The sequence below is a fragment of the Nicotiana sylvestris genome, chromosome 1 (assembly GCF_000393655.2).
Source record: "Nicotiana sylvestris chromosome 1, ASM39365v2, whole genome shotgun sequence".
NCBI lineage: Eukaryota > Viridiplantae > Streptophyta > Magnoliopsida > Solanales > Solanaceae > Nicotiana > Nicotiana sylvestris.
In genome coordinates this window covers 76,036,813-76,100,531 of record NC_091057.1, presented here as the reverse complement: position 1 = coordinate 76,100,531, position 63,719 = coordinate 76,036,813, and the positions used below count along the sequence as shown (strand labels likewise).

The 63,719-nt window shown below is 37.9% G+C and overlaps 1 protein-coding gene across 1 annotated transcript; it reads left to right on the top strand.

The window, feature by feature from the left end:
* The first annotated feature begins 16,362 nt into the window (after positions 1-16,362).
* LOC104221557 (uncharacterized) lies at positions 16,363-37,496 on the top strand. Its single transcript, XM_070160503.1, has 6 exons — positions 16,363-16,520; positions 16,705-16,810; positions 31,079-31,123; positions 31,884-31,992; positions 36,420-36,660; positions 37,005-37,496. The coding sequence occupies exons 1-6, from the start codon at positions 16,473-16,475 to the stop codon at positions 37,197-37,199; spliced, it is 744 nt and encodes a 247-aa protein (XP_070016604.1). The 5' UTR covers positions 16,363-16,472; the 3' UTR covers positions 37,200-37,496.
* Positions 37,497-63,719: the final 26,223 nt, after the last annotated feature.

Genomic DNA, 63,719 nt, shown 5'->3' with positions numbered 1-63,719 from the left:
CTTAGATCCTTCTCTTATTTGTTTACAACTCAGTCATAGTTAGCTTTTAGTTTACTTAATTTTATTTAGTTATAGTTAGTAGAAATATCACCAAGTATTACTCAAAATATCAAGGAAGTTGATTACGGAGAATTCAGTGAGTCTGACAAGAGTAATTGGTAGGTTAATTTCCTACGGGATTCGACTCTGTGTTAAATACCCGGATTATATTTGCAACGACCGCTTGTCCTTTTATAAGGCATAGTTGGGCGTGATCACTCACCAAAACAACTTGAAGTTTGGCGAACATGAAGGCATAACGAATCCCCGGTCTTCAATGCAAATGTTTGGCAGCCTCCTAAAAGAGATTAGTCATTTTATTGAAGACATCAATTGCCATAGCGGCTTGACCCCTTTAAATCAAATGGGATCCAAAGTTTAACAGAAGAATGGTATCTCAGCTCGATTTTCAAGTGCCGATTGAATGCATTACTTTCCATCGTACTTCATTCGCAAAATGATTGGGGGATTATGTATCTTTGAACTTATGCGACTGAACTCAGAATAAAACTCTAAGCTACCTACGTACCTCAGTGAAGAGGATTAAGTCATACCGTAGTCCAGAATGGGTGATTTTTTTTCTTTTTCTTTTTATATGTCCTAACTTTTGCCTAGGCCACCTCTTTCGAGGTTTTCAACCTAGCGGAAACTTTTTTTAATTTATGAGGGTCGTACACAGTTTAGACTCATGGGGGCCAGGAGTGTAGGAACATGCAGTTTAGGCTAATGCGTCAAAGAGCGTTGCAACTTCAAGGATAATAATTCTTCAAAAACTTGCCATTGATAGGGCTGATTCTCATGCCATCTGCATCTACTAGCTTGTAAGGCCCACTTAAGTAAACTTCATGTACGACATATGGCTCATCCCATTTTTAAGTGAACTTCCCTACAGGTTTATGAGAAGTAATTATGGGTCTTTGTACGACAATGACTTGATCTCCTACTTAAAAGGATCTTGGGTGAACTCTTTTATTGGAGACACGAGACAATTGAGCTTGATAACATTCAAGACTCTGTTGAGCTTCCGACCTCTTTTCATCAAGAGCCTTCAACTCTGCTAATTGAAGTCGAGCATTTTCTTCATCATTGATCCATTCTTGAATAGCTAATCGTAATGAAGGTATTTGACGCTCGAGTGGCAAGATGGTTTCGACTCCATAAACGAGTTCATAAGGGATCGCTTGTGTTGGCATGCGGTGAATTTTCCTATATGCTCACAAAGCTTCTTCCATACGGTCATGCCAATCTAGTTTGGATTTGGACACAACTTTCTTTAACAAGTTGCATAGAGTCTTGTTTAATGCCTCGGCTAGACCATTAGCGGCAGCATTGTACATAGAAGAGATAGAAGAGTTATGTTGCTTGAAGCCAAAGAGTTCACAAATCTTGTTCATCAACCTATTTTCAAACGGCTTGCCATTATCCGTTATTATGTAACGAGGAATGCCAAAGTGATAAATAATATTTACTCGGATGAAACTTGCAACATTTTCCTTTTTTACTTCCTTAAGAGCAAAAGCTTCAGCCTATTTTGAGAAGTATTCAGTTACAGCCAAGATGTATAGGTGCCCACCAGAGGACTTTGGCAGTGGTCCAACAACATCCAGTCCCCAAGTGTCAAACGGCTAAGATACAACAATCGGATGTAACACTTCAGGAGGTTGATGAATAAAATTCGTATGGAATTGACAAGCCTTGCATTTTCAAGCGTAGTCCAAGCAATCTTTTACCATCGTTGGCCAATAATATCCCATCCTTTTTATATGGAAGTGGAGCTTTGGTCCATACTAGTGTGATCCACATACCCTAGAATGTGCCTCTTACAAAGCTTGGAGTGCTTCTTCTTCCCCCAAGCATCGCAAGAGTACTCTCTCGAATGACCTTCTGTATAGAGTATCTTTGTAGTAAAGGAAGCGAGATGCACGGGGACGGATTTCAGTCATTCTCCTCAGATTTTCTAGAAGTATCCCATAGCTTAAATAGTCGATAATGGGTTGTCGCCATTCTTCTTTCTCAGCTTCAGAAACAGCGACAATGTTAGTTCATTTTCTTCACCTTCAACCTCATTTGGGGGCGGTACTACCCATTTTTGGCACAGTAACTTGCACTTGATCAGGCAGTGTTAACGATGTAGCTAGGGCATCTAAAGAATTTGCCATCTTGTTTTCTTTCCTTGGCACATGTTGAATAGTCACGTCGCTGACACACCCCATTAATTTCTTAGCATAATTACGATAAGGGCGTAGTTTAGGTTTTTTGACCTTGTAACTACCTAAAAGCTGATTGACCACTAACTGGGAGTCACCAAAGACTTGCAATTGCAACTGCTTCATATCGACAACCATTTCAAGCCCAAGTACTAAGCTTGATACTCAACAACATCGTTGGAATAGAGTTGCATCAACGTAAAAGAGTAAGGTAGAACTTCACCTTGAGAAGTGACAAATACTACACCAGCACCAGCTCCTCCACGATGTGCAGCACCATCAAAGTACATCTTCCATGGAGGTTGAACTTCAATGACCATTGCGTCCTCATCAGGTAGTTTATCAGTTAGCTCCCAATCATCTGGTATGGGATGATCTGCCAAGAAGTCCGCTAACGCTTGTCCTTTTATAGCCTTTTAAGGGATGTACACAATTTCAAATTGTTGAAACTGGAGGTACCACCTTGCTAGTCGATCACTAAGGATAGGTTTTGACATCAGGAACTTGATGGAATTTGCTCTAGAAACAAAATGAATGACATGAGCTTGAAAATAGTGCTTCAGCTTTTGGATTGAGAAGACTAGCGCCAAACATAACTTTTCGATTGGCGAATAATTCAGTTCATTTGGTGTCATCATCCTGATTAAGCAGTAAAGGGAGTTTTCTTTCCCTTCACTATTCTTTTTGGCCAACAGCTCTCCAATAGACTTTTCTTGTGCTGAAATGTATAGTATCAACGGTTTTCCAAGTATAGAGGCTGCTAAAACTGGAGGCTTCATCAAGTAGGATTTAATTATCTCAAAGGTATTGTTACATGCTTGGTCCCATCTAAAAGGGATACCTTTCTTCATAAGACGACTAAATGGTTGACACCTCCCAGCTAAATTTGAGATGAATCTCCTAAGGTACGCTAACTTTCCTTGCAGACTTTTCAATTCGTGAATATCTCGAGGCTCAGGCATTTTCAAGATTGCATCTACTTTGGCTTGATCAATTTCAATTCCTCGATGTTGAACAATGAAACCAAGGAATGTTTCGGAAGTAACTCCAATGGTGCATTTCAATAGATTCATCCTAAGTTGGTACCTTCTGAGCAACTCAAACACCATTCTCAAGTCTTTCAAGTGGTCGCTCTTCTTTCTTGATTTTACCACCAAAGTCGTCAACATAGCATTCGATATTCTTGTGGAAAAGGTCATCAAAGATATTCTACACCGCTCTTTGGTAAGTGGCACCAGCGTTCTTCAAACCAAAAGGCATTACCTTGTAGCAATAAATACCCTTGGAGGTACGGAATACAGTAAGCTCTTCATCTTTTGGCGCCATGCGAATTTGTTATAGCCTGATGAACCGTCCATAAATGACATTGCCTCATACCCAGTAGTAGCATTGATCATCAGTTCTGGAATAGGAAATGGGAATTCATCTTTTGGATATGCATTGTTGAGATCCCTAAAGTCAACTCACACTCGAATTTGGCCATTTTTCTTTCTTACAGAGACAATACTTGAAACCCATGTTGGGTATTTAACTTCACGAATAAAGCCAGCTTCGATGAGTTTGTTAACTTCGGTTTCAATCAAGGGAACCAAGTCCGACCTAAAGCGCCTTTGAGCTTGTTTAACATGGCGAGCATCATTTTTTACTGCAAGGTGATGGACTGCTACTTTCGGGTCCAAGCCAAGCATCTCTTTGTAAATCCAAGCAAAGACATCCCTGAACTCCTTGAGTAACTCAATATAAATGCTTTCTTTATCAACTTCTAGTAAAACACTTAGGTAGGTGGGTTGGGTTCTTTATCGGTGCCAAGGTTAACTTCTTTTAAGGCATCACCTATCATCTTCACTCATTCTTCAAGATCAGGTGGAGCATCTTTCGCATCTTTATCTTCTTGAGGGTCCCCATCATTGAAGGATACATGATAACATGGTGATACATCCTCTAATTCTGCATTTCCTCCATTAAAGATGGAATACCATTCTCGCCTTGTACAGTAACATGATACGAAGACCCCACACTTTCTTCATCTTCGTCACATTCCTTAGTGTAGTCCATAGTATATGGCTTTACCTTCAATACTTCTTTACATGAAACCACAAGTTTTATTTGTCACCTCATTCTAGAAGGAACCAAACTTTGGAAATCCTTAGAGATCTTCTGGATTTTGGCAGAAGTGGGTGTTCTTATGCTTTGAAAATTTCATTGGAACTTGTTCCCCTTCTTTAATGGACCCAATCTCTCAAACACAGAAGTCCTCATAGGTGATTTTCCAAGTTGATCAAAGACGGAAGGCTTGTTAGAGCGGCTGATTCATCTTCTATAGTGATATAATTGCTGCTCGCCCTTCTTATGGAGATGTGCACTGGTGACGGTTGCTTGTATCCCAAAACTTTATGTGGTTGTCTCATCGCAGCTTCTGATGGTAGTTTCCCTAACTTTGATGGCTCATTAGGATTGTATCCAGATTTTGCAAATAGCCTATAAACATTAGTATCAAAACCTTCGTCTATTCACTTTGTAGGGAGTGCCATATTCTGCAAACGATTTTGGGCCACAAACCCTACAAGTGGCTTTGAGGACAACTTTATTGCCTCAGTTCGTTTGACTGAAAGAGTTAACCCCTTTAGCATGTTAGTTTGGAGATTAGATGATTCATCTTCATTTTTCTTCTTTTTAGGGATATATTGGAGCGGAGGAGTTACTTTCTTGCCATAAGACACAATGTTCCCTTATGAGGCTTATTTGGGTTGGGATGTACCTTCTCAGCAACAACTTTGGTTTTGTCGGCAACCACCTCAGTTATCTTAGCTGTGGACTTGCCATCCTTGTCATTCATGACATCATCAACTTTTAGCTCCTTCACAATGCGGTTCTTCAAGTAGAGTCAGCAAAGTGTGACTCAGCCTTAGTGAATGGCTCATCATCAGCAATTATCTTTTTTTTTGACTTCACCTTCGTACTATTTCAAACATTGATGGTAGGTATATGGAACCACTTTATTCTCATGTATCCAAGACCTTCCAAGCAAGGCGTTGTATAAAGTCTTTGCATTGATCACATGCAGCCATGCACTTGATTGTATGTCTTCAATGGTGATTCCCAACCTGATCGCACATATGGCTCTTTGCCCCCTTGGTTGAATCTTGGATCATCACACGACTTTTCGAAAGTTTGTCCATGGGAATACCAAATTCTTTCATAGTGCAAACTGGCAAGATGTTCACTGAGGATCCTCTATCAACCAAAATTTGATTTACCCTTTAATCATGCATATAGCCAACCAGGTACAACGGGCGGTTAGAGTGTCACCTAGTAGAAGGTCGTCATTTGTGAACGTAACGTTTTTCTTGCACGCGTTAACTTCTTGAGGAATAGACCCGATGAGTTTTTCTGAAGATGGTGCCAATGGTAGTTCATCACTTTTTTCTTCATCTTTATCAACATTGCAACAAGAGGATCATCACGAGAAATCTTCATGTGAAAACAATATGGCAAGTAATCCTCCAAGGTCACTGGATGTCGGCTTTTGAGGGTGGTGCACCTCCATTTTTGCTTTCCCCAAATTCCTAACTGGATTCTGTTTCATTGGTCTTTTCACCATCATTTTCCTTGTTGGTTGTTCTATTGATTCTTTCCATGGCCTCCTTTTATGGTGCCTACGATGAGTCACCAACGTCCAAACTTCATTGTCATCAGGTTGATTGACTTCAACTTTGTTGTTCTCCAGTAATCCTTCATCTTTACTTTCTTTAAAACCACATAATTCATCCGGACTGAATAAGCCAAAGGTGATAGAGACGTGGTTTGCGCTTGCTTTCTCATCTTCAAGCACGATCTTTTTTTCACGAGCCAAGTCCATAATGTTGTCCTTGAAGACAAAACACTTCTCTATAAGGTGGCTCATAAGTCGATGGTGTTTACAGTAATTTGGATCATTCGTTTTACCAGCTTCATTCAGCCGCTTCATCTCCGGAAGCTCAATGAGATTTAACTCGAGGAGTTCTTCAAAAATTACTGGCACATCAGAATCCAGAAATGGGTACTCCTTCTCTTGCATTTCTTTTAAAGTCAACTTCCCACTTGGTTTATCTTGAAAAAAGTGGATTTTGTACTATGCTTCTTGATCACATTCGTTGTGAACTTCACAGGTGATGTGTTGACATTCATGGCTTCTTTGTTTTTAGATTTGGGTAAAACTTGCTCCATTTCCTGACTTCTTTCTTGCCGTTCCCTTTGCGAGGCTCATAGATAGACAACCTTTCATTTCCAGTGGAGGTCATGCTTAACTCCATGTCATGGGCATGAGTCGTAAGTTCTTCAAATGTGCTAGGCTTGATACCTTGCAAGATGTAGCGGAGTCCCCAGTGCATGCCTTGGATGCACATCTCTATGCTAGAAGCTTCACTAAGCCTCTCTTTGCAGTTGAGGCTTGCATTTCTCCAACGATTGATAAAGTCGATAATTGGTTCACCCTTTCGTTGACGAGTATTTGTAAGTTCTATCATACTCACAGTAAGTTTCGTGCTATAAAAGCGATTGAGGAACTCTTGCTCTAGCTAATCCCAACTATCAATAGATCCAGCCTCGAGGTCTGTGTACCAGTCAAAAGCATTTCCTTTTAGCGAGCAAATAAACTGTTTGACGAGGTAATCTCCATAAGTCCCAGCATTGTTGCACGTCTCACCAAAATGCGCCACATGTTGCTTTGGATTACCTTTTCCATCAAACTATTGAAACTTTGGAGGTTGATAACCAGCAGGCATCTTCAACATATCGACCCTTGAAGTCTACAATTTTGCATATGTAAGGGAGGACTTGACAGCAACCTCATACTTGTTCTTAATGGTTCCTTCAATGAACTTTTTCAGTAGATCGATTGGAATCATCCCTTCAGATAAGACAAAGATAGCCTTAGAGGATGCTACTTGTCTTTGCGGAGAATCACTCTCTGGTACTTTTGGGAGCTTGCCAGGTAAGTGGGTAAATTCTTCTTCCATCAAGATTCCCACCTATCTATTAGTTTGTCGATTCTAGCATCTTGATTTTGCATGCACTTGGTCCGGCCAGCGATTGCTTCCGTCAAGTTTGCCAACTGCTCCTCTACAGATGAAGCATTTGTCACCATGGCTTGCATGATTGTCATGGATGATGGAGAGTAGCATGGATTTTCGCACTGATTGATCCTTGATTGGCTCACGCTATGTGGTATAAGTGGGGAGGATCCATCACTTGAAGCATCATCATCTTCCTTCACAGTAGAGTGCTTGGATCCTGAGAGGTCAAGTTGAGCAAGAGTTTTCTTGATCTTTTCAGCAACATCGCTTCCTCCTCCAGGTGCGTTTGTGGAAGATCTTGCTCCTTTTGAGGATGAAGATCCAAAAACAGGGATTGATGTAGACGGCACTTGGGGTGCTTGTTGTCCTAACGAGCTTGCTTTGCTCCTCGTAACTGGTTCAAAGCTTCCAAAGGTAACATCGAGGATGCTTTCCACATCAGCAAAGAACCTGGAATTAGCAGCCTTGGTAGAAGTTGAACTGGAGTTGATTTTCTTTGAAGCCATTTCAATGTTCTTGAACTTTGATGATTGATAAATTGAGATGAGAGGTAAAGATTGTCCCACTGAGCGGGCTAGAATTTGTAGACAATAAATTGCATCGAGAAAATAAAATCAAGACCAAAAGATATTGTAACAATCGTAGTATTTTATTTTAAATAATATGAGCGTACAATCTCTATGATTCCTCTGATTCAACTTTTCTAATATAAATTCAAGGGTCTTTGAGATTGATTTTGAATTTTAATTTTATTTATCCATCACGAATACTTTGATTGTTGCCACAAATTTTATCACGGATAAGTAGCCTTGATCTTGAACGCCTTGTATTTGATTTGATTTTGTTATTGATCTTGAACTTGAATTGTTCTTCTTTCTTGAGCTTGAACTTGATTTGTTCTTCGTTTTTTAACTTGAACTTGATTTCTTGAACTTGAACTTGGTTGCTTGAAGCCTGAACCTTGTAGAGAAATTTGCGGCATTTGATCTACGAGCTCTCTCTTGCTTCTTGTTATAACTTCTGGTGCTTTTTCTGGGTTATGAAGACCCCTATTTATAATTGTGGTATGGTCATGCTATATGTTATATGGATAAGATAAAATTAAAGACAAAAACATAAACAATAATCTCAAGAAATAAATAAAATAAAATATATAAATATATAACTTAACTTATTATGTAGTAATCTTAATAAAAAAAATTAACCTTTCATATTAAATACAAATGGGAAGAAGAATTCAATTTAATTTCTTATCAAAAATAATAATAATAATGATTATTACTTAGTAGATTTATGACATATATTAAAAGAACTTTTCTATTTAACCTTTGAACTAATTCAACACCATCCATTTAGAAAAATAATACAATAATATTCGTGTTATAGATAAAAACTAAATGAAAAAATCAAAATATTGTAAAACAAAAACTAATGTATAAAGAGGAGAATATATATAATGTGATTCTATCCACACTTTAAATTTATTTGATAAAATTAAGTAAATAAATAATACTCGAAAATATATGAATAAATTTAATATCAAAATAATTATGAGAAAGTCATACAAGATAAAGTCAAGTTAAATTTCAAAAGTAATACAAAATTATATTAATTGTATTAAGATAAATTGATAAATTAAAAATTTATATGGAAATACTATAATGTTAAGTAATGGATAGTACAATTAGATAATCAATGAACAAAAAATATAAATTTGTGAAAAATATAAAAATATAAGACTTATAATTAGAATTATGATGAGATAAGTAGTACATATACACGTAACTAAATCATAATAAACAAATAGTTATAAAGGAAGAATACCACAAAAAATAAATTTCAAGCGATAGAATAAAAATGTATATACTAATTATATTTCGCATGTTGAAAATTTTAGTTAATAAATAAAACTCATAATTTCATAATGAAAAATTACAAAAATATAAAGATACTATTAGGATATTATACATAAGATAAGCATATATATTATTAAAAATATTGGCAGGTTTTATAAAAATAATAAAAGGTATATCTCTTTATAATTTTGATGAATTCAAAATTATAATTTACTAAAGATATTACTTTATTTAAAATTTTCAGTAAACGATAAAATGAGAAAACTAATCAAATATTATAGTAAAAAAGAATGTATGAGAAGAGGGGGGAGGGGGAGGGATAAAGATAATGTTATGGTATTTATATTTGGACTTAATTAAAAAATAAAAGATAAATAAATAATACTCAAAGAAAATTATTGATAGATTTATACCATTGAAGAATTTTGAACTGTATAAAAAAGAATAAACATATTTTCAGAGAAAAAAAAATATCTATGTTATATTAAACGAGAAGTAATATCAAAATATTAAGCCAATTGACAATTTAATAAAAAGTCACACTAGTAAATGTATATAGTACTAAGTACTTAGTAATTTAATAAATAATAAATAATGAACAAATAATTTATTTGATTACTATATGACGTGTACTCTTTTATTTTATATAGACTTTGTTATATTTCTGCACACTATATTAAATAATAAAATAATAACTATAATTTATTAAAATAATATGATATATTAGATCATAATTTTACAAAATTAATATTCTGTCAAATTATTTGCGCATCGCACAAGTTCTAACACTAGGTAGTTTTTTAAAAAATACTATTATCAATTTTAGAGTAGCAATTTATGTTTGATTGAGATTTCAAAAGTGTTTATGGAAAAGCTATTTTTTTCAGAACATATTACTCTAAAAATTTAACCAAAAAACTCAATTCTCTAAAATAAGTACTTGTCATGACCCAAAAGGTCATCACTTGTTTTAGAAAATAAATTATGTATTCTGAGACTTTAAAAACCTCTTTGTCTCACCTCGATTTTGTGTGCGCAGCCCAGACGCATATCCAGAAAGCCATTATGTGAAAATCTGTGAAAAATGATAAATTTGGCTTTTAAAATGAATTTAAGTTGACTTCGGTCAATATTTTAGGTAAACGGACCCGGACCCGTGATTTGACGGTCCCGGAGGGTCCGTAGGAAAATATGGGATCTGGGCGTATGCCCGAAATCGAATTCCGAGGTCCCAAGACCGAGAAATGAATTTTTAAAGAAAATTATTTTCTGGAATATATATGAGTTTTTGGAAATAAAATATGTTTGAATTTGACGGTATCGAACCCGTATTTTGGTTCGGGAGCCTGGTACAGGTCTTATATGTGATTTAGGTGGAGCCTGTAAAATTTGGCAAGAAACGGACTTGAAATGATGTGAATCGAACCCTCGGTTGTTAAAAATAGAACTTAGGAGTTCATGGGGGGGGGGGTCTTTGATTTTGATGCTAAATTCGTTGTTAAAGGTGTTAATTTGGCGATCTGATCGCACAAGTAAGTCCATATGACGTTTTTGAGTTAGTATGCATGTTTGGTTTGGAGCCCCGAGGGCTTCGGAGAGTTCCGGATAGGTTTCGGGATGTTTTTACACTTAGAAAAGTTGCAAGTTCAGAGAAAGTTGCAGGTCTTTAAAGTCAGGTCTCGCGATCCGCGAAGAAACCTTCGCGACCGCGGTGGGGACTTCGCGATCGCAGTGGGAATCATGTGGTCTACGATGGGGCAAGGCCATACCTTTGCGGCCGCGCTCGATTTCTTGCGGTCTATGGTGGAGCTCCGCGGCCGCATTCCTTTTTATGCGGTCCGCGGAGAAGGTCTGAGAGGGGTATATTTAAACGGACCTTTCAGTTATTTTTCACTTTTCAAAACCCTAAAACAAAAGAGGCGATTTTCCAAACGCTCTTTCTTCTCCCAAAACATTAGTAAGTAATTTTTAACTTATTTCTTTCACTCCTTAACTTCTTTTAACAAAATTTCATCCTAGAATCTAGGGTTTTCATGGTGGAATTGGGAATTTTGGGTAAAACTTGAGAATATTAAAATTTGGGGATTTAGACCTCAAATTGAGGTCGGATTCTAAAACCAATTATATATCCGGGCTCGGGGGTGAATGGGGAATTAGGTTTTGGTCCGAATTTCGGGTTTGAACCAAGCGGGCACGGGGTCGATTTTTGATTTTTTGGAAAAAACTTTATAAAACCTATTTTCATGCATTGGAGTTGATTCATTTAGCATTTATTGACATCATTAGATAAATTGTGGCTAGATACAAGCAAATTGGTGGTGGAATCAAGAGGTAAAGCGGTAGTTGAGGCTTGAATTGTGTTCGTGGCATCGAGGTAAGTGTTTGGTCTAACCTTAGTTTGAGGGATTAGGAGTTGTGTCCTATTTGCTACGTGTTAATTTTTGAGTACGACGTATAGGCATGATGACGACTATCTATACGTTGGTGTCAAGCATGCCCATGAGTCTTATACTATGATTAATGTGACTCCTTTTGTATTGTTCATGTGTTATGTGATGATTTCCATTGTTGAGCAAAGCTTGTGGAAGTAATATTGGTATTTGAATATTGAAGAGCGTTGGCTCAAGTTGTAAAATGAATTGTGGAAGTATAATTGGCAGTTGAATCTTATAGAGCATTGGCTCAAGTTGTGAAGTAAATGTGAAAAAGAGAAGAGGATTATTATATTGTCTCTCTTGCCGGGATGTTGTTGCTTTTAATGATATCTCCCTTGCCGGAATGTTGATGCTTTTGATATTGTTCCCTTGCCGGGATTTTATTGTGATTTTATTTATTTTCTTGCCCTTATTGCTTGTGATTATTGTTTGGGTAAGGAAGAGTGTTAAAGCACGAAGGGTGATGCCGTGCATTGTTTTGGTGAGAGAGTGTTAAAGCACGAAGGGTGCTGCCATGTATGATTTTGTGAGGAAGAGTGTAAAAGCACGAAGGGTGATGTCATGCCGCACGATGTACAATTTCGTGCCAATTATGTTGATTTTATGGTGAGGACCAGAGTAAAAGCATGAAGGGTGATGCCGTGCCGATTATATTGATTCTTATGGTGAGGACGAGAGTAAAAGCACGAAGGGTGATGCCGTGCACTTGATTGAGATTCTTGTTGATAATTGAGTTATGGTGTTCCTTATATTTACCTGTTGTCCTTCTATTATCATTTGATATTTTCCCGCAACATGTTTCCCCCCATCCTTAACTGTACATTCCTGCTTTTATTTTCCGATGTATATGATTTAGCTGTACAGGTTTATTTGGTAGTTCGGTCCTTACCTCGTCACTACTTCGTCGAGGTTAGGCTAGGCACTTACCAGCACATGGAGTCGGTTGTGCTTATACTACACTCTATACTGTGTGCAGATCCCGGTACTGGAGCATATGGACCGTAGCTTTGGGTTGTTGCCTTCAGTCCATTCTGAGATCCGAGGTAGTCCTGCAGGCGTCCGCAGGCCTTGGCGTCTCCTTCCATCCTTTTATTATGTTTCTTTTATGTATTTCAGAGACAGTGTTGTAATAACTCTTTCAGACCTTTATTTGTAGTTGTAACGACCCGACCAGTTGTTTTGAGCTCTAGCACGTCGTTCAGCAGTTTGAATCCATAAGCAGCTTCACTTCAGGTATTATGACTTGTACACGGGGTTAGAATTGAATTTGGGGAAGTTGAGAGTCGATTTGGAACGAGAATTCTCATTTTAGAAGCTTTAAGTTGAAAGAATTGACTAAGATTGGATTTTTGAGTAAACGACCTTGGAATCCAAATTTGAAGGTTCCAGCAGGTTTGTATGATGATTTCGAACTTGGGCGTATGTCCGGATCGGGTTTTGGAAGACCCGGGAACGTTTCGGCACCTATGGTGGGAGTAGCATTTTTGGAAGAATTTCATAAGTTTGGGTTGAAGTGCATTTTAGTGTTATCGATGTCCGTTTGGGATTCCGAGTCTGGGAATAGCTCCGTATGGTGATTCTGGTGTTGGGAGCGCGATCGAAAGTGAATTCGGAGGTCCGTGAGTCATTTTGGAGTCATTTGGCTAAAGATAGAAATTTGAAGGTTTTTGAGGAGTTTGACTGGAAGTGGACTTTTTGATATCGGGGTCGAAATTCAATTCCGGAAGTTGGAGTAGGTCTATAATGTCGAATGTGACTTGTGTGCAAAATTTGAGATCAATCGGACGTGATTTGGTAGGTTTCGGCATCGAATGAAGAAGTTCGAAGTTCTAAAGTTCTAAAAGCTTGAATTGGAGTGCGAATCATGTTTTATTGTTGTTCAATGTAATTTGAGGCATCGACTAAGTTCATGTCATATTATGGGACTTGTTAGTATACTCGGTTGGGATCCCATGGGGCTCGGATGAGTTTTGAAGGAGTTTTTGGAAGAGTTTGGCGTTTTGAGCATAAGCATGTAATGATCCAAAGGTACATTTTTAGTTCTAGAGATCGAAACTCGATTTTGACACTTCCGAGATTTTGATAATGAATTATAGGAGTGATCTGGAAAGTTTGGCCTAATTTCATCAAGTCGCGATTGAGTTTTTAGCGTAAAACATGAGTTAATTGTTTAACGAGCGAAATTGGTATCGCATTGAGTAAATGAGCTCTGAATTGAGTTTCGATTAAAGGAATAGGTTCGTATTATTATTTGTGACTCATAGGAACAAGAATCGTCGAATTCCGAGTTCGTATGATGGAGTTAGAGCATTTTTAGTGAATTTAAAAGCTGCTGAAATTTTTGGGCAGCTGCTGTGTTTTTCGTAGGTGCGTGAACAGTACCGCAGGTGCGTGAACAGTACTGCACCTGCGTGAACAGTAATCGCAGGTGCGAAAATGTTGGATATGTATAAATCGAGCAGTCCAGGATTTTTACTCATTTTTGGAGCTATGAAGCTCAGATTAAAGCGATTTTTGAAGCGCTTTTCACCATATGGATTGGGGTAAGTGTTCTATATCCAAAAGTGATTATTTAATGATTTCATGATTATTTTTATCAAGTATTAGTGAATCAAATGGAAGAAATTGGAGAAAATTTATAAACTTTTCAAAAACGAAAATTCTAGATTTGGAGGTCGATTCGTTATCGGAATTTGATAAAATTGGTATGGTTGAACTCGTATCGGAATAGGTTGTCGGATTTTGTGAGGTTTTTGAAATCTGGGCACGTGGATCCGAGGGCGATTTTGTCAACTCTTCGAGCGGAGTTAGGAATTTATCTAAATTGAATTATTCCCATTGGTGAAATAATTGGTTATGTGCTTCTATTTGTGGGGGGGCTACGTACGCACGAGGTGACGAGAGTCCGTGCGTAGCTACTATTATATATAAGTCCGGGTAGTCTAGGACCCAAAAGCATGCTATACTTGGAATATCTGTAATCTTATTGACAGTTGAATTGCTTAAATCCTATCGAATTGGTAAATGAATTTCTAAAAGGATTAAACTTCAATTTCTTAAATCGTTAAAAGAGAATTGACTTTTATTTGGATAAACGTTCCCCGATAAATTTTTAATTGGCTGTTTGAGCATGTATTTCTAGCAGGGTGATTGTTTATTTAAATTTGACGTTGCATGTATGATTCACGAGCGGGGTAATAGATGCATCTATGGTTCGCGCCGTTCGACCCTCGACAGTGCACATTTTACATTTATGTTGGATGGGGCCGTACGACCTCGGCATGATATGCGCATGCTTGTATTTCTTGCCTTAGAATCTTAAATGTTGATAATTGCCTTTCCTGGCCAGAGATAAATTGATAAAGACAATGAAAAGTAAATCTTTGGAAATCCTTTATTATTTGAGAAGTTGTTTACCTGCTTTCCGGTTTTATGAGTTTAATTTTACTTTATGAAATCCATGAATTCCTCTCACTTTTGCTATATTATCATTGGACCACTAGTAAGTGTCGAAGTCGACCTCTCGTCTCTACTTCTTCGAGATTAGACGGGATACTTATTGGGTACACGTTGTTTTCGTACTCATACTACACTTGGTGTACATTTTTATTGCACAAGTTCATATGTGGCTAGTGGCTTAGTGGCATAGCGGCATGGTTGATACGAAGACTTAGGTGAGCTGCATTTATCGAGATGACATGTAGCTAGCAGAGTCCCCTTCAGAGTATTTTACAGTATTTTCTATTTCTGTCCACTTTGTATTCCGGACAGTTACTGTATTTTATTTTATTTCCTAGAAATTGCTCATGTACTTGTGACACCGGGTTCTGGGATAATTATGGGGTATCCTGTATTAATATTCATATTCGAATTGAAATGATTATCTTTTACTAGTTTATTGAAGGAAAATCATAGTTTTCACAATTTTTTAAAACGAGAGTTAACTTAAGTATTTTGGTTGGCTTGCCTAACAGCGGTGTCCGGCGCCATCACGACCCTTAGTGAATTTTGGGTCGTGACAGTAGTACTCTTATACAGTCTGTGAAATTGTGACACCAGTCTTGGGTAGTTTATGTATGGATTAGTATTGACATCTTTGTTTATAAATCACATTTCAGTCTTCCGTTTTTAAATTTTCGCTGTTTATATTATGTTGCCTCTAAATTGTTAAAGGATTAAAAATGGGAAAAAGGTAAACAATTTAAATGGTTGGTTTGCCTAGCTTTCACTAGCAGGGGTCATCACGACTCCTGAAGGTGGGAAATCCGGGTCATGACAATACTAATTCCTTTTATTTATAAAAAAACAATTTTGGCTTTCCAAAGATTGAGCACATATGCTATAAGTCATTCTCTAGTTTTTAGTTGTCAATATATATTTTTCAAAATAAATAATTTTTCTCGAGAAATATACTTTCGTCACTTATTAACATAATTTTTTTTCTTAGTAACTGTCTCAACTTTTGACTCCATATCATTGTTCTAATCAATATATATCCATTAGACCATTATACTGTCAATAAGTAATACATAAAATTCTTATCAAAGCTACATTTGATTTGCTAACACTGTTATCCATCATTTCTTTCCGTAAGTATTTTCTGCTCATCAACCACACAATTCCTTTTTTAAAATTTATTTATCAAAAATAACTTATCTTTTTTAAACAATATATCCTTAAAATGATTTTTTGTTTTTTCGTTTTTTAAAATGATTATCTTCTTTTACAAACAAAAAATTGTACTTGTTGACCTTATTTTGTGAACCCCCCTCCCTCCCCACACACAGAAAAAAAAAAAAAAAACCAACCTCGACCACACTACTTTGTCATAAGAACCATTACATCTTGGGTCGGGTTCAGTCTGCGAAATTAGGTGCAACAATGGCAGACGCTCTCATCGAATTGAATGAACTTCTCATCTCCAGAAAGGTTTGATTTTTTATGAGCCTAAATGCCTAATGCTTCCTATTGAAATGGGTACCAACTTTATTTCTTCATAATATATCTATTCTTTTGTTATCCTTAGTTTTCAGAAAATATTTGTTGTAAACATCAGTTTTATTTCAATTCTGACCATATATTATACATATTTATCTATTTATTAAATTGATAGGATCCTTTAACAACGGAAGAAAGTAAACTACTAAATTCATGGAAGCAATCTGCTGTAAGAGATTTTGGTATTGGTGCCGCTGGTGCTTCCGTTGCCACTTGGTTAGGTACAATTCCTACATAATTACTTGTCAATTTTATTATTGGATAATTCTTTGTTAAACTTTAGTCAAATATTTGCATATATGCTTTTCTTAACTTCTGAATAGTTAAATGGGACTGAAAGCTTTAGTTAATCAAAATCGATTATTGATCTGCAAATATTGGTTCAGTGATTTCAGGATTGTTATGAAACAATAAAAGAAGAAGAAGAGTATTGCAGAGAAAAGTAGAGAGAATAGAATTCTTATTGATATGGGATTGGAATAGAACCCTCTATTTATAGGGAGAGATTGACTTAGCCACTAAACAATAAACCCTAGAATCTCTCTAAATATAGACATTCACAACAACAACAACAACAACGACCCAGTATAATCCCACAAGTGGGGTCTGGGGAGGGTAATATGTACGCAGACCTTACCCCTACCCCGAAGGGTAGAGAGGCTGTTTCCAGGAGACCCTCGGCTCAAAAAGCAACAGGAGCCGATATATTAGTACCATAAAAATGCATAATAAAATACCAGCAATATAAGAGATATGAAATACAGAATACGAAATACGAAATAGATGGTTGATATAGTACAACTAGCAGGTAAAGCCCTGCATCAATAACGACCAATGACATTCTTAGTCTAACTCCTAACTGGCTAGTCTCACTCTCTTGTGCTGTAGAAATATTCACAAGTTTCCCCTAACCTACAACCTTAATGCTCGACCTCCATAATTCCCTGTCAAGGGCCATGTCCTCAGTAATCCTAAGTCGCGCCATGTCCTGTCTGATCACCTCTCCCCAATACTTCTTAGGTCGCCCTCTACCTCTCCGCGTGCCCACTACAGCCAGTCGCTCACACCTCCTCACCGGTGCATCAGTGCTCCTCCTCTGAATGTGCCCGAACCATCTGAGTCTTACTTCCCGCATCTTGTCCTCCATGGGGGCCACGCCCACCTTCTCTCGAATATCTTCATTCCTAATCTTATCCATCCTTGTATGCCCGCACATCCACCTCAACATCCTCATCTCTGCTACTTTCATCTTCTGGATGTGTGAGTTCTTTACCGGCCAACATTCAGTTCCATATAACATGGCAGGCCGAACCACTGCTCTATAAAACTTACCTTTTAGTAACGGTGGCACTTTCTTGTCACACAAGACTCCCGATGCTAACCTCCACTTCATCCACCCCACCCCTATACGGTGTGTGACATCCTCGTCAATCTCCCCGATCCCCTGAATAACCGATCCAAGGTACTTGAAACTACCCCTCTTGGGAATGACTTGAGAGTCAAGCCTCACTTCAACTCCCGCTTCCGTCGGCTCAACTCCAAATTTGCACTCGAGGTATTCCGTCTTCGTCCTGCTCAACTTGAAACCTTTAGACTCAAGAGCATGTCTCCAAATCTCTAGCCTCTCGTTGACGCCGCCTCGTGTCTCGTCAATTAGAATAATGTCATCAGCAAATAGCATGCACCATGGCACCTCCCCTTGAATATGATGAGTCAGTGCATCCATCACCAGGGCAAATAGGAATGGGCTGAGCGCAGACCCTTGGTGCAACCCCGTAATAACTGGAAAGTGTTCAGAGTCGCCTCCTACTGTCCTAACCCGAGTCTTAGCTCCATCATACATGTCTTTAATCACCCTAATATAGTTACTCGGGACCCCTTTATCCTCTAAGCAGCTCCATAAGACCTTCCTAGGAACCTTATCGTACGCTTTCTCCAGATCAATAAACACCATGTGGAGATCCTTCTTCTTATCTCTGTACTGTTCCACCATCCTCCTAATAAGGTGGATAGCTTCTGTGGTAGATCGCTCCCCTTGAATGTCTATTCAACAGATAATGTGCCTCGTTAAAACCTTAACTAAATAAAACCCAATGGGAAAAAAATTGTAGAAAAGGAAAAAGAGTACACATATCTAACAATACGCTTTTTGGTTGCCTCGTTAAAAACCTTGCAAGGAAAACCCAATAGGAAAAAACCTTGTAAGGGAAAAAGAGTGCAACGCGCATTAACTCCCCCTGATGAGAGCATCAATTCACATCTTTAAGCATTTGCATTCCAATCTTGTGCACCATCTTCAAAGGATCTTTGGTAGAGACTTGATAAACAAATCAACCATATTAACTTGAATGAATATATTGCATCTTGAAATCATCATTCTTGATAGAGATGTAATGTCTTCATAAACTTCCGTAGAATGGCCTTTTCAATATCTCCATAGAGGTATTCTCGCTATCACATTATCATGCTTATAGTTATAGCAAGATACATATGTGCACAAATTGCACTTAGGATGTGGTACTTCAAGACCAAGAATTGTATATGCTTTAAGCGACTTAAATCCTTCATGGATTGTCATATAAGTTAAGTCATATAAGCCATATAATAGACTTTAGATGCATATCAAGTTTTTATGTCATGCTAGACATATAAGATATCGAAAACTGATTGCACATACCATTGACTTTATACTTTCAAGTATTTGAACAACATAGACAAAATTATATGTCTTTCATATGGAATCAATTCTACTTGAATTATGTCTCTTCCATTTGGCCAATACTTTTGTGTCTATATTCGATAGACTTAAGATCCTCATCTATACTTAACGCTATGATAGATGTCGCCGACGAACATTTTATATCGGTTCCAATATTTTTTCATAAAGACATAACATAGAGATCTCTTCATTCATATATTCAGGTACCTGAATCTCTCATGAGATTTTATGAAGTGTTATGTCATGTGATCTTCTAGATCACTTGCCTCCTTATTATGATCAGTTTGATCATTTGCTCATCTTCTTTATCAAGAAGTTTTATTTGAAACCGATTTGTCTATACGCTTTAAGTGTACCATAGACTTTGTCCTTCTAGGACTTAATATGAGCATTTGCAATGAGAATATAGTTACTTTCTTTGGGTCAGCAAATGCGTATGACATGCTTTGAAATATATTGCAAACGAATTATCTTTTTATGAACTTCAAGTTCATATTATGATATTCGAGGATCTATATATACAAATGATAATCCGTTCCACGTAACTTTTTCTCAAGTGTTTATCATGTCTGCCCCTCATGTTAGATAAACTAACTTGTTTCCTCAACTTTGAGAGTCCATCTTTGTGTGTCATGGTGCTAATCAAAATATACACCGCACATCAATAATAATAAGATGGAATTATTTGGTTCCTGACCCCGAACCACTTGTGAGTAGAGAATGTAATATACAAACTGATATAGGTAACTTTGTTCTCATAAGCAATAGTTTAGCTATTAAGTGGAGGCACTCAATAAATTATTTTGCTAAACCAACTGTGATGTAAACCAACTTATCAAGATAAACTTTCTTGAGTAGAAAATCTGGAAATTATGCTCGAAATTAAATTATTGAGCAAGTTACCTCGCAAAACATCATATTGTGGGTTAATAATAATCGCACATGTAACTATCTCATAGATGCATCGTATGTGGTATACATGGCAAGTGAATGGGCCCATATTCACTTTTGATATTTCCAGCGTTTATGGGATTCAATCCCAATTTTAGTTGGTCTACTAATTAATGAGAACAAGCAACCTAGGAGAATTCGTAAAGAACTTTCTAGTTCTTTAATGTTTACTCATTTGAATTCTCTTTTATTTTTGCACATCATACTTAAATTGATATGACTAAACCAGCTATGCCAACTGGATATCAATAAACTCCAAGTTTATTATGATATGAGTTTTATATCAATAAAGTTCTACTTTATTGTGGCATTCTTCTATTTGTGTAGTACAAACTGAAGAATAAAGCGGGTAACTTTTCACATACATATTACCCCCTACAAGTTGTAGTAATAGAAGATATTAAATCTTTCCTTTATTTATAGTCTCAATATAATCAACTGCTTTCGCGTGTACTTTGGAAACTGAATAAGTTTCTTTGAGACTTACTACAACACAATACCTTATTGGTAATCAATTGTGTTTCTCCAAAATAGTATAATTGGCTCTTGCAGAGTTCTCAATTAATTTTGTACTACCACATATTCATCAACATCAATATGGTGAATATCTCTTTTAAAGAGAAAGTTATACCATTATGGTTATGGTCAAAATTATATGCAAGATGTGTTTCTTGCATTAATGTTATTCTTTAATAATCGCATTACCAAAATATTTTGGTGTGCAATAGGTACGTGACCAATGACCATTCATGCCATAATAATGACATTATTTTCTTATATCATCTCAAACCTCCTTCTAGAGGTGAGTGTGGTATATTCATTACCACTAGCACGTTCATATTCTTCCAAGATGAATATGTATTCATAAATCAGATGTTGTCACATTCACATCATGAATGGACCATAATCATCTATATGTGCTTTATAAAATCTCATGTCAAATCGATGACAAATATTACTTTCACAAAGTGAATGATTATTTTGAGAATCCTTATTGTTCTCATTACCATAATGATGACGATTATAATTTCGTCTATTGCCACGTCCACATCCATTAATACATTCATAATAATAATTTTTGTCTTCCTCAGACTTATCACATACTGCTATCACATTCTCTAAAGGGAATGAGAATGGAGCAAATTCAATGGGACGGGTTTTCAATTCTTTGCCCACAATCATACATGAATTTGATCATGGCAAGACATAGAAATTTTACCACTTTGGGTGGTTATAATATCTTTCAAACTCCATTAGAGTTGTAATCAAAATTTATCGTCTTTGCTTGTATTTAAAATCAAATTATAGAATGTCAAGAATTTGAAAGAGAAAAATAAAATACTCACCTTAAATCCAGAATTTAATCATGAAGGAAGTTCATAGAATAATTGACAATCATTATGCTCAATCCCAAATCTTCTACTCAATTGGTTAGAGTCTCGTGCTGATAACGTGTTATGAAACAATAAAAGAAGAAGAAGAGTATTGCAGAGAAAAGTAGAGAGAAGAGAATTCTTATTGATATGGGATGAATTACAATGGAATAGAACCCTCTATTTATAGGGAGAGATTGACTTAGCCACCAAACAATAAACCCTAGAATCTCTCTAAATATAGACATTCACTTTAAATAGAATTCTATTTATAACAAGGATAGTGTTTTTCTTTGTTCCTTTGATTTTTTTTGTCTGTAGTTCGTTTTAGTGGATAATCGCCCTAATACTTTTCATCGTTCATGATTCCATTACTAGATTCTCCATCCCGCCTACACTAAATAAGAAGAAAGGAAAGTGACATTTTTGGATTTTTATGAAATAATTAGTATTTTTTTAAAGGTTTGAACCAATCACAGTATATTTTTATTGTGCCATATTTTGCTACACTGTTGCTTCTTTCTTCTCGAACGCTGTTCCATCAACTCTTGTTGAGGTCAGAAACATTAGGATAGGGTGATGACTGGTGTCAATTTTTTAAATTGGTAACTATTGTATATATTAAAAACATCAGTACATAGGTTGCACTGAAAACCAAATTAACATGAAGAGGATTAGTAGATGTTCTGATTTGAGACCTAGCAAGATCCTAGTATGTCTATGATTGTCAATGTATCTTCTGTATAAATCTGTTTACACCAAAAACAAAAAAGAAGAATACAATTGAGTTTGATCTTCTGCACTGGATTGCTTCTATCTTCAAAACATCTAGTGTTCCTTTCCCTCCAAACTGTCCACCAGATACAAGCCGAGACAGTCCTCCATCTATCTCTACTAGTTGCTTCAGCTCCAGCTTCTTCCCAGCTATAAAAAACATCTTTAAGCCTGTATGGCATTGACCATGAAATTCCCCTAAGACTAATAAAGATTTTCCATAGTTGGTCTGTAATCTTGCAATGTAGAAATAAATGGGTGACAGTTTCAGCATTTTCCCCACATAGAAAACATCTTGAACACGGAGAAATTCCCCTTTTTATGAGATTATCCTAGGTTAATACCGCCTCATTTGCTAGTAACCAAGTGAAGCATGCTACCTTGTATGGAATCTTTGTTTTCCATATATGTTTCCAAGGCCATGGATCTACCTGTTGATTATTATGATTCAAAATCTTATATGCATCCTTCACCCTGTAAACCCCTCTGTTGTGCCTCTGCCACCAAAGTGAATCAAACCCTTCCTGTAATCCTTTAAATGCTTCCAGCTCTTTGTAAAGGTCAGCTAATCTTGCTATCTCCCAGTCATTCAACTGTCTTCTGAGAGCGATTTCCCATCCTTGATGACTCCTCATCTCAGCTACTGTCCTATGCTGGTTTTGTGCTAAACCAAACATATCGGGGTATCTTTCCTTTAAGCTTCCTTGTCCTAACCAGTTATCGTTCCAGAATGATGTGTTCCTTCCGTTGTTCACTCTTATGGAGGAGTGGTTCTTCATTATAGGCCAAAGTTCTCTGATGGATTTCCACACACTTACTCCATATGATGTTTTGACTTTTTTTGACACCCAGTTATTTTCCTCACCATACTTAGCTTTGATCACTTTGCCCCATAAAGATTGGGGTTCTTGAGAGTACTTCCATAACCATTTCATTCTAAGAGCCTTGCTTTGATTCTTCAAATTCCTTATTCCTAAACCACTCCTCCATTGTGAGTGTCTTCCATTTAACTAAATGGAAGACCTTTTTCTCCTTATTACCTTGCCAAAGGAATGATCTTCGTACTTTGTCCAATCTCTGTAAAATGCCAGCTGGAATTGGGAACAATGACATCATATAAGTAGGAAGTGAGTCTAATACTGAGTTGATTAGAACTAGCCTGCCCCCCAATGATAGATATTGCGATTTCCATCTTGACAACTTCTTCTCACACTTTTCTATGACTGAATTCCAGATCTCTTTTGATTTAGATCTTGCACCAAGAGGCATCCCAAGGTAAACAGTTGGTAGAGACCCAACTTCTCCTCCCAATATCTGTGTCAGTTGCTCCATGTTGTTAACTTCATTAATGGGGAAAATATTGCTCTTTCTCCAGTTGATATGTAATCCTGAGACTCCCTCAAATAAGACCAAAATGATCCTTAGGAATCTAAATTGTTCCTTTCCAGCGTCACAGAAGACTAGAGTATCATCAGCATATTGGAGATGTGTGATCTCTAGATTGTTTGCCCCACTCCTATTTACCTCAAAACCTTTAACCCATCCACTGACTTTAGCCGTTTTGATCATGTTGTTCAATCCTTCTATGGCTATAATGAATAGAAAGGGAGATAAAGGATCACCTTGTCTTAGACCTCTGTGTGAATGGAAAAAACCTTTAGGAGATCCATTTATGAGAATGGAGAATGTTACAGTAGATATGCAAAATTTCATCCATCTATTCCATTTCTGTCCAAAACCCATTAGTTCTAGCATTCTGAGTAGGAAACTCCAATTTACATGATCATAGGCCTTCTCAATATCTAATTTGCATAAGATTCCAGGTTCTTTCTTTTTTATTCTTGAATCCACAGCTTCGTTGGCAATCAACACTGCATCTATTATTTGTCTTCCTTTGATGAAAGCCATTTGTTGAGCATCGACTATTTTCCCTACCACCCTCTTTAGTCTTTCAGTCAAGACTTTTGAGAGTAGTTTGTAGAAGCTCCCTATTAGACTGGTCGGTCTGAAATTTCTCAATTCTTTCGCACCTGTCTTCTTTGGAATCAAAGCTATATATGTTGCATTGAAGCTTTTCTCAAACATCTCCTGAGAATGGAAGTTGTTGAAGGCCTCCATGATGTCTTCCTTCAAAATGTCCCAACACTTTATGAAAAAACTCATTGTATATCCATCCGGACCTGGGGCCTTGTCACTTGCACACATCTTCAGACAACTCAAAACTTTTTGTTCCTCAAAGTTACTTTGTAAAGACTCCCTCTCTGATTCAGAAATTCTTGGGCTATTTTCGAAATTGACCGTTGGTCCCCACTCTTCCGGTTCTGTGTGTAACCCCTTGTAAAATTCAATGATCTCGTTCTCTAGCTGGATCCTCAACTACTTCATGTCGAATCGATAGTTGATCAATGTTGTTGTTTCTCTTGTGTGCATTGGCAGTACGATGGAAAAATTTTGTGTTCCTGTCCCCTTCTTTGAGCCACAGAGCTCTTGATTTCTGTCTCCATGCACTTTCTTCATTCTTGAGTTGTTCCTCAATTTCCATTAGAGTAACTGCTTTCCTCACTGATTCCTCCTCTGTCAGCGCTCGTAGTTGTTGTGTTGCCTCAAAACCTGCGAGTTGACTCAACAATTCTGATTTTTGCAATCCCAAATTACCTTCACAACTTCTGCTCCATTCTTTTAGCTTGCCTTTGAGAGCTTTTAACTTGCAAGCTAAAATGTAATCTGGTCTTCCTGAGAATTCAAAAGATGTCCACCAGTCTCTAATTCTGTCACCAAAGCCTTCCACATTCAGCCACCAATTTTCAAACTTAAAGTATGATTTAGCTTGTTCCCAAGTACCACAGTATAGAGCCACAGGTGAATGGTCAGAAGTCAGCCTTTGTTGGATAGTTTGCTTGATGTTTCTGAAGCTTTCATCCCATTCTTCTGAAATGAGAAATCTATCAATTCTTGAAGCGGTTGTATGATTGTCCCCTTTGAACCAAGTATAGTAGCCTCCTTCAAGTCGAAGATCTATCAACTCCATATCTTCTATAAAATCCGAGAATTCCACCATCGCTCTGGACCTCCTTGAACGTTCCCGTTTTTCAGAAGAGTACCTTGTAACGTTAAAATCACCACAAACCGCCCAAGGACCTTCCATCAATCCTCTTACTGCACCAATTTCTCTCCATACTATTTTCCTTTCTATTCTACAATTTGGGGCATACACTCCTGTTATGTGACATTGAAAATTCTGTAAAAGAGCCTCGAACTTACAAGTCAAAGTGTATGCACCAGTCTGTAACACCTTCCCTTTCCATACTCTGCAATCCCATAATAACAAAATCCCCTCTCTCGTGCCGCTAGCTTCTAAACTTGCATACCTCACCCATCTACCACCCCATATTTGATCGACTATTTCCTTGATATCCCCCTCCACTTTTGTCTCTTGCATGCATATAATGTCTGCCCTCCAGTTCTGCACTTGACTTTTTATGATCTCCCTTTTCTTCTTGTCGTTTAATCCCCTTACATTCCAGGAAATTACTTTGATCTTCATATTGAAATGATTGATAGATCTCTTCCCCTACTCCTTTTCCCGTCACTCTTGAACTTGACATCAAACAAAGTTAATCCTTTTAATTCCAGTGATCTTTTGAACCTTTGTTTCTTCACCTCCACCTCTGTCTCCACCTTTCTAACTTGTCTGCAACTGTCAATTTGCATTAACAACTCCAATGCTTCTTCTTCATGGTCTTGAAAATCTACTCCAAACATTTTTCCCAATTTGATCATATTTTGATGGACCCATAGTGTTGCATCCATGTCTTTATCCATTAATGGGTTGTGTTGCTGAACTGCTATAGGAGTCACCTCCTCGATTTCCCAATCTTGGATAGAGCTAAAGTGTTTTAGTTGTTCCAAAGCACTTCCAGCTTGATCTTCCCCTATATTAGTGTTTATGATCTGCTCCCCTGCCTTCTGTTCCATTCCTGCTATCTCTGCTCCACCTTCTGGCTGACTGCAACTTTTAAGTGTTGCCTTTGGCATACTTTCAAGGTTTGCATTGGATATTGGATCCCCTGGACTAGACTCTTTTGCCTCTAAGTGAGAAAGTCCTCCCATTTCCTCAATATAAGGCTTCAGCCTAATATTATCAGAAAACTCACACGAGAGATCATTAAAAATGACTTGTGCAGCCAAATCGGATTCATATGGTTTCAGCTCGTTGTTTGTCACTTTACTGCTCCGATTTATCGAACTCGAACCATGTGTAAGTTGCACACTTGCCTTTCCTTTATCAGGGTTTTGCAATATGGTGCATCCCACTTGATTGTTCAAAAATCTTTTTGCTTCAAAGCATTGTTCGTTTTCTTGCATCTTCAGCTCAAATCTTGCCTGTCTTTCAGCCCAGATTGGGATGAAAAATTTGATACCGTTTCTTTCAATCCCAACCTCATTGGGAATCTTTCTGCCATCACCAACAATTTTAATTCTTACCCACTTAAGATGATTTTTGAGATCAGTTTCTTCTTCAGTAGCTATCCATCCCCCACAGTGATCTCCTATTTCTTTGAAGATCTTTTGTGACCATAGATGTAAAGGAATCCCCATGGCTCTAATCCAGCATGTTTCCGCAATTTGTGAGTTTGGAATGCATCCAACAGTATGATTCCACCATTCCAGATGAAGCTTGAACTTTTTCCATCTCCAGTCTCCTTGCAAAATCTGCTCCGCCATGAATCTGTTTGGAAATTCAAATAAAAACATGTTGCCTGTCATTTCATACATGTTTACTCCATATGCTTTGTTCCATGAAGTACTGGCCCATCGCCTTATGTCTGCTAAAGTGGGTCTCTCATTGATTTCTTTCCAAAAAAACCCGACAATGCATCTTTTTAGTAAACCAGAATCCTCGCTACCTGTCGGTTCCACAACAGAGATATCTCCATTGTTTATGCTGATCTTTGCCTCACGAAGGGTATTGGATTGCCATTTACTCTCCTTGATTGCTTTGACATAAGGATAGTTGTCCACAATGATTCTAGGTGGAACTGTGGGATTCATTTTGGGGGTTTGATGTGTGAATCTTTCTATCTTAGCTGCTATGTCTTTCCAACCTGCATTCATAGCTAACTCTGAAATTATAATAACAGACCTCTCTTCTCCCTTCAGTGACAGAATGCTCATATATCTTCCGTGAACGTTGAATTTCCTGGTACAGAAATGTTCTGTCATATGTTCCTTGTACTTCCATCGCTTCACTAAATTCATTTGATCTGTCGATGCTTCTTTAAGTACAAAACAAATCCATTCCATTGCCTTTCTGCCCATGGATGAACGTCTCATCATGCTGCGGCTTCTCTCCACCCATTCGAACCATACATCTTTGTTGGAATTCCATCTGGTGATGTCAAAAGATTTGAATCCTGCGTTGAAATAAATCCGGTTGTCTCCCATATTGTACCACCCAGCTGCTCAGGTTATGGAAATTATAAGGAGTGTTTGATGGTAATCACAGTTGAGCTGTTGATGTAAAAGATACTGAAATCTGGACTAAACAGAGGTTCCCCGCTCCCCGGAAAAAATAAAAGTCGTCGGAAATCTGAAAAAATTGTACAGATCTGGTCGGAATTATCAGTAGAGGAAGCTGTCCAAAAGAAATTTTTTGAAAACCTGCCGGAAAAGGGCTCACGCGCCCGGCGCGTGGCGACTAGGTCGCCGGTAGGTGCCGCGCGTGGCAGCTTCTTCATCGGAAAAATTTCAGTGGAGTGGTCGGAATTTTGGGGGCTTTCTAATGGTGTTCATGGAAACCTAAGATTCCTTGTTCCCGGGCTCCTCGGGGAGTGTGCCTGGGAGCTTGACAGTAGAGAGAGAAAATAGATCCAGATATGATTCTCCAACACTGGTGTCAATTTTAGCCTTATAAAGTTAGCTAAACGGGGATATAGTGTGCACCCACTGCTCGTTCTGATTGTGTTGATTTCTAGGCTAAACTCTAGTGGTTCAATTTGTAATAAATATGGAAAATGTTCAAATTTACTCCTGAACTTTGCAAAATTAGTCATATATGCAATCTGTTAAAAGTTTGCTTCAAAGGGACATCTCGTTTGCCCAAATGTATCATATATGTCCTTCATTTCTAGCAAAACTCATATTTTATTATGCTGACCTTTTTAAATTGCCATCTGAATGAGACAAGTGGAGAAAGAAAAGGAACGAAGTCCCAAATTTACCCCTGAACTTTTTCCGAAAAATACTCATCAATGCTCCCTAACCACCACCACCATAGCTAGTCACCAAGAAGAGCTTCCACCACCCTAAGCAATGGTGAACTTTTTAAAATTCTAAAGTTTTGCAAATGGACCGTGCAAGTTGGATATCCACCTCTCCCCATCCCCCTAGATTTATGAGAAATAAGTCCTGAAAATGGCAGATATTATCAGCTCTATTGGAAAAAATTCTCCAACTTGCAGTAGTCATAGAAAGGTTTGCTTGGCAATTTCAGATACCATATCATTTCTATGTGTATTTTCAAGTCAATTTTACAAGAAATTGTTTCAACAATGGATATGATACGACCTGTCAAGATGCACTTTCTCCCATCAATGGTGAATAGTCCAAAAAGACCCAAAACAAGAAAAAGGTTAAACTTTGTCACTGTAATCGTAATGATATTGTAGAGCCTTCATATGGGTTATGTTCAAACGTTAGACCTTAGAAGATGAACTTTTTCATGTTTTCCCTGAAGATGAGGTCTTGTTGTCGGAAAATCGAGGAAGAGAAAAGACGATGGTTGGGATTGAAGGGTGGCTTGAGAGAGGTTGCGGGAGTAGTTGTAGTGGCGACATATAGGTGGAGGATGGCATCAATCCTGGTTGCTTGGAGGAAATGGGTGTGGGGTCCAACCCATTACATATTGAAAGAAAGAAGTTTATCATTTGGTAAGAATTTCAAAGGTTTGCTTGCAGCAACCATATATTTGGCCAACCGAACAATAGATCGGTTTATATTGCAATTTTTGATATTCTATCTTTTGCTTATCACTGATGATATCGACAGAGTATTTTACTCCTATAAATAGTAGACTCCGTTTGTAATACGCCAATTCATAAAAAGCACATTCTGAAGAAAAATATTTAGAGTTTTGAGTGGCTTTGTAGTGAGGATATTTCGTGAGTGTATAGCCTCAAGGACTGTTTGGACCCACAAAATGCTCACATAAATATTCACAGTCAAATAATGAGAGTAAAATAGAGAAATAAAGAATCGGGAATGAAAATGTGGAAACCGACGCAAGAGGAGCGAAGAAGGATACATGGAGGCCTGCAACTGTTCATAGTTCTACAAAAGGCAGTATCTGGAGCAATATTAGTAAGCTGTGGAATGAATTTAAACAACACAGAAGACTGAAGCTGGGAAATGGATGTAAAATCAGATTCTGGACTGGACTGAGGTATGGGAGGGGAAGTGATGTTAAGTAACAGATTTCCAAGCTTATATAATTTCTCTATTAGCAAATATGGACATGCTGCCGAATTTTACTCCGCAAATGGCTGGCAATTAAACTCCAGAAGAGGTTTTAATAACTGGGAGATGGAAGAAGTGGGACGAATGCTCCAATTGTTGAGTACAACAGTGATATAGGAAAACAAAGAGGATCGATTGGTATGGACAGCAAGTAGTGATATGCTATACTTTGTCAAAAGCTGTTATAACCTTCTCCAGAAACAATCTGATTCTTATGAATGAAGGGAAACATTATATTTCTACGAGTAAAATAACCTGCCGATGTCATCAGTGACATAGCAAACAATAGAATTTCAAAGGTTGCGATGTGAATAGATCTATTGACCATTTGGCCAAATCTATGGTTACTGCAAACCTTTGAAAATTTTGCCAAATAATAAACTTTTTCCTTTCTTTCAATTGTAATGGGACTGGCCCCCACAAATCTCCCACTCTAGTCCTGTGCTCCTTAAGGAGTGCATTATAAATTGAAAGGATTATCATTGGGTGTATAGTCTCGAGGACTTTGTGATACCTGAGTGCAAAATGTATTTGTCTCGCTATAGTGATATTGTTTTTGCTCTTCCGGGGCCGTGATTTTTCCCTTTGTTTATAAGGTCTTCTACGTTTTTATTTTCAGTGCCCTAATTTCTCGGTTTCATTCCCATTATTTGATTGTGAATATTTCTGTGGGTATTCCGCAATTCCCAACAATGGCTTCATTTGATAATAGTTTATTTAAAAGTATGGGGATTTTCCAACATTGTCCAAATTTACACCATGTCACCTGCCTAATTATAAAAATGGGGGCATGGATGGCTAATTTCGCAAAATGTGGGGGCAAATTTGGATTTTGTTCCCGCATGTCTCACTTAGGTGGACCTTCAAAATTTTCAGCATAGATGGTATGCTGCTGGAATTCCATTAGAAATGAAGGGCATGTATGATATGTTTGAGTAACAATGAAGTTCTTTTTTAAGAAACCTTTAATGGAAGACATGGATGACTAATTTCACAAAGTTTAGGGATATATGCCGCTCAGAGAAGCAATTTCTTTTCTTCTTTTTTTCTTTTCACTTCTCTGCTGTATTGCTTTAGCTCTGTGATTATGTTCCCTCCCTATATTTATTGTTCATTAAAGCACCTAACACTATTATTTCAATTTGTTTTTGCTGTAGTTACTCGAAGGCTGCATAACCTACTCCGCATCAATCTTGCAGTAGGTAAATCAAAACTCACCCTCATCCTCAACCTTATTCTAGTGGACAGGGAGTTGTCTTTCTCGTGTTCTTCTCTTTTACTCTTACATATTGCGCACCAACAACTATCTATCTGTCTGGTTTCTGTTTTTGTAAATTCCGAAATGCTGAGTAAGCAGTTGATGCCTGTCAAGTGCTCAATTCAACTACATATTTAGCTTTTCTTAAAAATAAAGTCATAAGTAATGCAAGAATTAAAAGCTAAAAGAAGAATTCAACTCCAAGTCGCTTAGTTGTGATCCTTCTTATTTTTATTAGTTAAGTATTCATTTGTTGTTACTTCTTGGTAGAAATCTCTTCTCTTCTCACATGATCGTGCAGTTTTATTACAAATATTAATTCATCAATGCAGTAGATTTTAAAGGCAGTGCCAATGGTTGACTAGCCAGATTCATTTTTTTAAAAGTTGTCAAGATTTTGGATTGATGATTGAAATATTCTGTATTTTTACGTGTCAAGAAGTACCCTAACAGCCTTTACATGAATCAAGAAAAATAAACTGACATGCTTATTTCATGTTTAGTTGCAAAGGGCTCTTGCAACTTTGGAGACTTGTAAAATCTCACTCTACTACCAATCTTAGTATGTAGGACACTTATTTCAAATTGCTCATTTAGGGCTCAAGTTTCTCTGAGAGCTAATGATTTCTACTCCAAAACAGAGATTCATGTTGGGTTGCTTTTCCGAAGTGTATTGCTTATATTTTCAAACTTTCTATCTCCAGGTGCTGGTTGGTTCTATGGCAAGTGGAGATTTGCCAAGTCTTTGGATTCAGGTGTTGAACTTATTCTCTCTCAGCATGGAACTCGTCTGCAAAAGGAGTTAGGGGAAATGTAGGTCCTAAAAAACACTTCTTAAACTTTTTTATTTTTGGGCTAAATAATGAGGTGACATGTACCCCTAAAGATGAAGTGCAGCACAGTCAAAATATATGCATGACTTAGCACGGTGAAACTTAACCTTGAGCACTTGAATAATCGCACAAACTCTGGTTATCAAAAAACAGTCGCACTTGCTCTATTTTAAGTTGAAGTTTCAACTTTCTTTTCGGGTTTTCTGAAAAAGGTGGTCCCTTTCATTCATAAAAAGAGAACAGGAACTTTTAACTCAAATTTAAGCAATGTGCTCCGAGTGGCATCTTAAATACTTTTCAATATCTTATTCTCAGATAATAACAAAAGGCCCATGCCTGTAGAAAAGAAAAAGTTCAAATTATTCAAAGAGTCCAACTGCTACCTCAATAGCTTTTACAAGTCTAAGTAGGATACGTAATATTGGGTTGTTTGGGGGGGGGGGTGGTGTAAGATTTGCAAGATTATTACTTGCCTGAATTTAATTGTTCACAGGTGTTAACGTGAAAGATGTTTAGCAAAGAAAGCAGGTTATGGGGGTTCCGAAAAATTATTTGAATATAAGATAGCTGAATTAATTGGATCTCGTAAGATGTGCATTACAACATCTTTGCATCGAGGTTCCCTGAAATAATTTGAATTAAAAAGATGTGCATATTAATATGGGTTACTTGAAAAGTTGAAGTTTACCAACCCTGTAAAATATGAAGAATGATATACTATGAGGAGGAAAATAGAATATATCTAATCATGTAAAGTGTTGGATCAATAATCAACACTATATGGTTTATTATTAGTTATTAATCAGTTTGTGGAGGTCAAGTTTTCATCTTTTAAGCTTGATCAGTTGGCCTGATTGTACTAACAGTCATACTTGTCACCATTAGTGTTAGAGTGAGGTACCATGTCAAAATTTCGGAACTAATTATCAATGTAAATAATATCCTTGGTGACAGCTACCTCTATAACCCAAGGGAGCAACATCAAGAATTTCAAATTACTTTATAGTTCTGGATATTTGAATGAGAAAGATGCTAAACCTTTGACAAAGACAGAATATGTCATGCTGTTCCCATCTGATAAATAATTGTATACTCAAGATCTATATCCTTGAGTAGCCTTAGTACTCGATAACTTGGGGCATAGGTACATCTTTATCTCTCTGAGTTATTTGTCTGGATTCAACTTGCGGTAGGGACACATTTACTGGTTAGTTATGCTACGCTTGTATTCTCTCAATTTTCTTCTTCTTTTGCTACTTTCTTTGGCTTCAGTTCAGGATAAGAATGATTGAGAAATGTGTAAGTTGTCCTCACTGCGAGCGTCAAACTTTAAAATATGCCATAATATAGAGTACGACCAGAGTTTCTTAACTTGAAATATATATGTATGTAGGTACACACACACACATATATATCATCTATTTCCACCAAGTATAGAAATATATGCACACTCATCGCGTGGAAATACATAAATAGTGTGCATGGAAAATATTTTAAAAGAACATTGTTCAATAGACTGTTAGAACATTGTTCAAATAATAAAATATTTTACTGGGTCGTTGTTGTTGTTGTTCTATTGTTCAATAGACTGTTAGAACATTGTTCAAATAATAAAATATTTTAAAAGAATATAAGGTGTCTTTAAATTAAAAGGATGTTACTATCCATTATTTTGTAACCACGAAGTAATATATCACTGCAAATGGTCTTGTTTTTTAATTGAAACTTCTTTATTCTAGCTTTACTTTTGGCTTACCAAAAACTTCTTCAATTTTCACCATCCTCACGTTTTCTTTCTTGTCCAAAAGATCAAGTTGAGAGTTCTTGTTTTCTTATTAGTATTTTTCAGCTATTTGCTTAGTATAGAAATTTAAAAGCTTGTCATATCCACTATAGCTATTTGCATATAACCCGTAGCAACCTCGAGAAGGAGAGGGAGCAAATATCTCTTTTAGGAAAGCATTTCGGACGTTTTTCAAGGCTTTATTTTATTTGTATTCTTTATATATTTCTCCAACAATCTAAAAGCGATATTTATTATGAAAATAGTCACTTATTTGGAGAATTAAGAAGTTTACTAAATGGATCACCCAAATTGCTAAACTTCTTAATTCTCCATTACAGTGAATATCTTCTAGTGCTTGAGCCAACCAATGTGTTAAAGTGGCTGGATAATATCATTTACGGTTTAGGCACAAGTGAGTTATGGTACTAATCTTAGTAACACCAATAACTTTGTCTAAATTTTAAAATATTTACATTAGTGGGAAGTTGAAATCTACTAGATACTTCCTATTATGCATGATATTAGGAGTAATATTGCAGACTAGTGGGGGATTGTTGTATAGTTTGTGATTTCAAAGTGAAAAATGATAAGGAGACTTCAAGAAAAAATCAATCGGGGCATAGGACTATTGAAGAATCTGCAAATGGTGTTGCCGAGCCATATTTCAGCTATGCATAGCCCAACTAATATTGGCAAATCAGCCAACGCCCCTGTAGAGCCAATTTCTGGCTATTCATAGGCAGAAACTGCCCAAGATACGAATGAAGTTCTAGTGCTTCAAAGTCTCTTTTGTCTCTGCTGTTAGAGTTAGCAGGGACTTTTTTTTCTTCTTTTTTTCAAACCCCTCCCAAATTAGGAGGATCTATAGTGTTTTCACATTTTCCCTTCAGCGTGACTTGAACCCAGGACCTAACAGTCATGGGTGGAGGTGCTTTTCCAACCGAGCAAGCCTCACTTGTCTTGTTAGCAGGGACTTGAAAATTAAGAAGAATCCTTATACTTATATCATTATTATGGTTATTTCAAAAGTTAAATTCCAACGGACATGACTATTTAGAAAGAGAGGTATCTATTCTAAGTAGTTGCAGGATTTAACTACTAACACTCTCCATTTAAAAGTGTTGTTTCACTTCAAATCAACAATGTTTCCAGACAATTGGTAATAGGCTTGTTATTTTCCAGAAGATCATTGTTTGCTATTCCAAAAAGTCATGCAATCACTCTCTTTATCCAAAACAGGAAATATCTTCTTCATAGTAAAATATCGCTTTTAGAAGGTGTTAGCTCCGTAGTACTAAGCTGATTTTTTTGCCTTTCTGTATTGGAGCTAGCAATTTTCATTACTTTTGTAACTATTCTGCGTCTTCTTGATGCCATCAATGAAACCAATTATTTCATAAAAAAAAACAATATCACTTTTAGATTGTTGGAAAAGTATATGAAAAATAAATAAAATAAGCAAGAACTCTCAACTTGATCTTTTTGACAAGAAAGAAAATGTGAAGAATGGTGAAAATGGAGGAAATTTCTGGTGAGCCAAAGGTAACGTTGGAATAAGAAGTGTTTAATTAAAAAACAAGGCTACTAGTAGTTATATATTACTTAGTGATTACAGAATAATGAAAGGGTACATCCTTTCAATTAAAAGACATCTTGCTCTCTTCTACTTGCTTAAGATATGGAGCTGTTATCATTTCTTTTGCCTCGCCCTCTACACACACAGGTCATTTCACCCAGCTAATACATAACTTAGCCAAAATAGCGAGGACTGTATCTATCAGAATACAAAGGTACTTGATAAAAAGGGAACAGATTTGAGTCTTTAACCAGATTTAAGCATGTAGACCAAGCATAAATAGAGGACTAGGCTTCAAACATGAAGTGCTTAAAGACAGCACCATCCAGAACATGGCTATATAATCTTGCATTCTTTTTGATTAGTTTATGTTAGAAATTTGTTCAAATAATAAAATATTACAAAGAGTATAACAAGTAAAAAACTGTTTGAATTTGAAAAATGGTTTGAATCTGGGATGTGTTTAAAGCTGGAACGGCTGGATAAAGAAGGAAAAATGGTCTGAAGATAACCGGAGAAAATGGGTTTGAATCTGGAAAACAAGGGTTATTAAAAAGAGAGAGAGATTGTCCAGAAAAACATTTTCCTGCCAAACTACAAAATTTTTGGTAAAAACCATTATTGTATGCCCTCAACTTTTGGTGCAGGACACGCTTTGTGCCATGTCACCACCTGGTGCCTAATGGGTACATTTTGAATGGGCTCGAGTGCTCAATAGGCCAGGAGCTCATTTTAGGTGTTCAGATGAAATTTTTTTACAACTTCAACTGTCTGTGTATTTGGCCAAAAGAAAATGATTCACTTTCAGGACATATTCCCTAGAAGTGGAAAGATTTTAATAAACTTTTCTTGAAATAAATCTTTGATACTTGTGGAATTTTATGAATCTTGTCATCTTGCTCCTACATGTGAATAGTATCATGGTAATTTCTGTTTCTTTTCATCCCATGTATGAACTAGTGATGTAGTATTCTAACAAGATAGAAGTTGAGATATCAGCGTGATCCATTTTAACATTTACTGATGTGGTATTCTCTCATGATAGAATGTTGAGGAAGTACCAGCGTAATCCGCCTGTATTACAGCATGTCTCCAAATACTTTTACTCTGAAAATGTTTATGATGATGATTCAACAGACCAGCCAAAACCAAGATGGCGTTTCCGGAGTACCTATGGGGAAATTTTTTCTTCTCATAGGATGGATAGTGATGACTCCTCCAGTAAGAAAACCCATTTGGAGAATACTGATCCGAGGAACACTAATCTTGAGAGAAAGCAAGTTAATGTGAGTACTCCTTTGCTGCTCTTTTATATAACATTGAAGAAGATCAAAGGATATTGGGGCCAGGAGGTCTTCCTGTTTGTGCAAGGACATAGTAGGAACGGGGACAAGATAAACCAAATTTATGCACATGATTGTAGAATTAATGACAAGTATCAAATGGTGGTTATCCTATCTTTATGCAGGCTGCCCTCTCTGGCAGAGTTATTGAGTAAATTGGGGGCTCTCTGTAAATGAGTATAAAAAATCGTTGCTTCCGTTGTCTGTCAAAAATAAATCATTTTAGTCTTCATTCTAGTAGAATCATTTTGAGTTACTTTTACTAGGCTTTGTATTGAAAATTGTAGATAAATGGTGGTGCTGCTGCTCCTCCTCTAGAGTCAACTGAAGACCCATTTGATTGCATACTCGGACATCAAGTGAGTGCCGAGGAGAGTTGTCGCCCTGATGCACCTAGCGCGCTTCCTAGGAGGCATAATCATAGCCACAGACGGTCTCAATGCAGGCGTCGGAGACATCACCATGAGAACATGGAAGGTTGAGCTTTTTAGTTGGCTAACCTTGGCAAATTCAATGAAACTGATCTGTTACTGGGATCAGTCTTACATGCACCTGTTAAACGTAATCTCTAGCAAATCTCTACATGGAACTGACATTACCTTAAAGCTGGTTGTATAAAATTATGGCCTGTTGGCTTTTTTTGATCATAAACCTATTTAATAGAAAAGGTTTATGGATTAACTCAAGGTAAGCTAGCATTTAATATAGGATGAAATGTAATACACGCAGAATTGAGTTACTCAATTTGGCAGCATTTAAGTCCGGTCTGCTATATTCTATTTTCTCCTTGTGATTTACAGTTTCTTCTGCTTTTACCGTTTTTTTATTATCCTATATCTGAAAATGCTCCAGAAGTCTACCTTTTGATCTCCTGCAAAATGTGGGAGGGTACGTATAAAACCCCCTTAAATCCACCAAAGAGGAAAGGGTTTGGTTATTCCCATTACTAATTGATTATACTTTTTAGCTTGTTTTGCACTCTCAAGTGTTGAACTTCTTTTTTTTCGGTGAGCATGAGAGACGCCCTTCCCCGTTTTGTTTCGGAGATTTTTATCCAACGGAGGACTTTCTTGTAATCTTATTCTACAACCATGAGTTAAAGACGTAGCTAAAGTAGCTATGGATAGAGGAAATTACAATGTTCCGGTTTTCTCGAGCCTCCTATTGTACCAATAAATATGCATGGTGCACGGGAGCATGAACATTGGCACCCAGGTGCATACATTGGTGGACCAGCATCTGCACACCATGGACAAATGTCTCATAAGTGGAATTTGGGGAGGGTAGTGTGTATACAGACCTTACCCCTATCTTGTGAAGTTAAAAAAGCTATTTTTGATAGCCCCTCGGATCAAGAAAAATATAATCACAGCAGTTTAAATAAGAAAATATGGCAAAAAAGAATCCGTATAAAGAGAAGCAACAATCACGTCCAGAACAAAGGTAAACGAAACCCAGTGCACCATGGACCATGAAAGAATTTGGTATGTGGAGGTTTATGTGGTCATGACACGGCGGCCGGACGAATTTTGTGGCCTACAACCAAACTTTATGAGGGGCCTTAACTTTTTAGTTTTTTTAATTATTTATTTGAAGTCTATTTTTTAGCTTTTCTTAGATACAAAGTTATTAATAATTTTCTTATAATCAATAGCTCCTAATAAGTATTTTTTAATTGACAATCTAACTAATCCATTTAACCTTTCTTGTGACATTGTTGTTCTTAGGTAAGATTTTATAATTTTATTTTTGAAAACTTCTTTCCGCTGAAACAACAGTAACATGAGTTATGAACATTATTCCATAAGCAATTTAGGCATTTGGAAAAGAATTATATCTTTTTATTTGATTAAGTGTATCAATTAAACAGTTATCTTCCAATTGTACTATTTTTCTTAATACTTTTAATTCAGAAAATAAACCAAACCATCAGTATCGAATTGAGTATTATGCTTTAAGGAACATTCAATATTAAGGTAATATTTTTTTCAAATTTCAAACATCTAGTGATCTTAGTTTTTACTGCCAAATAGAAACCCAAAAATATTTTCATATGCTTTGAATTATTCAAATCCATTTTGAAGTGAAATAGTCTTGTCTATTATGTATAAAAGTAATCAACTCTAAAGGACTCTTCGAAAGATTTTGAGATTTCATTATCAACGTTCGCATCAAATTGTTACTTCCTATATATCACATATTTTTTACGAAATTCGGGGTCGATATTCATTTCAAGTGCAATTTCCTTGGTAGAGTCATAGCAGTTGCAAATCTTTCTTCTCTATATTTGTTAAAAAAAAATCAAACTTTTCACTTTACAAAATTCTTTTTGTATACGGTCGAAATCAGGTATGCCAGATTTCGTAGGCTCGGGGAGTTGCTTCGAGAAAAAGCTCAAAACGGACATGGCTCGAGCCTGATGGCAGAGTATAGAAATTGAAGACCGAAGTGCTCAATGAAAACCAAGGCCGATTATGACCAACCTCAAGATAATATCGTTATGGTTTAATAACAAAAAGAGCGAGATTCCCGCAACAGCCAGAAGATCCCGACGTAAATTTCGGAACGGATTTGTACTAGGCGGTTGTACAACTGTCCAATAAGATTCCCTACTATAATTAGAAATGTACCTTATTTAGGACCCCTACTATATAAAGGGGAGCCCATTCATTTGTAACACACGATTTATTGACAAAGGAATATACATTCTTTACTTTCTTGCTTACAATTCATCAGAGTTGCCTTATAATTTTGTTATTCTTGCTAACCTACCTTGATGCCACCATAACTCGAGGTCAAGACTTGGTTTGCACACTAGTTTGACTTGCTTTATTTATTCAATTTAGATATTTAATTCCTTGTTTATCAATTGGTATTGGACTAAATCACATTTCTTCAAAACCACAATATAAGTTTAATTGTTACTTAGATTTTAGGATAAATAGTTTGGCATCCACCGTGGGGCTAAGAATAATAGTGATTGTTTCAGTACTGATTCTGATAACACACGTTATTTTCATACTTATTCTTGTCAAGAATTTTTGTTCTCAGGTTAAAACATGTCAAACTCACAAAATGCACCCGTGCATGGCGATGATGGTCTTGGATTTCATGGGGAAAATGATAATGTAATTTCTCCAGGAGCTGGTGTACCACCGATTAACCCTGGGGAACTGCCGATTGCTGATCCACTCGATGTTAGTTCGCACATTGCTTTGAACGTTAGGTGCAGACCCCGAAGGGAGTGTGCGCAGGGAAGGCCGATCTGGTGGACAAGAAACACAAGGCGTAAGAGACGTAGGAGTTAGTCTCTAGGTAATATTCGAGATGCTACAAGCTCAATAGGCCTCTATTGCTCAACTTTAGAGCTAACATAGAACTCCGAGTGTGGTCGAGCGGGAAATCACTCGCTGTACCAAGCCAGTGCCAGAAAGAATGAACGGTAACAGACTAGGGACCGATCCTACAATTATGAAAATGCTCGAGGAGCTCACCAAAAGAATCGAGTCGGGAGAAAAGAAAATCGAAGATAATGACAAAAAAGTGGAAACATACAGCTCCAGAGTTGATCAGATACCAGGGGCACCCCCGATCTTAAAGGGTTTGGATTCAAAAAAGTTCGTGCAGAAGCCTTTTCCTCATAGTGCGGTTTCGAAGCCCATTCTAAAGAAGTTCTGTATTCCAGATATACCAAAATACAATGGGACCACCGATCCTAATGAACATATCACTATGTACACATGTAGGATAAAGGGAAATGACTTAGAGGACGATGAGATCGAGTCCGTTTTGTTGAAAAAATTTGGGGAAACTCTATCAAAGGGAGCAATGATTTGGTATCACAACTTGCCACCAAATTCCATCGATTCAATTGCCATGTTAGTAGATTCTTTTGTGAAGGCACACGCCGAGGCCATAAAGGTCGCAACAAGAAAATCGGATATTTTAAAGATAAGATAAAGGGATAACGAAATGCTGAGGGAGTTCGTGTCCCGATTTTAAATGGAGCGCATGGAATTACCACCGGTCACAGATGATTGGGCCGTTCAAGCTTTCACCCAGTGGTTGAATGAGCGACGTTAGATAGTATCACGACAGTTAAAGCAAAATTTGGTCGAGTATCCAGCTGTAACTTGGGCAGATGTACACAATCGATATCAATCGATGATTAGGGTCAAGGACGACCAATTAGGAGCCCCATCTGGATCAGTACATCCAAACAGGTTGGAAGTTAAAGCCCCTAGGGACATCGATAGGGAGACAAGGTCAAATAGAGATCGATATCAGCCATATATCGTAGACCGAAAAAATAGTGGCTCGGGGCGCAATCCTACTCGAAATGATCGAAGAAACGATCGAGGACAAAATTCTTAGGAACTTATAAGGAAAAGTGGTTTTGATAAGCACGCCGATCCCGTAGAGGCACCTCAGCTATCGAAATATAACCTTAGCGTCGATGCATCAAGCATTGTCTCGACAATCAGAAGGATCAAAGATACTAGGTGTCCCAGACCCATACAAACAGATCCTTCCCAAAGAAATCCAAATTTGATGTGCAAGTATCATGGCACGCATGGTCACAAGACCAAAGATTGTAGGCAATTAAGGGAGGAGGTAGCCCGTCTATTCAACGAGGGCTACCTTCGAGAGTTCCTTAGTGATCGAGCCAAGAACCATTTCAGGGACAGGGACGCCAACAGGAAAAATGAACAGGAAAAACCACAACATGTCATTCATATGATCGTCGGCGGGGTCAATATTCCACAAGGGCCTGTATTCAAACGCACAAAGGTATCTATTACTAGGGAGAAGCGGACCCGAGATTATGTGCCCGAGGGCTCCTTATCATTCAACGACGAAGAAGTAGAAGGAATTTCTCAACCATACAATGACGCTCTGGTAATTTTTATATTATTAAATAAAGTTCAAGTTAAGAGTGTTTTAGTGGATCCAGGTAGTTCGACGAATATCATCCTATCAAGGGTCGTGGAGCAACTCAGCCTACAAGATCAAATTACGCCCGCAGCTTGGGTCTTAAATGGCTTCAACATGGCCAGTAAAACAACTAAAGGTGAGTTTTTCTACCAGTGAATGTGGCTGGAACCATTTAAGATACCAAATTCCACGTGATCGGGGGTGACATAAGATACAGTGCCCTACTTGGAAGGTCCTGGATTCACAGCATGAGGGTGGTTCCTTCAACTCTCCATCAAATGATAAAATTCCCAACATCGGATAGAGTGAAAACAATGTTCGGGGAGCAGCATGTGGCAAAGGAGATATTTGCAGTTGACGAGGTTATACCAATATCAACATTATCAACTCTGAAAAGTTCAAGCATCAAAGGTAGACAAGAAACCAAATAGCAATCACAGTCACCAGCCTCGACCGAATCGGGAAAGCAGGAGATAGAAGAAGAAGAGGAGGATTTTCTGACTCCTCGAACCTTTATTGTTCCCGAAGACTCCGACGCTACCAAATCAACTGTCGAGGAGCTGGAACATGTTATATTGATAGAGCATCTACCCGAGCGAAAGGTATACTTAGGAACAGGGTTAGCCCCCGAACTCAGGAAAACACTTATTCAATTTCTTATTGATAGAATATATGAGTCCACCAAACTATATAGAGACCAAGTCCTATATTGGTTTCCATAGATTATGCAACCGTAAGTAAATGAACACAGAGTAATTTTATGTGTAAAGCTCCCACCTCACGGGATTAAAAACCATGACTTGCCCTTGTAGGATTTCAACTTCACCACTGAGCAAACTTTAGATTACAACCTATTGTAACCTAGGAATTAACCTCTTGATCTCTCACTAACTTGTAACAACTCTATTACAAGCCACTTTGTTATAACTCTATTACAAAGACTTTACAACTCGACTAACTCTAGCCAAGACACAAGCACAAGGGTTTATGATTTACAAAGGGTTTCCTACACAATGCTTCTAACTAAGCTAAGTAGGAGTTAAAAATGAAGAACAAATAACAAAGACTCAAAAAACCTAAGGACTTAAGATATCTTCAATCTTTGGATCTGGTCCTTGAGGTTGCAACAACTTTCTCCTTGAGAGAGGTTGTGGCTAGCACCTTAGAGAATATTTTTTTTTTTGATTTTGCAAGTGTTAGAGAGATGAAATACCTTGACTCATGTTGATAATATGTGTGTGTGATGTCATCAAGGATGATGCAATAAAGTGCCCTTTAGTTTGGCCTTAGCAAGCTACAGCTGTGCTGCTATATTGCTGCCAGATGGTACAGTGCAACAGCCTGCCAGACGGTATAGTGCAACAGCTTTTATAGCTGTAGAGTTGACTGTACAACGATCGGGGAAACTGATCCCTATCTGGTCCCTCTGCTGTTTCCGTATCTGATTTCATTAAGAATTGAACCAGACATTTGACTAGTTATTCTAAATGCAAGGGAACTTAATTGTATCAGATTCCTTATCTTGTTATCTCATGAAGTAAGTTGTTTTACCTTCCTTGATTGTATTTATACATGTGTGACATCACTTACAATGATGTAAGCAAGGTAGGTAAAAAGCCTTTCACAAAAAGTTGACTACTGCACTATTCCTGTACAGTAGCGCGTGTAGGCAGCAACTTTTCAGCTGGAGAGTTGACTTCGTACATTCTCCTCGGGAACAGGTAGGGACCTGTTCCCTCAGCTGTTCCTTCCACTCTGAAGAGTTGAGTTATATCCCATGCTGGATCCTAACCTGGAACTTGGTGATCTTAAGGTCTTGTAAATATGTAACGAGTTCCTTATCTGGTTCTAGATGGTAAGTTTGTTAGATCATCAAAACATTAAGTAAAGTACTTATGACCAAAGTACTTGTAACCTATCAATTTCTCCCTCTTTGATAATGATAAACTTAGAAATGATATTCCCCATAAGAACCAGATCTCTATATTGTTCCCCCTACGAATCAGCCATATCCCCCTGAGAACCAAACCTTAGGAACTGATCACAACTGGTTCCTCGAGACTGTTTGGCAAATCATCAAAACAGAAAATACCATAACTTATCAATTTCCCCCTTTTCTTTTTGATCATTACAAACCTAGAATTAATATTCCCCTGAGAATCAGATTCCTTACATGTAATGATCACATCTGGTCCGTACCCAGTTCCTTGAGAACGTTTGTCATCATCAAAACATGACATAGCATAACTTAGAGCAATTTGCCCCTTTTTGATAATGACAAGCCCAAAATTAATATTCCTCTTGAGAACCAGATTCCTCAGATGTTTCCCTGCGGATCAGATCTATAATCAACATATTATCGGCAACTTTCCCCCATGAAGCAGAGCTATTTTTCATGCACAACACAACATACCAATTCAATTCTGTTCCTTACCCATGTTGACATACTCCCCCTTTTTGCATTATTGAAAAGAATAACAAAAGAAGCACAACCAAAAAGAAGTTCAGCAACATTAACTCATGCCACTTGGGCAACACAACATAAACAATAACAAGAACCAAGTTCCTGATGACTCAACCTTTTGCTTATGTAAGGAACCAAGTTCCTCACTTACACTACCCTTTCTATCTCTGAGCAACCATGTCTCCCTCTTCTTCTTCTTCTTCTTCTTCTTCTTCTTCTTCTTCTTCTTCTTCTTCTTCTTCTTCTTCTTCTTCTTCTTCTTCTTCTTCTTCTTCTTCTTCTTCTTCTTCTTCTTCTTCTTCTTCTCAATCTGTTTACCCTTATCATCTGCTGTATCTTTCTCAGCCAACTTTCTTTTCTCCATTTTTTTGAATTCTTTCTCACAAGTAAAGATTTTTTTATTTCATTCTCTCTTCCACAATCACATCAGCATGTCACACCACTTCATCATCAATCAGCCTACTTTTCATCAATCCTTTTTACTGGATCGGAAGTTAGTTTAAACACAGAACTCAAAAAGAAAAAGATCATCATAAAAATTGACTTTCTAAGAAGGACTTGAGGGATCAGATCCCTCATTCAGTTCTGACATTTACCAATTTCTCCATCTTTCAAGAATTCCACAAATCCAGCAACAATTTCAGCCTCATGCTTTAGCATATTAGATCTACCTTGTTCCCTTCCATCAAAATCTACCAAAGACTTCTTGGGGGTTTTGATTCAGATGGAGTTAGGATTTTTGAAAGTGATAGAGTTGAGTTCACTTCTGGAATATTTGGAGAGAAGGATTCTTTTTTAGACAAGGTTGATTTTGGTTTTAAAGAAAAGAATCAGTTTTAGTTGGGTGTACGATAGAGAAGTGGTTTTTTGAGGTAATGGGTCAGTTTAGAAGAGGTTTAACATTTTGGACTTCAAAAATCAGGAGAGAGGCAGGAGAAAGGCCGGGAATAAATTAATGACATGACACTTCAGCATCTTAAAAGGGCATATAAGTATTGGAGAAACTACTAACCTGAGTCGCAGAAACCAGGTTCCTTGACGGTTTTTGAAAATTTGAGCAAAGACTTCTAGAAGTGCAATGTCACTCTTACTTGTTTTGTCCTGAAACTGCAATATGTGCATACCTGTAACAGTATAGCTTTGAGTTAGATGTTGCCGAAAAATACTTTTTAGCATTGTACCTTTCCTTCTTAACATAGCCAATCATCGAGGGACCAGGTCCCTCTGTGCCTTTTGGAGATTCTGCTGTATCTTCTACATTGCTCTGTTTGACTTGACACATCAAATCAGTCTTTCTATTTGCAATATCTATAGCTTCACCAGGAGCATTTGTGAATTCTCCATCTTCATCTTCTTTGTTATGTGACCCTTTGCCACCATTCTTGAGAACAAAACATTTTGCATCCAAAGGCTCTTGGGTAAGTCAGCTTGAGTTTTCTCCCATTGAGTAGTTCATAGAGAGACTTCTCGAGAAGGGACCTGATCATGAACTTGTTAATTAAGTAGCAGGAAGTGTTGACTGCTTCAGCCCCTCCATAACCAACTTCTTTAGCAAATAAAAACTCACATGCCCCAGACATCTATGCCATAACTCAGCATCATCTTCAATGACACTTAGGCATGTTATATCACCACCATTAAGTGAATCAAGGTCTGCAACATAGATGTTCTTGAAACTTTTGGCTATCAACACCACTTCACCAGTTTTGAGATTGGTGACAATGCAATATTTGAACAAGAACTTCACTTCATTTTTCCTTATCATAGATTTGATACACACTCAACAAGCTACATTTCAAGTTATTCACATAGTACACATTTTCAATTGCATGGGAGAGCGTTTTGTCAATTTTGCCAACACCAAGAATATAACCTTCTTGTCATTTCCAAAGGAGACACTCACACCTTGGAAGGCCTAGAGTGAGAGGACATTATTAATTCTTCTAATTTTATGCTTAGAGCAGCCACTATCCATGTACCATTTTTTTGACTACTACCTCTCACTTCAGCCTGCACACTAAATCAATGATTAGACTTAGGGACCCAAGAGACTTCGGTCCCTTATAATAATAGAACGGGCAGATCAAACTTCTTTTTCCCATGCAAGCAACACATATTTTCTTTTCAAGGAACCAGGTTCCTCATCACTACGCCTCTTTTCAAAAAAAACTTTGTGTTTCTGCAAAGACTGAATTTTAGTTTTACAAGAGTCCTTGTAATGACCCGTTTGACCACAGTGAGTGCCAACCTATTATCATCCATAGTTACATACTTACTATGGGGATTATAGGAGGTTTTAGCCTTTTGGAACCCGATTCCTTGCCTGTTTCCACCATTACTCTAGTACATAGACGTTATTACATCATAGGACCAGGTACAATTAAGTGACTTATCAAGATCATTTTTCACCCTTTTGAAATCTTCCTGAAATTGTCTATTCTTTTCAAGCTCAACAACAAGACTTGTTTTAACATTCTTAAGCTCACTCTCAAGCTCAAATTGAGCCTTACTAGCCACTTCTTTACCCTTAGTGTTGTCCATCTATTTTTTCGTTTGGCTTTTCAACAAGTTATTTTCTCTAGTTACTTCTTCCACTTGTTACTTCAAATCTAAAATAGAAACTACCATATTATCCCTTTCTTGTTCTATGTCATTAATTTCTTCTATTAGAATATGTTTCTCATTAATGAGGCTATGATAGGCATCAATCAACATATTTGCTAAGGACATCAATTTTTTCTTAGAGTAAGTTTTTAAATTTCTTTGAACATCAAGAAAACTTACCCCATCTTCCTCGTTGTCCTCTTCATAATCAGATTTAGCCATAAGTGCAATGATTAACTCATCTTCATTGTCAACAACCATCGTAGATGCATATCCTTGGTCATCCTCACCTTCAGATTCACTGGAGGAATCTCCCCAGTCAGCCAAAGCTTGCTTCACCATGTTGTCAACAACATCTCTTCTTTTGAATTTCCTATCAGGGAACAAGTTCCTCTTAGCTGCCTTATCAATGTTGGTTTTGTAATGATCCTGCTTATGGAGAGGGCAGTCTTTAATAAAGTGTCCAGGCTTTCCACACTTATGACAACAATCATTTTCTTTAAAATTCCTACTGGGACTTCCTTTCTTTGGTACCACCATTTATATGAACCATCTTTTGAAATCTTCGAGTGAGATACGTCATTTCAGATTCATCACTACTTGAGTCAGTGGGGACAACTTTGAGAACCAGGTTCCTCTCCTCATTGGGCTCTCTTCTTTCAAGATCCTTCTTTCTTTTCATCTCATATGTTTTGAGATTTCCAATAAGATCGTCAATAGTCAGCTTTTGCAGGTCTTTGGCTTCAGTGATAACATTAACCTTACTCTCCCAGGAACCTGGTAGAACACTGAGTATTTTCCGGACCAACTTGTTGGTTGGAATGATTTCACCAAGTGAATGAAGCTCATTGATTATAGAGGTGAAACGAGTATGCATCACTTGAATGAACTCATCCTCTTCCATTATAAAGAGTTCATACTCAGTTGTAAGCATATCTATTTTGGACTACTTTATCTGAGTAGTTCCCTCGTGAGTCGTTTGAAGAGCTTTCCAGATTTCCTTGCCAGATTCACATGCCGAGATACGATTATACTCGTTTGGTCCACTACCACACATAAGAATCTTCTTCGCCTTGAAGTTCTTCTCAATAGCTTTTCGGTCAGCACCATTGTTTTCTTTTCTTGTTTTGGACCAGTCCTTGTTCCCTCTCCAACAGCCTTCATAGGGACAAAAGGACCATCACAAATCACATCCCAAAGCTCTGAGTCCTCAACCATTATGAAGTCATGCATTCTTGTTTTCCACCAAGCATAGTATTGGCCATTGAATCTTGGTGGTCTGTATGTTGATTGCACTTCCCCGAAGTTTGGTGGAGCAACTATGAAGATCCTTTCTAGGTGCTAACCTTTTAGAAAGAACCTGCTCTGATACCAATTGATAGAATATATAAGTCCACCAAAATATATAAAGACCAAGTCCTATATTGGTTTCCACTGATTATGCAACAGTACGTAAAAGAACACAGAGGAATTTTACGTGGAAAGCTCTAAGCTCACGTGATTAAAAACCACGACCTACCCTTGTAGGATTTCAACTTTACTACTGAGCAAACATTAGATTACAACCTATTGTAACCTAGGAATTAACCTCTTAATCCCTTACTAACTTGTAACAACTCTATTACAAGCCACTTTTTAATAACTCTATTACAAAGACTTTGCAACTTGACTAACTCTAGCCAAGACACAAATACAAGGGTTTATGATTTACAAAGGGTTTCCTACATAATGCTTCTAACTAATCTAAGTAGGAGTTACAAATGAAGAACAAATAACAAAGACTCAACAAACCTAAGGACTTAAGATATCTTCAATCTTTGGATCTGGTCCTTGAGGTTGCAGCAACTTTGTTCTTGAGAGAGGTTGTGGCTAGCACTTAGAGAATATTTTCTTTTGATTTTGCAAGTGTTAGAGAGATGAAATCTCTTGCCTCATGTTGATAATATATGTGTGTGATATCATCAAGGATGATGCAATAAAGTGCCCTTTAGTTTGGCCGTAACAAGCTACAACTGTGTTGCTGTACTGCTGCCAAACGGTATAATGCAACAACTTTTACAGCTGTAGAGTTGAATGTACAACGACTAGGGAAACTGATCCCTATCTGGTCCCTCTCTTGTTTCCTTATCTGATTTCATTGAGAATTGAACCAGACATCTGACTAGTTATTCTAAATGCAAGGGAACTTAATTGTATTAGATTCCTTATCTTGTTTTCTCATGAAGTAAGTTGTTTTACCTTCCTTGATTTTATTTATACATGTGTGACATCACTTACCATGATGTAAGTAAGGTAGGTAAAAAGACTTCCACAGAAAGTTGACTGCTGCACTGTTCCTGTATAGTAGCGTGTGCAGGCAGCAACTTTCTAGCTGGAGAGTTGACTTCGTACAGTCTCCTCGGGAACAGGTAGGGACCTGTTCCCTTAGCTATTCCTTCCACTATGAAGAGTTGAGTTATATCCCATGCTGGATCCTAACCTAGAACTTTGTGATCTTAATGTCTTGTAAATGTGTAACAGGTTCCTTATTTGTTTCTGGATGGTAAGTTTGTTAGATCATCAAAATATAAAGTAAAGTACTTATGACCAAATCACTTGTAACCTATCACTTATCGATAACATAGATTGTTTTTCTTGGTCCCATTTAGACATGACAAGGATCCCACCGAAGATAATAACGCATCGGCTAAGCCTCGACCCCAGTACAAACCTGTGAAACAAAAAAGAAGGCCCCAGTCCGAGGTAAAGCATGCATTCATAAAGGATGAGGCAACTAAATTTCTTAAAATAGGGTCCATTCGGGAGGTAAAACACCCCGAATGGTTAGCCAATGTAGTAGTAGTCCCTAAAAAAGGGAACAAACTTAAAATGTGTGTAGATTACAAGGATTTGAACAAGGCATGCCCTAAAGTCTCTTTCTCACTGCTTAACATCGATCGCATGATCGATGCCACGGCTGGCCACGAGATCCTTACATTTCTCGATGCCTATTCCGGGTATAACCAAATTCAGATGAACTCGGAAGACCAGGAGAAGACCTCATTTATCACCAAATATGGAACGTATTATTATAATGTAATGCCCTGCGGATTAAAAAATGCAGGAGCTACTTATCAACGTCTCGTAAATAAAATGTTCGAAGAACAAATAGGTAAGTCAACGGAAATTTATATTGATGACATGATAGTTAAGTCCCTGCGCGAGAGGACCATTTGGTTCATTTGCAGGAAATGTTCGAGATTTTGAGGAAATACAACATGAAACTCAACCCTGAGAAATGTGCTTTTGGTGTAGGCTCGGGCAAGTTCCTAGGCTTCATGGTGTCAAATCGGGGAATCAAGATCAACCCCGATAAAATCAAGGCCATCGAAGACATCACCGTCATGGACAACGTAAAAGCCGTACAGAGGCTAACTGGGTGGATAGCTACTTTAGGCCGATTTATCTTGAGGTCATTGGATCGAAGCAACATATTTTTCTCTTTACTCAAGAAGAAGAATGATTTCACCTGGACCCCAGAGTGCCAACAAGAATTAGAGGAATTAAAACGATATCTATCGAGCCCACCATTGCTTTACACCACGAAGGCAGATGAGAAACTCTACTTATACTTGGAGTTGCCGAAAATCGCGGTAAGTGGCGTCCTAGTTCGAGAAGACCCAGGTACGCAATTTCCCATTTACTATGTAAGTCGAACCTTAGGGGAAGCAGAAACTAGATATCCACACTTAGAGAAATTAGCACTTGCACTAATAAGTGCTTCTAGGAAATTGAAACCATACTTTCAATGTCATCCAAACTTACACACTTTGTAATATTTTACACAAACCCGAACTTTTGGGTCAATTGGCAAAATTGGCCGTCGAACTCAGTGGGTATGATATCGAGCATCAACCCCGAACGACCATCAAGTCTCAAATTTTAGCGGACTTCATGGCCGATTTCACGCCAACCCTCGTATCTAAAGTTGAAAAGGAACTCTTGTTAAAGTCGGGTACATCATCGGGGGTATGGACCCTTTTCATAGATGGTGCTTCTAATGTGAAGGGGTCCGAGTTGGGCATCGTTTTGAAGCCACCCACAGGTAGCACTATCAGACAATCTATCAAAACTTCTAGGTTGACTAACAATGAGGTCGAGTACGAGGCCATGATTGCAAGTCTCAAGCTAGCTAAAAGCTTGGGGGCAGAAGTCATTGAAGCAAAGTGCGACTCTTTATTGGTGGTAAACCAAGTAAACAAAAGCTTCGAAGTTCGAGAGGATAGAATGCAAAGGTATTTGGACAAGCTACAAGTGACTTTGCATTGCTTCAAGGAGTGGACTCTGGATCATGTACCTCTAGAAAAAAACAACGAGGATGATGCACTTGCAAATTTGGGATCATCAGTCGAGTAAGATGATATTATCCCGGGGACTATCGTCCAACTATCGAGATTTGTGGTCGAGGAGGGTCATGCCGAGATAAACTCTACAAGCTTGACCTGGGATTGGAGGAATAAATATATCAAATAACTAAAGAATGGAAAGCTCCCATCGGACCCTAAAAAGTCGAGGGTCCTATGAACCAAATCTGCCTAATTTACATTGGATGAGGATGGAACATTATGCAGAAGGACGTTCGATGGAACATTAGCGGTATGTTTGTGGTCGGGAGACACCGATTATGTTTTACGAGAGGTTCATGAAGGCACTTGTGGGAACCACCCTGGCGCCGAATCTTTAATTCACAAAATCATTAGAGCAGGATACTACTGGGATAGCATGGAAAAAGACACTAAGGAGTTTGTTCGAAAATGTGATAAATGTCAAAGGTTTGCACCAATGATCTATCAGCCTGGGGTACAACTTCATTCAGTCCTATCCCCATGGCGGTTCATGAAATGGGGAATGGATATCGTCGCCCCTCTGCCAACGGCCCTAGATAAAGGTAAATTCATTTTGTTTATGACTGACTACTTTTCTAAATGGGTGGAAGCATAAGCCTTCGAGAAGTCAGAGAAAAAGAAGTTATAGACTTCATCTGGGACCACATCGTGTGTCGATTCGGGATACCTGCTGAAATCGTATGCGATAATGGAAAGCAATTCATTGGAAGCAAGGTAATAGAGTTCCTCGAGGAACACAAAATAAAAAGGATCTTATCAATGCCGTATCAACCAAGTGGAAATGGACAGGCCAAATCGATGAACAAGACTATCATTCAAAACTTAAAGAAAAGGTTGAACGACGCTTAAGGGAAATGGAGAGAAGTTCTACCCAAAGTTCTTTGGGCATATCGAACGGCATAGAAGTCCAGCACAGAGGCAACCCCGTTCTCCTTAGTATATGGCTCTGAGGCCTTAATTCCAGTCGAGGTCGGGGAACCTAGCGCCAGATTTCGACATGAAACGCATGAATCAAATCATGAGGCTATGAATACTAGCCTCGAACTATTGGATGAAAAACAAGAAACTGCAATTGTTTGGATGGCTGCACAGAAGCTAAGAATCGAGAGATTTTACGATAGAATAGCCAATCTTTGCCACTTTGGAATCGGGGACTTAGTTCTAAGGAAAGTCACCCTCAATATTCGGGACCCAAATGAAGGGAAAATAGGCCCGAATTGGGAAGGACAATATCTAGTCATCGGTGTCATTGGAAAGGGATCTTACAAACTTGGCACGATGGAAGGCGAACAATTTCCGAACAATTGGAACGTATCACTACTCAAACAATATTATTGCTGAGGTATGACTCTCTCCCTTTTCCATTTGTATTTAGGACTAACTTATTGCAGGTGTTTGATCGAGGCATCGAGGAAACTCTTCAGCACGAAGGTCTTAGGTTTTAAAGCACGCGTTTCACTCTTTATCCCTTAGATTGGTTTTTATCCCGAATGGGTTTTTCCAGCGAGGTTTTTAATGAGGCAACAATTATGTACTACATGAGAAAAATTTAAAAGTATCCAAGTCTTCTTTTCAATCAACCTCGAATACTGGGGGGCATCTCTCTCAGGGGTTATATTTTTAAGGAAAATACTTCATGTCAAAGGGTCTCGATAGAAAAACCTTTAATGGGCCAAACGTTCAGATGAACCGTGTCCATATAGAATAGTAGAGCCCCGATGGCAAAACATGTACGCATGTATGAATCATTCAAAGAAGCATTCTTTCTATATCAAATGCTTTGTGTCTCAAAGAAATTTGCTACTATAAGAGCTCCATACTTGTGATTTTGTGAGAAATGGCTCAAGGGCCAAACACAAATACACCTCGAACACTCGGGGACTATTATCGACAGACAACACATTCAAGTTATCTAAACTAGGATTCATAAAACCTCAAAGAGGCACCCCTCGACACATAGACCAAGGCCATTGTACTCGGGGACTATTTCGAACAAGTTCAAAATGTTATCGGGGAATAAGTCCAATAGGCATACCCAAAGGCTACGACCATATTGAAGGCTACAGTCGAAATAACGCGGCTCGGAGATGTCCAAATCCCGCAATAAACAATAGACCTTAAAATACTTTGAAAAAATCATTTAAAAGGTTATCCCAGAAAAACGATTAAAAAAGGGGCTTCGATAGAATCAGCCCTCGAAAAACCTTAAGAGGTATCAAATTACCTTAACACAGACGTGCTAAGGCATAAAAAGCAAAGGGGTCTCAATCGGCATCGGACCCTCAAAAAACCCAATGGATAAAAAACGCATGCTAAGGCATAGAGCAATTTTTACCAAGTCTTTTAAGCCGAAAAAGGGGAAATAATAGCCATCTTTTAGAGGACATAACGACCGATCTAAAAGAGCCTAAGGTCCAATACAATTAGGGTTCGAGACCTTGTTCTCACCCGATCCGAACCCAAGGGTTCAATTATCCCGAGCCCAAATAAAATACTAACTTGATTATGGCTCGAGGACTCACCATTATCCGGCACAAGCCCTTACGGGTCTATGCCCCAAAGTTTGAACCTTATTCGAACTCGACCATGGCAACTTCAAGGAAGTCGTTCGAGACAAAGTCTCGAACACGTCGTTCAAAGAATGAAACTATGCAAAAATTTTGCAAGGCAAGAAACATGTTCATAAAAATTGAGAAGACATTCAAGGAAATTTTTCTTTTATATATTAAAAAAAGATATGTACAAGAGACCGATAAGAGGTCTTACAAAAAGAAAAAGAAACATCCTATTTATGCCCGGGGCTGGTTTCTCCCTCGGGAGAAACTTCCTCTTCGGGCCCATCTTCGTTATCAGACCCGCCTTGGCTGCCTTCATCATCATCATCATCATTGGAGGAGGAGACGAGAAATCTGGCATTAGCTTCAAGCGCCTTTGCTTGAGCTATCTCTTCAGTGAGGTCGAAACCTCGAGCGTGGATTTCCTCGAGGGTCTCTCTCTGGGATTGACACTTGGCCAAATCATTACTCCGTTGCTCTCGGTTGGAGGCTTCCCTTAGCTCCGTTTGAGCAGCCTCATCATCCCTTAAGTATACAACAATAGTTTAATCAGCCATGACTTTTGTCTTCTCGACCTCAGCCCTGGCCTCAGCAAGCTTGACCTCGAGCTCGTTGATCCTTTGGGCCCGGGCCGAACTTTTATCTTTAGCACCCCGGAGTTAGGTCCCAGCCAATTCCAATTTGGCTAAAGCATCCTCCTTCTCCGCAGCAAGGCTATCCATATTCTCTTTCTACAGGTTGCACTCAGCCTTGACCTGATCGACCTCCCCTCGAAGCAGCTCGATCTTCTCAAGCTTTTACTGCAGCTGAGACGCTGAAGTATTAGCCTCCACAGTTAGGTCAAGTAGACCATACTGTTTCAAAATGACAGTTACCTGCTTGTCTAGCTCGACCTCATTTTTACAAGCCTTGGCCAAGTCCGCCCGAAGGTCCTTGAGCTCCTCCTCCGTTTGACTGCAAAGGAGATTTAAGGCCTTCTCTTCATCCGAGATCTTATGGAGCTCGACCTCGCATTGGCTCAGGTCGGCCCTAAACCTGGTGAAAGCCTACACAGAAAAAAGATATCAATTACGGTAAGGGGAGAAGAAGAAAAAGAAAATTGCAACAATAGGAATTAATGCTTACTTGAGAGAAAAGCCGTTGAGCCTCTTTGAAGAGGGTAGATGGATTGTTGAGATCGGCGACATCGTCGACCCTGGAAAAGCAATCCCTAAAAGGATCTTCTTCACTGGGGACTCCGCTTAAGTCAGGCATTTGCAGAGCCCGAGCCTCCCTTATGGCCTCCTCAAAATAAGTTGGTAGAGGGGGAGAGTGACCTATTGTCATGTACCCAAGAAAATTACTCGGGGTGTTTTTGGGATTTCGGAACCTGTCCCCTACAGTGTTCTTGTTGATGGCCGAGGTGTAATCTCGACCTCGGGCGATTCAGGGGCTTTGCCTGTGTTTTTCTTTGGAGCTTTCTCACCACGAGGCAGGGTCTCCGGTTCAGAGGGCTTGGTAGCTTAAACTGGCTTCCTGGCTCGGGTCACCAGTGCCGAGTCTTCACCCTCATCTTCTTCATCATCATTCAGTTGGTGGATTGAGTCTATATCCACAGGAATGAGATTCTTCCCGCGTCTTCGAGTAGGACACCTTTTATCTTGGGGGTCTTTGGGTTTCAAAACCCTTTTCCTCTTATTATCTTTCCCCGATTTTAGAATCAGAGACTCGTTCTCTTCCCCGGGCGGGGCTAGCCTCATTTTAGAGACATCTCCAATGCCTGCATGAATGAAAATTAGGTATGAGTAAAGAAACATCTCCGATAAAGGGGAAAAGCATCAAAAACTTACACGGAGAACTTACCGTGGTGTTTGGCTTCCCATCTGCCCCTCGCCAAGTCACGCTAGCGGCACTTGTCATACAAGGAGGCCGCAACTAGTTTTTGGATCCAGTCTTCGAGGTCAGCGACCACATGCGGCATCCCAGCGACCACTACAAAAAAGATGAAGGCGTCATGAAATGCAAAAACGGAATACAAAAGGCTATTGGGAAAAAACTTCACTTACGATCAAGGTTCCACTTCTCTGGGAACGATATTTTCTCCTCTGGGATGATGTCTCAAGTCCTCACTCGCACATACCGGATTATCCAGCCCCGATGCTTATCCTTATCGTTGCTGGCAAAGAAGGCCTTGGTCGATAGGCATTGGAGCTTGATCAACCCTAGGAAAAGCTGAGGGCGATACAATCGGATAAGATGATTGAGGGTGAACTCTAGCCCCTTGGCCTTGCTGTAGAAGTAGCGGAGCATGATCACTATGTGCCAGAAATAAGGGTGGATCTGGCTGAGGGTGACCTGATACCTCTTGAAGAAGTCGATCATGATTGGGTCGATGGGACCCAACGTGAAGGGGTAAGTGTAAAAACTTAGGAAACCCTCCATATGAGTGGTGATACTCTCCTCGGGGGTAGGGATCTGTACCACGACCTCATCCTCCCAGCCACAGTCTCTCTTCATGGACTCGAGGTGCTTCCCTGTTATCGAGTAAATATACCTCGATACATGCTCACATCGACCGGGAATCGGGGGGGGGATTTTCAACTTTGAAGTCTTTCTTTATGACACAAGGGCCAGGAATAATCTCGTGAAGGGCTGGCGCTTTATCGTCGACCGGCCGGGAAGAAGAGGAGGAAGCTTTCTCCTTTTGAGGAACGGTTTTGGAGGTTTTCACCATTGATTTAGGTTAGAGGAAGCGGAAAGAGGCAGAGTTCAATATCTTTCGGCGCTAAAAGGGCAGGAATAACAGGTAGTGAGAGAGACAAATAAAGAGGGAGAGAGATTAGGGAAGTTTGAAGGTGGCTTGAAGATGGAAGTAAAGTTTTTGATTCGAATAAGGAACCTTGTATTTATAGGTAAGCGGCGACGGTTCAACGGCGCTAGTGGCCGACCGCCACTGGCAAGCATTTAATGTTTTGGGAAAGTGAACTGTCGGGGACATTTTGGTCACTTCGAGCGCTTACGTCATGTGGATGACATCATCATCAGGGGCTCCAGAAAATCGAGGCTCAAATCGTTTCTTATCATCTTACTATAAGAAACGCGGGGAGGGGGGTACTATCTGTATATGGTCGAAATCAGGTATGCCCGATTCGGTAGGCTCGGGGAATTACTTCGAGAAAAAGCTCAAAATGGACCTGGCTCGAGCCCGATGGCAGAGTATAGAAATTGAAGACCGAAGTGCTCGATGAGAACCAAGGCCGAGTATGAACAACCTCGAGATAATACCGTTATGGTTTAATAACAGAAAGAGTGAGATTCCCGCAACGACCCAAAGATCCCGACGTAAATTTCAGAACGGATTTGTACTAGGCGATTATACAGATCTCCAATAAAATTCCCTACGATAATTAGAAGTGTACCTTATTTAGGACTCCCTTACTATATAAAGGGGAGCCCATTCATTTGTAACATACGATTCATTGACAAAGGAATATACATTCTTCACTTTCTTGCTTGCTATTCATCAGAGTTGCCTTATAATTTTGTTGTTCTTGCTAACCTACCTCGAGGCCACCATAACTCAAGGTCAAGACTTTTTGCACACTGGTTTGACTTGCTTTATTTCTTTAATTTAGATATTTAATTTCTTGTTTATTAATTGGTATTAGACTAAATTATGTATCTTTAAAACACAATATAAGTTTAATTGTTACTTAGATTTTAGGGTAAACACTTTTTTAAACTTATATATAGTTTATTACCCGACAAATATAGGGTCTAAACGGTTGCTTTACTTATTTTATGTAGGTGAGTGGCTTTCATTGTTTTGGAAATTTCATTATCTAAGACTCAACCCATTTTAATGACCAACCATTTTCGAAACAGATACCGAAATTAGAAACATACCTGCACTAAAAATATTTTCAAAGTAAGAAACTAGCATCGTTGGAATATCAGTTAAAAGAACATTTAGAAAGTTAGTGCATGATATTGTTTGCGTCGACCACAGGTATTGTCTCAATCTGGTGTCAGGGGCGGCCCTTGACGTTCTGGACACGTTAAAAGTTTATTTTTTTATTTACTTATTTGTTAGCAGTTGAGATTTGATGAACATAAAGGCGAATTATCTTAAATTAGCAACGCTTTTTGTGAAAACACACGTTCGAGCTGAAGAAATAAAAATTAGTTGTGTATAATATTAATGCTGAAGAAATAAAAATTAGTTGTGCATATTATTAATGAGTTTTGAGGATCGACACAAGTACATAGCAGTAAAAATAGACGATAAGAACATTTTGGCATAAGTTTTTGAGCCAACGATATTGTGTGGGGTAAAATTGGTTAGTGATAGGTGAATGAATGACATAGTGACATGTGGAATTGGAGAAGGTAATATATGAGTCAACAAATAGTTGATATCGGATACAAACATGTATTCAGTGTTGTATATATTCCAAAGGCAAGAGAACCGACAACGTAGATTTGAAAGGAAGACATCGATTACGTGTCACGCCCCAAACCTGGGGAGGCGTGGCTGACACCCGATGCCGTAGTGGAACGAGCGAACCACTCTGTAACTCATTCGTTCCTTTTGTAACTATCATGGGCCGACATGACTATAACTCGTAATGTACAATTGTAAGTGGGCAAATGTTATATTAATGAACCATCGTTCATAAAACATGGATACATATGGGCCATCAAGGCCTCTGGCATGCTGTACAAAATGAACCCCTGTCTACAAAAGCCTCTAACATTATTTGACGTCAAATTGAACAGGGTACCGGCCTACCCATAAGTATGTAATAAAACTCTGACATGATGACTCATAGACTCGGATGCACTCCGAATGAGGTGTAGTCTTACCGATCCTTCTCTGAATGCCAATCTTGTCTACTATAAGGGTTCATCAAGTTGATTGTCTATACATGCAAGCATGAATGCAGCGTCCCCAACAAAAGGACGTCAATACGAATAATGTACCGAGTATGTAAGGCGGAACTTAGACATAACAGTAAGTCATCATTAATTAAGAACATGGAAGAAACATGGGATAAATGACTCAACTTATAAGTCTGGATTACTCCGTAAATCATGAAATATTTATAATGTCATGTATATGCGTGTGAATGTCATGTAATGCATAGGTCTGTACGTACAAAATATCATCAAGCCTTTAAGGGCATCCCATCATAATCATATCATCTCAGCCACTGCGGGCAAAATCATCAACGTATACCAGCTGATCAGGTGGTGATGCGTATATAACGCCGTAACCTTTTCCCATATCCCATATATATATATATATATATATATATACACACATATACGTGTATATAACGCCGTCTGAGTCATATTTCAGCCACTGTGGGCAACATCATCATCGTATACCAGCTGATCAAGTGGTGGTGCGTATATAACGCCGTAACCTTTTCCTATATCCCATATACATATATATACGTATACACGCGTATATAACGCCGTCTGAGTCATATTTCAGCCATTGTGGACAATATCATCATCGTATACCAGCTGATCAGGTGGTGGTGCGTATATAACGCCGTAACCTTTTCCCATATCCCATATACATACATATACGCGTATATAACGCCATCTGGTCATGGGTCAATGTGTATGCATAAATGTATGAAATTCGTATGAAATACGTTAATAAATTCTCTTGGAATGTCATAAAGATAATATACCTGTCGGATAAACTTTATCAAATACGTATTTTTCTGAGATCCATAAATAGAAGATATAATAATAATAATAATAATAATAATAATAATAATAATAATAATAATAATAATAATAATAATAATAATAATTAAGAAATAACAATATTTTCTTCACATGTGAAAACCATTGTGTTAGTGTTGTTAAGCCTTGCTGCTCAAATATTTCAATGATAAGGGAATCAATAATATAATATAAGTGAAGCAAGACGATACATGATGGTACATTCAACCTTTTCTCTACATCTTCAAAGGCTTTTACAATCATGTACACTTGCATACAATCTAGCTTACTGGACTCTTCCCATTTCAGTGATAAATTGCTCAATTATGACTTATATTTATATTTTATCTCTCTTTTCTCTTTGTGGTGTGACTAATTACTAATTCACATGGGAAATCAAGAATATAAACACCCTTAGTATTTCTATAAATTGAATCATTTATGAAAGTTGTGCATTTGCTAATTTCGCATGCGTTGTATAGATCATGCCAAACAGAAAGAAGAAATATCTTTAACATACCTGTATTAAAGAAAAATCCGTATAATATTCTGGAGAAAGATTCAGTTGAAGACTATGGAGAGTAGTATCAGTTCCAAATGCATGTCTTGAGCATTGGAGTACAATCATGGTACATGGGAGCCAAATTAATTTTGAGACTATTCACTTCTCTACAGTCGAACTTAGAAAGAAATGGAACTAGTGAAATTCAGTTCCCTTTGGCAGAAAGGAGAGAGAGGCATATTTTTGGCTCAAAAGCTAAAAGGTAGAAAGGTATGTCCAAATTAAAGGGACTACCAGAAGGTATGTTTGGTCATTGTTATCTACTCTTACGGACACTAACCATAAGATGAACTCATGAAATTAATGATCATACTCTTGAACATGCAATACTTTTACAAATTGTTAATCATTGATATGATGGATGCACCAATTTTTCATCTAACCCTTTTTTGCTTCCAATCAACTATGCCTATAAAACTAAATTTTTCACTAATTTATCCACCATTAATGTTTTTGGGTGGTGTTGAAACAGGGTAGTTGTTATTGATCACCATGCCAAAGAGGATTAGGTTGTCATTTGAATATCCCCCAAAACTATTTCCTAATAAGAAAATATTTAAGATGCTAGATTACATAGACCAAACTTTCCTCCTACTTAGATAGGCTCACAATGTCCAGATTTTCATAAAAAAAGCAATAATTTGGAAGAAACTTCAAACGTGTCCTGTTGTCCACCAACTCATCCTCGTTACTCCAAGAATTTTTAACCTCTATGGCATGCATGAGTGCCACCTTTTACAAGACTTTACGAGTCATTTCTTTGAAAGGGAGGGGCTGCCACGTAGGGGTGGGCAAAATATCCAAAATAATGAATTAATTAATTAGGTAATGATCCGTTACACGATAATTAACCAATTACTCACGTAATAAAAAAATTATATCAACTTACTTAAAATACTACTCACTTTTAACACACTTTATATATCATACTATAATATACTTTACTATCATGGTCATGTGGTACCATATATAATAAATATATATACTATTATTTAAAACTTCCATGTAAAAATACATATATTTTCTCAACTTCTAATTTTCCTAATCTCATATAAAGAGTAAAAAATTTTGTACACTTAATTCTTAAAATAGTAAAAAGATAACCTTCTTTTCTAGTGAGAAAATAATTTATATCTTTACAATAAAGAAAATCTCATAAAATTTTCTCATATTATGTGTATAATTTAAAATATATTCGAAAGTAGTAATATTAATAACTATATAAAATCATATTTTTCAAACATTTTTTTTACAAAAATATTCCACTCAAAATACCATATCAAATATATATATACCATGGTATTAATGTTATTAAACTTACGGTGTGTAACATCCTTCCCTCTTTAGAATATTCGTCCTCGAATGTTAACTCTTAAAGATTTACAATTTTTTTTACTAGGGTCTCCTCTGTAAATTAAACTAAAACCCAAACTATATCTGAAGTCTTGACTATTCACAATCTTTTGTACCTGAGTATCTCGTATCTTTTTCGCCTTTACTTTACCTACTTACTTTTTAATCTCGTATCGTATCTTCTGTTTCTTTCATAACCTCCCACAACATAGGTGGAAATTATGCCTTAAAGCTCTAATGTGATAGCACCTCTGGTGCATACAAAATTCGATGGAAACTTTATACTGACTTGTTACGGCTCAGCTCTATGGCACAATCTAGAAACAAAAGAAGGATAACATTTCCTAAATGCCCTATAGCCTCTCAATTATAAATGTGGCGCGCAACACATCCATAAGTGAGACTCTACTAGGTACGACTTTGTAGACTCCCTAGGACATGAACTGCTCTGATACCACTTTGTCACGCCCCAAACCTGGGAAGGCGTGTCTGGCACCCGGTGCCGCAGTGGCCCGAACGAACCACTCTATAACTCATTCGTTCCTTTTGTAACTATCATGGGCCGATATGGCTACAACTCGTAATGTACAATTGTAAGTGGGCAAATGTTATATTAATGAACCATCGTTCATAAAACATGGATACATATGGGCCGTCAAGGCCTCTGACATGCTATACAAAATGAACCTCTGTCTACAAAGCCTCTAAGATTATTTGACGTCAAATTAGACAGGGTACTGGCCTACCCATAAGTATATAATAAAACTCTGACATGATGATTCATAGACTCGGATACACTCCGAATGAGGTGGAGTCTTACCGATCCTTCGTTGAATGCCAATCTCGTCTACTATGTGGTTCATCAAGCTGATTGTCTATACCTGCAAGCATGAATGCAGCGTCCCCAACAAAAGGATGTCAGTACGAATAATGTACCGAGTATGTAAGGTGGAACTGAGACATAACAGTAAGTCATAATTAATTAAGGACATGGAAGAAACATGGGATAAATGACTCAACCTGTAAGTCTGGATAACTTCTTAAATCATGAAATATTTATAATGTCATGCATATGTGTGTGAATGTCATGTAATGTATAGGTTTGTACGTACAAAATATTATCAAGCCTTTGAGGGCATCCCATCATAATCATGTCATCTCAGCCACTGTGGAAAAAATCATCAACGTATACAAGCTGATCAGGTGGTGATGCATATATAACGCCGTAACCTTTTCCCATATCCCATATATATATATATATATATATATATATATATATACGCGTATATAATACCGTTTGAGTCAAATTTCAGCCACTGTGCGCAACATCATCATCGTATACCAGTTGATCAGGTGGTGGTGCGTATATACCGTCGTAACTTTTTCCCATATCCCATATACATATATATACGCATATATAACACCATCTGGTCATGGGTCAATGTGCATGTATAAATGCATGAAATTCGTATGAAATACGTTAATAAAATCTTTTGGAATGTCATAAAAATAATATGCCTGTCGGATAAACTTTATCAAATACGTATTTTTCTAAGACCCATAAACAGAAGATATAATAATAATAATTAAGAAATAACAATATTTTCTTCACATGTGAAAACCATTGTGTTAGTGTTATTAAGCCTTGCTGCTCAAATATTTCGATGATAAGAGAATCAATAACAGAATATAAGTGAAGCAAGATACATGATGGTACATTCAACCTTTTCTCTACATCCTTAAAGGCTTTTACAATCATGTACACTTGCATACAATCTAGCTTACTGGATTCTTTCCATTTCAGTGATAAATTGCTCAATTATGACTTATATTTATATTTTATCTCTCTTTTCTCTTTGTGCTGTGACTAATTACCAATTCACATAGAGAATCAAGAATATAAATACCTATAGTATTTCTATGAATTGAATCATTTATGGAAGTTGTGCATTTGCTAGTTTCGCATGTGTTGTATAGATCATGTCAAAGAGAAAAAAAGGATAGTGTGACAACCCAGTCAGTTGTCTCATGAGTTGCCGCTCTATTTCCCCCTTTTATGCTTCTTATTGCTTTGTCTATCAGTTCTATATGTGATCAGGTTGGTTGGCTCGGGTTCGGAAAGGATTGGGTAAGGTTTGAGACACTTAGTCTCTTTTGAGGAAGCTTAAGTTGGAAAAGTCAACCGGATATTGACTTATGTATTAGAGAGCTCGGATGTGAGTTTTAATGATTCGGATAGCTTCGAGAGGTGATTTAGGACCTAGGAGCATGATCGGAATATGTTTTGGAGGTCCGAAGTAGATTTAGGCTTGAATTGGATTTTTGGCGTTTTCCGGTTGATAGGTGAGATTTTGATATAGGGGTCGGAATGGAATTCCGAAAGTTGCAGTAGTTCCGTTGTGTCATTTAGGATGTGTGTGCAA

Excerpts from the sequence above, each read along its gene's own strand:
- LOC104221557 (XM_070160503.1), top strand. The coding sequence starts at position 16,473 with ATGGCAGACGCTCTCATCGAATTGAATGAACTTCTCATCTCCAGAAAG. Across the intron at positions 31,124-31,883 it reads CCGCATCAATCTTGCAGTAG|GTGCTGGTTGGTTCTATGGC; the intron begins GTAAATCAAAAC and ends TTCTATCTCCAG. Across the intron at positions 31,993-36,419 it reads CAAAAGGAGTTAGGGGAAAT|AATGTTGAGGAAGTACCAGC; the intron begins GTAGGTCCTAAA and ends CTCTCATGATAG.